At 46.3% G+C, this 71,739-nt stretch overlaps 1 protein-coding gene and 2 pseudogenes across 1 annotated transcript; all 3 read right to left on the reverse strand.

Moving 5' to 3' along the window:
• Window positions 1–17,547: 17,547 nt before the first annotated feature.
• LOC143388645 (heterogeneous nuclear ribonucleoprotein F-like) lies at window positions 17,548–18,974 on the reverse strand (annotated as a pseudogene).
• Window positions 18,975–27,124: 8,150 nt separating this feature from the next.
• Window positions 27,125–38,965, reverse strand: LOC143640310 (protein Wnt-10a-like). The gene is made up of 4 exons (XM_077108157.1): window positions 38,853–38,965; window positions 37,625–37,887; window positions 29,967–30,346; window positions 27,125–27,622 (listed from the first exon to the last, which is right to left on the reverse strand). The coding sequence occupies exons 1-4, from the start codon at window positions 38,963–38,965 to the stop codon at window positions 27,125–27,127; spliced, it is 1,254 nt and encodes a 417-aa protein (XP_076964272.1).
• A 7,242-nt stretch (window positions 38,966–46,207) lies between these two features.
• On the reverse strand, window positions 46,208–58,383 carry LOC143640311 (protein Wnt-6-like; annotated as a pseudogene).
• Between the last annotated feature and the right edge of the window lie 13,356 nt (window positions 58,384–71,739).

Genomic DNA, 71,739 nt, shown 5'->3' on the forward strand with positions numbered 1-71,739 from the left:
AGCTAAAAATTATTTCTTTCAATAAAATTGATAAACTTTCCTAGCCAAACTGGCTAGGAAAAATAAAAATAGAAAAGACATAAATTTCAAACATTAGAAATAAAAGAGATGGTATTAAAATAGATTTTAAAATATTAAAGATTAATAAAGGAATTTAATTAGCAACATTATGCTAATAAGATTGACAATTTAGACAAAATGGGCATATTCCTTGAAGCATATCATTCACCAAAGTTCTCTCAAGAAGAAATAGAAGATCAGTGCAGCCCTATTGCTGTTCAAGAAACTGAATATGTAGCTAAAAACCGTCCCACAACTCCAAGACCAGATGGCATCACTAGTGAGTTCCACCAACATTTAAAGGAAGAAATATCACCAATTCTACACAAACTCTTCTAGACAATAACTTGATAGGAGCTGGGTAACCAACTGTTTCCCTGTGGGACCAAGTTCAAGTACCTCCTTGGGATGTGATCTAAAAATCACACCCTTGCTTTATTTTATTTTATTTTTTTTAACACATTCCATGACTGGCATTCTTCACTTCCTTCCTGCTCTCTCCTGGGAGCACTCCCTTAATAAATCACTTGCATACTAATCCTTGCCTCAATTCTATTTCTTGGAAATCTGATCAAAGACAGGCAATGCCCAGATTTCAGGTTTGGGGCAACAGGTTGAGAAAGAATAAACAGGGATGGGGTTGAGAATAGAGGAAGATAAGGTCACAGCCATATTGCATGTTAGGTGTCTGTGAGTCATTCTAATATAGGCATACAGTAGGTAGTTTGATATGCAGGTATGCAGTTAAGGAGAGCTATCTAGGTAAGAAACAGACTTGAGAGTCATTAGCCTAAAACTATCAATTAATGGAAATGGAGGCAAAGAGTAAGGAGTGTGAAAGGAAACAAGGGCTGTGCCTAGAGGGACCAAGGAAAAAACAGTAGCAGAGCCAACTGAGGAACAGCTAAAGGAGGAGGAGCAGGTTGCGGGTGTTCTCAAAGCTACATGAAGAATGCTTCATGGAGGGAATGGTCCACAGGATCAGGGGAGCATTCATTCATTCAGCAAATCTGAGCATACCTGCTGCACAATGTAAACTACTCTTCAGTAATTTATAGTCTGGAGGGAAGGACTATCAGGTAAATAAAACCCAAAATTTTACAATTACAAAGTAGGATGTTGTATTTTGTTTTTGCAGTGCTGGGGGTAGACCAGGGCCTCACTCATGCCAAGCAAGCCCTCTGCAACTGAGCTATATCCACAGTCCAGTAAAGATAGTTTTGCAAAAACATGTATCATAGGAATGCAATCTCCCCTGAGGAAGAAACATTTGAACTACACCAAGATGGAAGGGGACTAGATATAAACTCAAATACAAAAGCAACAATAATTACAAAATGTGCACTTTTTCAAAATTAAAAACTTTTTGCTTCAAAAGATACCATCAAGGGATGAGGCTGAAACTCAATGGTACAGCTCTTCCCTAACATGCATGAGGGGTTCCATCCCCAGCACTGGAGGAAAACAACAACAACAAAAAAAGACCACCACCAAGAAAGTAAAAAGACTATCTAAGCAAGGAGAATAAGTCCACAAAATATATATGTCTAAGAAGGGACTTCTATCTAGAATTTGTCAAGACATCCTAAAATTCAATAATAAAAGATAAATAATACAATTTCTAAAATTAGCAAAGAATTTGAGTGTACATTTAGCCAAAGAAGATATATGGCCTTACCAGCATGTGAAAGGATGATCAACATCATTTGCATCAGGAAAATGCACATACAAATCAAATGAAATACCACTTCACATCCGGTAGGATAATTGTAGTAATTTTAAAAATGAAAAATAACAAGTATCAGAGAGTATATTAACTTGCTAAAGGAGTAATAATGCAGACATCTATTGTCTCAGTTCTAGGTGCTAAGTCAAAAATCAAAGTGTCAATAGGGAGGCTCCCCAAAGATGGCTATGGGAGGATATTTTCAGTATTCTTTCCCAGCTTCTGATATTTCCTTGGCTTGTGGCATTTGTTATACCCAGAAAATGATACCCAAAGTAAGGCACTTTGGCATACAGAGTACTTTAAATTAAAACAACCTAGAAGGCCTTAGAATTAGCCTCAGTATAGGTGTGATGGTCCACATCTATAATCCCAGCCACTTGGGAGGTGCAGGCAGGAGGTCCTCAAATTTAAGGCCATCCTCAACAAATTAGCAAGACTCTGTCTCAAAAAATAAAAAGGGCTGGGGATATAGTTCAGTGGTAAAGTGTCCATAGGTTCAATCCCCAGTATTTTAAACAAACAAACAAAAAAGCTGCAGAAAGTGAAGTGTCTCTCTGACCTTCTAGTGCCCTCTTGCTTCTTGACCTCACTTTCTCCTTGAAGGCAAGCCATAGAAACTAGAATTCCTCTTCCCCAAGCAGGTCAGAGAAACTAGAATCTTTTTCCCCAAAGCAAGCCACAAAACCTGCAAATATTACTCTAACCTCCTACTCCACCTTTATCTGTATAACATCTGGTGATAAAGAAATTAATATCATTATTCTCAGAGAGATCCTACCTCATACCAGAATGGAAGAGATGTTACACCAGAGAAGCCAAGAAGAATCTGAACAAGCTTTGCTGGATTTCTTTCCCACTTGTCCATTTCCATTAGCTCATGTCTCTAGGGACTTAACCCAGGGGCACTTTACTACTGAGCCACATCCCCAGCCTTTTTCATTTTTTATATTGAAACAGCGTCTCCCTAAACTGCTTAGAGCCTCACTAAGTTGCTGAGGATGACCTCCAACTTGCAATCTTTCTGCCTCATCCTCCTATGTTGCTGGGAGGTGCTAGTCTGCCTGGCTCATATCCTTTTTGTATAATCACATTTCGAAACAGTTGTCCCTGCTCTACCCAAAGTAAACATAAATTCAGATAATTTCTTTCCCTGTATCTTTGGTCTTAATTCTAAAGGCTCCCATATCACACAAAACTCTGATTAAGTAAATATGCTATGCTTTCCTCATGTTAGCTTTTTCATCATGGAAGAACCCTTATGAGCGGTGAGAACAGGGATCACCCTTTTCTTACCCCTACACAGCATAATTCCAGTCTTCACATGCTATTCTTGAGTGCATGTGTGTGTCCAAATTTCTCCTTTCCATAAAGGACACTAATCATGACCTCCTCTTATGTCTAAAATGCCTAAAATGATTCTATTTCTCACCCTGCATAAAAATCAATTCAAAATGGATCAAGACCTCAGAATTAGACCAAAAACTATGCAACTCCTAGAAGAAAATATAGGGTTAACACTCCAGCTTTTAAGCACAGGCAAAGACTTTCTCACTAGGACTTTTAAAACTCAGGAAATAATGCCAACAGTTAATAAATGGGATAGCATCAAATTAAAAAGCTTCTGCACAGCAAAGGATACAATTAGGAATGTGAAGAGAGAACCTACAATATGGAAGAAAATCTCCACTAGCTATTCTTCTGAAAGAGGCTTAATATCTAGAATATACAAAGAGCTCAAAATACTTTACACCAAAAAAATCAAATAACGCAATTAATAAATGGGCAAGTGAATTAAACAGATACTTCTCAAAAAGAAATACATATGGCCAACAAATACATGAAAAAATCTTCAACACCATTAGTAATTAAGGAAATGCAAATCAAAACTACACTGAGATTTCATCTCACATCAGTCAGAATGACAGTCATCAAGATACAAATAATAAATCCTGGAGAGGATGAAGGGAAAAAAAGAAACAGTTTTACTCTGTTGGTAGAACTATAAAATTAGTATAATCACTATGGAAATCAGTATAGAGGTTCCTCAAAAGACTAGGCATGAAAGTACCATATGACCCAGGTATACCACTCCTCAGCATTTATCCTGAAGAATGAAAGTCATCTTACTGTAGTGAGGAATTCGAACCCATGTTTATAGCAGCACAGTTCACAATAGCAAAACTATGGAACCAGCTTAGGGGTCCACCAACAGGTGAATAAATAAAGAAAATGTGGTATACATACACAATAGAATTTTATTCACCCACAAAGAAAAATGAAATTGTGGCATTTGCAGGAAAACTGATGGAACTAGAGACCATCATGTTAAGCAAAATAAGTCAAAATCAGAAGGTCAAGGATTGCATGTTTTCTCTCATTTGCAGAAGCTAGAGAGAAAAAGGAAAAGAAGGTTGGGGGTGGATCTCCTAAAACTCAAAGAAAGATCAGTAGAGGAAAGGGACCAAGGGGTGGGAGGCAGGAAGTGAAGAGGGAAATGCTGGGGAGTGATATTAGCCAAATTATATTGCTATATTATGTGCATTTACAAATATGTAACAACAAATCCCATCAATATGTACAACTATAATGCAGCAATTAAAAAGGTGGGAAATAACAACAGCAAAAAGATCCTATTTCCAAATAAATTCATTCTGACATACTTGGGGTTAGCACTTCGTATGAATGGATGATACAATTCAACCATAACAGCAAGGATGTGGAGAAATTGGAACTCTCATATTTTGCTGGTAGGAATGTAAAACAGTACAGCCACTTTTAAAAACAGAATGGCAGTTTCTCAGAATGTTGAATATAATTACCATATAACCCTAATTTCACTCCTAATTCTATACCCCCCAAAATTGAAACATACAGAAGCATTCATCGCAGCATCATTCATAATTATCAAAAGTGGAAATAATCCAATTGTCCTTAAACTAATAAATGGATAAAGAGAATGTTATAATATATCATACAATGGAATATTATTTAGCAATACAACAAAGCACATAAATGCATGCTAAGTGAAAGAAGCCAATTACAAAAGACCATGATTTCATTGATATGAAATATTCAGAATTGACAAATCCATGGAGTCAGAAAGTAGATTTGTTGCCTAGGGCTGAGGAACTGGGAGGAAAGGAAGAGTGCCTATTAATGGGTGGTAAAAATGTTCTAAAACTGATTGTGATGGACTAGGGATATAGTAGAGTGCTTGCATAGCACATAGGAGGCATTGGGTTCTATTCACAGCAACATACATACATACACAAACACAAACAAAGATGTAAAATTGATTGTGGTGATGGAAGCATGATGCTGAATATTCTAAAATGAATTGCACACTTTAAAAAATATTTTTAGTTGTAGATGGACACAATATTTATTTTCTTTTTTTAAATTTTTTTTATTAGTTTCTCAAAACATTGCAATGATCTTGACATATCATACATTTGATTCAAATGGGGTACGTAATCTTATTTTTTCACGTGTACAAATTGTAGGATCACATTGGTTATACAGCCATGTTTGTACATAGGGCAATACCAGTGTCTATTGTATTCTGCTACCCTTCCTATCTTCTCTCCCCTCCCCTCCCCTCCTATCACCTCTTTCTACCCAATCTACTGTGACCCATTTCTCTTTTTTTTTCCTTACCCCTCACACCATCTTATATGTAATTTTGCATAACAATGAGGGTCTCCTACCATCTTCTGTGCAATTCCCCTTCTCTTTCCCATTCCCAAGCACCATTTAATGGTAATCTTCTTCTCATGCTCTTCCACCCTGCTGTTTTGAGTCGCCCCCTGCTGAGAGCCATAGCCAAGTAGGAATGACACATGGTATTTTTGGTTGAAAGGTGACCCTGCTCAGGGATTAGGATGGTTCCAGATTTAGGGTGGATCCTGCTGGATTAGGGTGGCTCCAGGTTTAGGGTGGATCCTGCTGGGAGCAGAATGTATCCTGCTGCCTCAGGCGCCTGCTCCTTGAGTTCCCGTTGAGTTCTCCCGGGGTTCTGAGAGTATTGGTACACGGAGCCCGATGGAGGGAGTGTATTTTCCCAGAACTTGCGTGTAGAGTGTTGGTGAGAGTCGGGAATAAAGAGTTGCTATTGGAATCTACAAGTTTTTGTGGTGGCTCGGTTATTTTGTGCCCAGACAGACTGCGGCATTTGGCGGCCCGTGCAGGGAACGTCTGAAGCTTGGAGGTAAGTGAAATTGCTCGCCCCTGAAGGAGATCGAAAGAATGGGTGACCATTTCAAAAAACAACGTGTTCTTGTCTTGATTTATTTTGTTTTTATTTCAAGTCGCCTGTCTCTAGAACTTTCTCAGGCAAACTGGGGAAAATGGTTGATTCAAGGTTTGAAGTTGTTCACCTCCGAGGAAGAGAAATTGTTAGAGGAAGGAGGCACCCCAGTAAGACCAAGAACAGTCATGACATATGTTGATACAATACAAAAATGTAGCCCATGGCTTTTTAAGACGAGTTATTAAGTATATCAATGGGACCATCATGGTATCCTGTAGAAGGATTTTTCTTCAACAAGAAAGAGATGGCTAGTTCTGTTTACTACACTTGCCTAAGATCTTGGTTTTTACAGACATCTGATTAATTTACAAAGCTAAAGTGTTGAAACATTAACCACTAAATATAAAATCAAGTACTCTTATTAAGTTCCATAAGGTAATATATTTAAACATTATGTGTGTTTTCATAAATTGGTAAGTGAAAAAAAAGTTTAATATTGCTTTGTGTCTGTGTCTTTGCTGAAACAAGGTTACTAAGAGTTAAGATTCTATCAGGTGTAATTTATATACAAAGAGTATAAGAAGTTTCAGTTGGATTTCAATTACAGTATTATAGTACCATAAAAAACATGAAAGTATTTCATCTTATTAAAGTGGAGTAATTTGTCTAAATTCAAAAATTTTATAAGAGTTGTTTCAGAATGTGAATTTATAAAAAGGGTTAACGGCTACAAAAGAGATATAAAAAGATTCAAGATGTGGAAATATATTTTAATATAAATGTTAAAATAAAGGAAATGTTTCTAGATGAGATAATCTCTGTGTGGTAAAGTAAAAAGTTGTAAAATGCCATTTAAAAAGATTTTGAGGAAACTAGACTTACTTTAAAAGCTTGAAAAAGGAAGAAAGAAGAAAAAGGTATTTGTACATGGCAGATTGAGACAAAACTTCTTAATGGAGTAAAAAAAAAAAAAAGCCTTTAGTTGAAGGGCAGCCATGTAAACTAACATTAAGCGATTTAAACAGAATCTAAGCCTCGTTTAAAAGAGTGAAGCTGTAAGTGGTGAAAAAGTACATTTAAAAGTACAGTATAGATGATAATTGGAAGGCTTTAAAAGGTTAAATTGAAGGTGGTTAAGATGCCTTCATGATGGAGGAAAGATTGTGTCATTCAAAGCCTAGTTAATCTTAAAAGCATTAGTTAAAAAAACAAACAAACATGAAAATGGGAAGATAATAGGATACAAACAATTTGGAGAAAGAATATTAGAAATTTGAAGTGAAAAACTTTGAAGACAGAAGTACAAAAGGTAAAAAAAAAAGATAGAAAAGATGTAGGAAGATAGAAAAGATGTAGGAAGACAAGAATTTTAAACCCACAAAATAGGAAGAAAAAAAAACTAGGAGGAAAAAAAGCAACTAAGGGTAAATATACAAACCTTAGAAGAAAACTAGAAGATAGAAACAAGATAAAAATGGTTAAAAATGTCAAATAAAGGTATTTCAGATAAAAAATACAAAAAGTAAGACAACTATTAGATACAGACATTCAAGATAGAAAAAGGTAGAAGAGAGAAGTTTAAAGTCAAATATTGGATAAAATAGAAGAACAAGGAGATTATTAGTAATTTTTTTCAAAAAGCCCATCAACTTTAATTTCTGGTGGTGCAGAAATTAGAAGTCTCAGATGAGGGTGTTAAAATTTATAGACAAGAGCCAATTTAGAAAACATTAAACTAGAAGGAAATTGGTTTAAAACCACATCAAAAAATTAAAAGGACTAAAGTAATTCTAAAAACTAAGGCAAAATGCTTTTGGAAGACTTGAATTTAAAAGGAGCTTTAAATTTCCAAAGGATGCATATAGGATATTTTGGAACATCATCCCTAAAGAAAAATAAGTTAATGTTTTACTTAACAGGAATCCCATACAATCCACAGGGATAAGGCATAGTTAAAAGAGCTCATCAAACTATTAAAATGTACTTATTAAAGCAAAAAGAGGGGATTGGGAAGGGGTATATATCCCCCAAAGATAAACTTAAAATAACGCTTTTTATTCTAAACTTTTTAAATTTGGATTCATCAGGACTTAGTGCTGCAGAAAGGCATATGTGTCCAAAAAATGTACATAAGCCTAAGGTACTTTGGAAAGATATTCTAACAGGAAAATGGAAAGGTTCTGACCCAGTGATTGTCTGGAGTTGGGGTTCTGTTTGTATGTTTCCACAGGGAGAACAGCAGCCAATTTGGATTCCAGAGAGACTAACCAAAGCAATTTCTACAGACCAAAAAGAAGATCATTTGACTCAAATCCATAACAGCTGATATTCAGAGCTCCAGCTTGGCTATTCTTACATCTGCGACAGTGATTAACCAGGATGCTTTTTTCAACATCTATTTTATTATTGCCTTTTCCCACATCATAAAGTTCTATTTTATTTTTTGAGCTCATACAAACCTAGGTTAATGTTTTTCTGATCAGTTTTATTTTTTGATTGTAGAATTTTTAAACATTGCAATGGAGATTTCACCTGTGTAATGCTACAAGGCCTTTACTATTATCTTATGTGTTGTATGTTTGTGTGCACACTTGTGTTTTGTGTTGTATGTCTGTATGTGCGTATGTCCATATATATGAGGAGCGCTCATGAAAAAATGGATCCAAATTTTTTTTTATTTCATGTGATTTTAATGGTTTACTTTAAACTGGGTAAACAGTTGTTGAGGATTGTTTTAATATGTATACAAATAAGGAGGTTAACAGATCTGTTTATTTACTTTCACCTTTCCTTTTCATTATATTTAATAATTCTGTTCAGGATAATGTAAATTGTTCAGAAAATTGTTTTCTTAGTACCTGTTGGAATGTTACATAATTTCTTTCTAGCATCATTGCCAGAATTCCTATCTTCATCCCAGTGCTGGTGAAGACAAAGATAAAACCAAACTACAGCTTCTATGATAGCTATCACAGTAAACTGTATAAACGGATGCATTAATGAATAATAACTCAACAAGTAATGCTCAATCAAGGAGTTAATTTACTTTGGGAGGAAATGGACATATTGATAGATTCCTCCGCTTTGAACTGCTTGCAGAACTTGCCTGGACTATGTATCACTTATATGCATTGTGAACTATCTGTTGGTGCAGCGAATTGTGGTAGTGCTGGCGTATCTTTGCTGATGGTGTCACCAGTGATACAATTTTTCCCAAGGAGCCGTCAATTGGCTTGGTGTTGTGGCATTTCTGTATCCTCCTCCCTTCTGCTAGTGATGGTCTAAATTTTGGGGGCCAACAGAGGTGAGGCAAAGAACCTCACGCCCCCACTGGCACCAAGGCCAAATTTGGGGGCCAACAGAGGTGAGGCAAAGAACCTCACCCCCCCACTGGTGCATAGGCCTATCCACAAGTATGGCAGTGTGCTGGATCGGTAGTCAGTGACAGGTATGATCCAATTGAAGTGGTACCAACATAAGACAGGAGGCTGACACCTAGAGGTCAGCTCATCCGATGACAGGCAAGAACCATATGTTGAATTGGACAACCTAACAGGCACGGTCCCTAAGCCACATTGCTTGTTGTTTAATTAATCAGAAGGGGGGAGATGCTGAGAGCCATAGCCAAGTAGGAATGACGCATGGCATGCGAAAATACACTCCCTCCACCGGGCTCTGTGTACCAATACTCTCAGAACCCCGCGAGAACTCAAGGGGAACTCAAGGAGCGGGTGCCTGAGGCAGCAGGATACGCCCTATTCCCAGCAGGATCCACCCTAAACCTGGAGCCACCCTAATCCCTGAGCAGGGTCACCTTTCAACCAAAAATGCCATGTGTCATTCCTACTTGGCTATAGCTCTCAGCAGCCCCCACCCCTTATATCAAAGAAGACATTCTGCATTTGTTTTTTTAGGGATTGGCTAGCTTCACTTAGCATAATCTGCTCTAATGCCATCCATTTCCCTGCAAATGCCATGATTTTCTTATTTTTTAGTGCTGAGTAATATTCCATTGTGTATAAATGCCACATTTTTTTTATCCATTCATCTAGTGAAGGGCATCTGGGTTGGTTCCACAGTCTAGCTATTGTGAATTGCGCTGCTATGAACATTGATGTAGCTGTGTCCCTGTAGTATGCTCTTTTAAGGTCTTTTGGGTATAGTCCAAGAAGGGGAATAGCTGGGTCAAATGGTGGTTCCATTCCCAACTTTCCAAGGAATCTCCATACTGCTTTCCAAATTGGCTGAATCAATTTGCAGTCCCACCAGCAATGTACAAGTGTACCGTTTTCCCCACATCCTCACCAGCACACTTGTTATTGTTTGACTTCATAATGGCTGTCATTCTTACTGGAGTGAGATGGTATCTTAGAGTGGTTTTAATTTGCATTTCTCTGATTGCTAGAGATGGTGAGCATTTTTTTCCGTGTATTTGTTGATTGATTGTATATCCTCCTCTGAGAAGTATCTGCTCAGATCCTTGGTCCATTTGTTGATTGGGTTTTTTGTTTTCTTGTTTAATTTTTTGAGTTTTTTGTATACTCTGGAGATTAGAGCTCTATCTGAAGTGTGAGGGGTAAATATTTGTTCCCAGGATGTAGGCTCCCTATTTATCTCTCTTATTGTTTCTCTTGCTGAGAAAAAACGTTTTAGTTTGAATATGTCCCATTTGTTGATTCTTGATTTTAACTCTTGTGCTATAGGTGTCCTGTTAAGGAGTTTGGAGCCTGACCCCACAAGATGGAGATTAGAGCCAACTTTTTCTTCTATTAGACACAGAGTTTCTGGTGTTTGATTCCTAGCTCCTTAATCCATTTTGAGTTAACTTTTGTGCAAGGTGAGAGAAAGGGATTCAATTTCATTTTGTTGCATATGGATTTCCAGTTCCAGTTCTCCCAGCTGAGAATAGGACCCAGTGCCCAACATGTGCTAGACAAGTGCTCCACCAGCCCCTTGAAATTTAAATTATTGTGAATCATACCTAAATAAATTTATTTAAACATCAACAAATCTCAAACTCTCTACCATGAAAACACAAATTTAAAGGAAAGGGACATTTCAGCAAAACAACAACAACAACAAAAATCCAAAAACCATAATCAGAAGGTGAGCTCCAGAATGGCAGGAATTTTTGCCTGATTTATTCCCTATTGTATCTCCAATACTAAAACAATGACTGGCAAATAGTTGGTTTAAATAGTATCAGGACAGGGCATGGCCCATTGGAAAAATCAAAGATCAACATGTACGGACTGGAATGACATTGTAGAATAGGTCCTACTGTTCCTAAAAGCAGTGAGGAAACCACTGAAGCATTTTAAATGGAGGTGGATCAGATTACATTTGAAAATAACACTGAAAGCAGAGGAGAATCGATTAAGGATTGAAAAGTTGGATTTAGCAACAAAGAAGTTGTTAGCGACCTTGGAAAAATCAGTCCAGGTAGAGATGGGGTGACTAATTCAGAGAATTGGAAAGGAAGTAGAAATGGTAAAATTATACTACATTTGGTAAGGTCTCTCCCTATTCCCTATAAGTTTCCAGGGAAACAGACCAAAAATATACTTGGCTTAAGAAGTAACAAAAGACATGTTCCCATGCATATTCACACACAGCCGGTTCACCAGTGGATTCCAATTCTGTTCAAGGATTGCACACTTCTCACCCTAACACAGAAGGAAGACCCAAAGCTATAGTTCTTCAGCCCTATGGTAGTCTTTCTTCATGAGAAGGATGTGCAAGGGTATAGAGAAAGGTCACTATAGTTTGTGATTTGGAAGCACTTCAAAATCACACTTGTTTCCCTTTTAGCTTTATCAGGCTTCTCATCTGGACCACATACAACCCAGAACCCAAAGCAGACCAAATGAACACACTCAAGCCCTACCCACTGAAAGGCAGTGAGAAGCTTTGCAATAGAGCACTTGCCCTTGGTGTGACTAGATGTCTGAAAGGAGAACAGAAAGAGCTATGTTCTAGCTCTAATTCTGCCACTCACAGTGAGAAAGCCAGGCACAAGCAACTTAACTACTCTAGGCTTACATCTTCTCAACAATTAAGAGAAGAAACATATTCCCTGCCCTAATCAGAGTAGTTAGGAGGATGCAACAACCATGCAAGGGCAAATCTAGATATTTTGAGGCCAGAGCTTATGTAATTTCATGGGGCTCATAAAGAAAAAGAATTAAAAATTAAAAATACAAAAATAGGTACAGGGGCTGGAGATATAGCACAGTTGGTAGAGTGCTTGCCTTGCATGCACAAGGCCCTGGGTTCAATCCCCAGCAACACACACACACACACACACACACACACACACGTAGGTACAAATATGAATATTTGAGGAAAAAAATTATATCAAACTACTATGCTTGGCATGCCACTATATATTTTCCTCCCTACATTTCTGGCTGCATATTTTTGGGAGAAGTGGCAGGATAGGGTCTCATTATGTTGCCCAGATTGGTCTCAAATTCCTGGGCTCAAGTGATCCTCCCCTCTCAGCCTCCTAGGTAGCTGGAACTACAGATGTGCCCATCAGGCTGGGCTTGATTATGTATATATTTTCAATGCCTCTTTAGCAGCAACAATTTTTTATGGAGAGAATAGGAAGCTCAATTAGTCTTTCCTCTCATGGTTGGTCAAAATTTGTTCACTAAAGTAGTTTCTCCTTATTTTCAGGAGATATGTTCTAAGACCCCCAGTGGATGCCCAAAACCATAGACTGTGACAAACCCTGTTTTCCTATACATATGTACCTATGATAAAGTTATAAATCAGTCACAGTAGGAGGCTAACACTGGGGAATGGCAGCATATGCCTGTAATTCCAGCTACCTTGAAGGCTGAGGAAGGAGGATTGCAAATTCCAGGCCAGCCTGAGCAATTTATCAGATTCTTGTCTCAAAATAAAAAACAAAAGGACTGGCGATGTAGCTATAGTAGAATCCATGAGTTCAATCTCCAGTTCTGGGGTGTGGGCAGGGGAAGAAAGAGAGAGATTAACAACAATAAGTAATAACAAAATAGAACAATTATAATATACTATAATAAAAGATATTTAAAATTGAATTGTTTATTTCTGGAATTTTCCACTAATATTAAAACCACAACTGTCCACAGGCAGCTGAAACTGAGCAAATGGGATAAAGGGGGTGGGAATTAATGTATTGCTAGTTCAGAAAAAATTCTTTCAGTCCCTCAACTCCTTATTTTAGGAAGGTTGCCAAATTTGGAGTAGTAATTTCTATGAAGCTTTCCTATGAGCTATAATTTCAGGGAATTCCATATTTGTCCCATGGAGTGCAACTCTTTTACAGCTCCCAATTCTTGTGATGCTGGAAGTCCTAGGACCAAAAACCTCTTGGATGTTAGGTTACCACATTAGTAATTCAGTGCAATGTGGATTAGGGAGTACTCCCACTGGAAAAGTAAAAATAATAACTTAAGTAAACACAGGAGCCATATGAATTCATCCCACTAAACTCAAATTCAGAATATTCTCTACCCCAAAATACCTAAAAAGCATCCACAGACACATCAATGCCCCTAGATAGGAGAATTCACAATGGAAAGAGGCAGTGGTGTTAGCAGATTTGGAATAAAGTATCTTCGTTTTGCTAGTTTTCTACAAATATAACCGTGTTGAGTAAGTTGCTAAGACCCTTTTCCAAGGCCATGGAAGGGGAATGGACGAGAGGGTCAGAAGCTGTAGTTACGTTAGCGTTGGGGCAAAACATTTCTCGGGTCAGGAATACTCTTAACTAGCCGAGCCAAACGGAGGGGTGTTATAGAGTAGGAGAGAGGCTGGGCTGAGCTGGAGCGTTTCCCTGGTTCGGGACCTACGCCGGGGCAAAGTGAGGCCTCGCCAACCTGCCAACCTGCGTCCCAGAAAACGCAGGTCCAAGGGAGCTGCCCAAGGCATGATGTTGTTCTCCCAACCAAACCCCCGTGAAGGGTCCCCGCTGACCCAGCTCTGCCCACCTGCGGCTCTTTTCCCAGAGAGGACCACGACCTCCGACGTACCCGGACCCTCCGCGGGTCTCAAATTTCAGAAGGAGCGCGCTCTCTGGGGCCCGCCCCTCACTTCCGGTCTGCGCTACCTTGGATCTCGCTAGATCTCGCGATAGCGTGTCTTCTCGCCTGCGGGAGCCACCCGGAACAACGCCCACGCGGGGCTGTGGGTGCTGGCTCTCCATTGGCTTTAGGGTCGAGTCTCGTCCCCTGGCCGGTTTTGGAGCAACTCAAACATGGCTATCAAGGCCGCCGGTTCATTTTCAACTGAACCCAGCCCGAAAGGTTCGGATTGGGAGGCGAGAGGTGGGGAGCGTCCGAGTCTGACCGCTGCCCTCGTGGGTCTCTGCCTTGCAGGGGTGATCCAAGGTCTCACAGATGCCAGTGACTTCCAGTTCTAGGCGCTCACTGTGCGGCAACACCGGGCTGTACCGCGCCCCTTGCCCACAATGATCCCAAGAGAAAGGCATGATTTTTTTTTTTTTTAAACCCTTGTTATAGAACTGGGGAAGGAGTCTCAAAAGAATTAAGGAACCTGCCAAGAGGCAGAGAAAACGAGGTTGCTTAGGTTCGAACTCAGACTCGCTCCGGCTCTAAGGCCTCATTTCTGAGGTAGAGCAACTTCACTACAGGACCTTCACCCCCTAGATTCCTGGGTGACCTGAAGCTCAGTGAGAAATACCTGGGCTTTGGGTCCTCACAGACTGGGTGCATATGAAAATCCAGATAAGTCCTTTGTTCTGTGACCTTGGACAACTTTTTTTTAACCTTTCTGAGACTCATTCTTCAGCCGATAGATGGGGTAATAATAATACATCATAGAATTATTGTGAAGGTTAGATGTATATTCAGATCTCTCCATAATAAACTCCCAGTAATTGGAAACTATGGTTATTAATTATCTTTTAATTCTCTTACATGTTGTACATTGTTCAATGTGTAGGAAGTGCTTAGTAAACCATAAGTGAATGAATGGAGGAAAACGTGATTCTGGCCAGACACCAGGTGGTCCTCACCTCCAACCATTAATCTCTTCAGGGATGTAATACTATCTGAAAGGGCTTCCAGTGATAAATGTCTGTTCATCATTCTTTTCTCAAATAATGGTGTGGGTGGGGTGGAGAAAGAATATCAATCTGTTATTGAAGTAACATATTAAATAAAAGAAGTAGTAATATACTAGTAAGTGCACAAATTTTAAGGGCACTTAAGTTTTTAACCAAATGAATGCAGTGTAAGTAGGAGCCTGATGGGGAAACAAGATATTATCAGCTCCCAGAATCCCCTTTCTGGTCACTTTTTCCCCTGCATGGGTAACCACTCTCTTGCCTTCTAACAGCATACATTAGTTTTGCCAGACTTTGCTTTGGATTTAACTGGAATCCTATAGCCTGCACTCTCCCATCACATCCCAGAAATCCATCAGAGGAAGTCCAAAAAGAAACCAGTAGAGTTGCCTTTCACCAGGTCAAGTCTGCTGCCCAATGCCACCCATCTCTTCATCACCATCACCTACTGCCTCTCTGCCTGCCAGTGGCCAGCAGTCTGGCATACTTCCCTTTTAGTGTGTCTCTCTGTCTCTCTCACCACCTAAGGTGAGAAAGCACCTTAAGTTTTTTATTCTCAACTCTTTCATAAAGAGTTCCTACAACAGAGACAACTATGTCTCTCATACCCCCAATTTTTCCTTCTCCATCAAGAAAGCCCTGAGGAAGTGGAAATAGTCATGTCCAGCCTCATGTTATTCCAAAGAAGACTCTTCTGTCTGCCCCTTTCCCTTCCAGCAAAACCTCTTTTTCCCTCAGGGTAATGAGCTCTTGAGGCTTCGGTTGATCCTGTCTGCATTCTGGTGTTCACCACAGTCTCCCAGCCCACCAGACATGTCTGTTCTGGAGCCCCATGGTGGACACCTGAAGGATTCCTGGTGCCATGGCGGTTAAAGGATATGGCCTAAGGGTGTGGGTGTTCTGCCTCAAGAGGGCAGTGTTGCCTAACACCACAAGGCAGTCCTGTCCAGAAACCCCATTACACAGATATTATCATCAAATCCATGTAACAAGAGGAGAGTAAGGCTTAGAGAAGTTTAAGGGATTTGTCTAAAGCCATGTAATTCTTAGATGATGGGCGTGTACCTCAAAAGTGCCATTTGATACAGGTCTAGAAGTCTGGGTATCATCATTCAATGGTACTAACAGGGACGAAAAAAATAGACTGGTAGATAACATATATGTTATATCTCATCCTCAAAACAATTCAAGGAGAGAGGTGTTTTTATTACCACATAGCAGGTGCTGATATGGAAATCCAAGGTCATGCCCACCCTCATATTATTCTGAAGAAACTCTTCAGTCTGCCCTTTTCCCCTCCAGCAAAACTGAGATAAAACTGATTCAACCCTTCTACCCCACAGGCTGATTTCAAAACCTGGCTCGCTCAACTGCTCAGTGCCACACTAGTCAGAAGGATTTTGACAAGCAAAGATATAAGTGATCATGTGTCTGGGACAGGACAGTGGGGCAACATTCCCTAGAAAGCCAAACACTACAAAAGGGTTGTTTCAGCTCACCATTACTGAGTAACAAACCACTCCAAAATTTAGTGGCTTAAAATAATTTTTTATTATCTCTCGCAGTCATGGGTTGACTGTATTCTGCTAGGCAGATCTTACTTGGGGAGAACTCAACCAGTTACAGTTAGATGGAAGCTGGTACTGGACTATCTAGAGATCTGAAGGGTCTACCAACTTGACTCTCAAAGGTAGGGTTGGTATTTTTGTTTTGTTTTGTGTTTGTTTGTTTGTTTGTTTTTTCAATATGTGGGATTGAATCCAAGGGCACCTTGCCACTGAACTACATCCCCAGCCCTCCTTTTATTTATTTATTTTTGTGTGTGTGAAAAAGTCTTTAAGAAAAAAATTTAGTTAACAAAAAATTTAACAAGTTTCACTTAGCAAAATACACCCAAAAGGAAATCACAATACAAAGAAAGTCAAGGCCTCACCAATTCCTACAGTATTAGTATTGTATCTCAGTTCTCAAAACTAACTTTAAAAAGCTTAATCTTAACCTAAAAATTTTAAATGAAGAAGAAGAAAAAAATAGAACAAACATGAGAAATGTTTCTCTTTGAATTAGGGATCTAGCACCTTTGAGTTCTCCAAAAAAGTACATCTCCCCAATGTGTTCACTGTGGTGTTGTGTAAAAGATCCACATTTAACATACTTAAAACTACTTTAACTCAGATAACATCACTCTGAAGTATACTACCAAAATGTTAATCAAGAAAAGCAGAAGAAAATAGTTTTAGTTTACTCAGTATCACATGCTAGAAGAAAAGTTTGCATGAGAAAACACTGAAGAGGTAATTTTTTAATCCAGATTTCACAAACTCATGATGTAAAATGGGTCCCACAGCTTTCTCTAATTATAAACTGCTTTCACTGCTTGTTGGTTGCCTATGAAAATTTGATTGAAATAACTCAAATGTTACAACAAAACTAGTAATATCCACCCATGCTGTTCTGACCGCTATAGCCAGCCCCATAACAGCTACTCACTGACTGGCTCTCCAGGCCACTATAGGTGGCCTGGGCAGCTGACACCCCCATGCCCTGCATCACCTGGCTGCTATAAACCCCATTGCTGACCCCTGTTGTTGAATTCAGGATGAGTTCTATGTATCTGTGCTACATGTTGGCCCTGTCTTTTGACGTAGCTGCCACAGCTTCTTCATGGGTGGCAAACTCAACATCTGCTTCGCCCGTCACTTTACCATCAGGGCCAATCTCAATATGGACTCTCACAGGGTTGAGTGGAGAGAAGAAGTTGTAAATGTCATTCTCTGTTGCTTTGTAGGGCCGCCCCCTCATGTGGACACAGTGGCCAGTGGTGCTCTGCACTGTGAATTCACCATCTCCATATCTATGGTCATACATTCCTGAGAGACAGTAACTGAGGTCTCTCCCAAACAGGTCGGTGGTAAAGCCGTAGCCATCACTCAGGCCGCTGTACTCCTCATAGCCCCCATAGCCTGCACTGTAGGCACCAGACCTCATCCTCTCCAGGCCCGCCTGCTTCTCGATACCAATGTACCTCCCGGCTGTGCCTGGCCGGTCATAGGTCCCCGGCCGCTGCACAGACATGAACTTCAGATGCGGATCAGAATATGACCTAACTTCCTCCTGACTGCTCTTAAACTAAACACTTCGATATACCTATGCCCTATTCTCTCCTTGTGCTTCCCTAGAGCCTTTTCAGCTAATTCCTGTGAGGCAAACTGCACGAAGCCCTCCCCTGTAATCTTGCCCTCGGGGTCCACAGGCAATGTGATCCCGTTTGGCACAATTTCCAACCCTGAGAAGAACTGAACGATTTCTTCCTTTGTGCATCCAAACGGGAGTCCCCGAAGCTGCACGAAGCCGTCATTGGCAGTGTCGGCGCTGTTTGGATCACTGTGCTTCAACACCCAACCCATCTCAGTTCTGTGCGACTTGAACACCTCCATGTACCGGTGTCCCATGCTTTCCCTGTCTTTTTTCAGGGCCATTTTTACATCATCTTCTGATTCAAGTTCAACAAAAGCCTCACCACTCTGACTGCCTTCTCTAGTGTAAATGAAATGGACACCTGCAACCCCATTGTGAATTGTGCAGTTGGAGAAAAAGTTCTGCACGTCCCCAATTGAGCAGGACCAGGGCAGGCCACAGAGTTTGACCACAAAACCTTCACCTCCCTCAGGGCCCAGCATCATGGACACTTGACAAGGCAGATGTCAGACAAGCTTGGGCACAGGTTTCTGTGGCTCAAGAAAAGATGGATGCCTTCAGTGGGAGACACTTAAAGTAGGTAACAAATTGTCCACTGAGGAAGGTAGGGCTGATTTCTTTCATCAAGTAAGCGCAGCTCGCAGCCAGAGAACCTCAAATTCCACGGACACTTAGAACGCTTAGAAACGTAGAAGGCTCTGGGGAAAGTCCAGGTGCATCTTTTTTGTTCTTAACCTCTAGGAGCAGGGGACAAACGCAGAGACCGGTGCTCTGGGAACACGCGCCGCCATGTGGAGGAAGAAAAGGCCCTCCTTTTATTTTTGAAGTTGGGACAGCATCTCATTAAGTTACCCAGGCTGACCTCAAACTTTTGATCCTCCAATTTAGATAACTCTTTTTAATCGTGTGTCTCGCAACTCATCTGAATTGGCTGAAACAGATGGGGACTGTCCAGACATTATTCTCTCTCCAAACAGCCTTTCCATGTGACTTGCTTAAATTTTCTCACAGCATGATGGTCTTAGGTAGATGGAACTCAGACATAGTGACTGGCTTCCCCCAAAGGAACATTCCAAGAGACTAAAGCAGAAACTGCAAGAATTCTTAATACCTCTTCTCAGAAGTCATGCAGGACCATTTCCACAGCCTATATCAAAGAAAATGAATCACAGGACCAGCCTAGATCCAAGGGGAGGGGACAATACAGAGGTATGACACATGATTCATTGGGCTCATCTTTGAAGGCTAATTGTTACAGGGGCTAAGGCAGGAAGGGAACTGCATGCAGTCATGCTTCAGTGGAACATGGCATGCAAGGGAGAAAGACAGGGGTGATAATGGCAGATGGTGGAGGTCTCAGTGATGTTCTCAGGAACTTGTATGTGAATATGCACTGGGGTCTTTAGCTGACCAGCATCTGAGCCCCTGACCTATGTTGGTGAATCCTCCTTAGAATAAGTCTTAGTGGGAAGTCAAATATTTGCTCCCCTGATCCTGAGCAGAAAGGGCATAGCCAAATCAGTGTTCCCACTTAGAACTTTGAACCTTCAGTAAGTGAACCAGGAAGGCAGAGGACTATTTATAATTAAGGAGCTACAGCCCCTGGAGCCCATGGGTTGTAGCTCCCAAAGCAGAATGCTCCTGAGACAGGACTTGGCTGAACAGGAACTAAACTGAGAAATTTTAGCTCTAGATCCAATAATAAGGCAATGAGCAAAACACCCAAAATCTGTGATATTGTTGCCAAAGACACATGACCACATCAAATCAGGAAACAACAGATAAACCCAAAGTAAGGGACATCATCCCATATAACTGGTCTGTAATCTTCTAAACTGTCCTGGTCATGAACATAAAGGAAGGCTTAGAAAGTGTGTCAGATGGGAAGAGACAACAAAGACATAATAACCAAATGTAAAAAAATTCTGGACTAGAATTTTATTATAAAGGATATTATTGGGCTAACAGATGAACACGGAATAAGGTCTTAGAGGCATTAGATAGTACTAATGCATCAATGTTAATTTTCTGGTTTTGAGTATTGTATTAGGTTATAAAGGAGAATATCTATTTGTAGGAAACATGTATTAAAGCATTAAAGAGTAATGGGACATTGTGTAGGCAGCTCACTCTTATGTGGTTCAGGGACATGGGAAGTTCTTTGTACCACTGTAACTTTTCTGTACCTTCAAAATTATTTCAAAAGAAAAATACAAAGAATCCTCACACCTAGGCACATTGTGCTTGGTACAAATATTAAAGTCAAAGGTGAAAATATGGAAGGTAGTCAACCTAATTAAATTCATAAGAATACAAACAGTGCTCCATATCAATTATTGTCACCATCAAACTTATCTGTTTGCTTTTTATATTGTGTATTAGAGAAATGTCCATATTTTTAGATCATTGTGCAAATGTAGTTTTTATTTCTCCACATTCAGTTTAATATGTTATGTGGGTTATGAATAAAATTAAATGGAGCTAACCCACACACACAAAAAAAAAGACAAAGACAAAGAGTGAATGAAGTTTCTGAGGCAGTGGAGAATGAGGAGGACTAGGCAATACATCATTCAAGGTGGTGGATGGATTGCCTACACCCAAGGATAGAGTGGTTACAGATATGCAATGTTGCAAAGACATCGAAAAGGACTGGAACTGAGAAAAAGGTGTTAAAATTTTTATAAATTTTATGTATTATTAATCATGACAACATCTTCGTACATAAGCAGCACAATACAAAATAAATCAGTTATTATAACTACCCACAGTACTGGATGTGCATATGGGTTTGAGGATGCTTCTTGGCTTTCCTGGTGCAGGAATTCAGGACTTCTCACTATAAATCATTGTTATTTTTAAAAGAAAATTCCAATAGCATAATCATAGCTCTTATCAACCAGATCTTCCAAAACCTAGTTTTAAAAATATTCTAATAATTTGATTTTCCATTTTGGGTCAAAATGTTCTGCACATGGAATCATTGCTGTGCCCAAGTAATATGGGTTCGTTATAGACAAAGGAAAATGCAAATAGAGAACACATTTTAAATCACCTACAATCTCTCATCCAAAATAATTTATTAGCATTTGATGCCTATTTTAGACTTCTAAAATGGAAATCGCATCTATACATTTTTGTTGCAGTAAAAGAGGGATCCTGCCCCGTGCTATGTTATGTGCCTAGCATCCTCCTCCCCAATGTAGAGCAAACACTGTCTCAGTCACTAAATATACTTCAACCACCTTTTTTTTTTTTTTTTTTTTTTAAGAACGCGGCGAGGAATTCCATTGAGCAAACGGGCGGTGTCTTATGTAATCATGTTCCTATTTTAGGACTTTTACGTTGGGCGCGGAGCGAAGGTTCGCAGGATGTGCGGTCCGCGCTCCGACGTCTAGGGAAAGAAGCTGGGAGGTCTGGGAACTGTTAGGTCGCTGAACAGGGTTCAGTATGCAGGGACAAAGGAAAGAGGGTCAACAAAGCTGTGACGGGCGGAGAGCACAGGGCCTGGGATTTGGAAGCGAGGCAGAGAGCAGGTAGTTCCCAAGAGCAAAGACACTGAATGGTGGAATCCGAGACCCACCTGACTGGAGCTAGACCTCCAGCCCCCCCGCAGCTGGAGGGTGGTCCAGGCCCTGAAGTTGGTGCGCTGCAGCTCTGCACCAACAGAGGGCGCCGTGTCCTCATCCGTTTGTGGTGGGCGGCTCCCAGCTGTCGGCCAGATGTGGACAGCTGGACTGTGGTAGGCGCGAAGCTCTACCCGAGTCCCTGCAGAATAGCCGGCGGGGGCAGAACGAAGAAGGGACAGCAGTGGGCAAGGATGGTGGTAGAAAAATCCACTGTCGCTGCTCTGTAGACTCCCGGATTGTCTTCTGTAGAAATAGGAAGCTTCTTTCCCAAAGAGGGCGCCGTTTTTTTGATTCCCACAAAAGGCGCTGGCAGCAGCCCTGGGGCTGGCTCAGCAAGACCTAATTGGGTCCAATGGGCGGGGTGCGGGACCAGGAGAGACCCACGCGGCAGTCGGCGGCGGGAAAGAAAGCTGGTCTTGAGGGCCTTGAACTTTTTTGAGTATGCAACCTGAGATTCCAGACGCTCCAACATACATGCACGCAGGCGTGAGCGCGCGCACCAGATCTTCCCAGAGCTCTGTCTGCCCTCGGTGCCGTGTGCATTCACGGAGTGAAAAATTGAGGCTCTGCAGGACCGAGCACTGAGAGACCCTTCCTCCCTATCCTCTAGAGTTGAGAAGTGGGGCTAGAGGGCCACAGCTAACAACCCTAGGACCAGTGATAACCCCAGGATCCCCACCCCTTAACTTGCCTGTTGTCCCCACTCCCAGGCACTCCTCAGGCTCCAGGGTAATCAGCTGCTGCGCTCTGCTGTAATTGCTGGTGCAGACCCGGCCTGGCGGAGGACAGGCGGGCGGGCGGTGCAGGGGCGGGCGAGGGGCTTAATTGCAGGGCTTCTGCAAGCAGTCTGGGCCGCAGCCCCACCTGGGGGGAGGGGACAGGCCCAGAAGCTCAGCAGGCCCGGCCTTGGAAGAAACCTTTTGGGTTGGTAGTTGGGGATCCCTTCTCTGAAACGGTGAATTGGGGCGTTGAACCCCAGCAAGGGTGTGGGGTGGGGGGCGGTGAGGGAGGGAGAATGCCTGGCAAGAGCTGCAGGACGGGGACCGATTGCAGACTTCCCACCCCAACCTCAGAAGCCCCATTCGTCTTGTCCGAGACTCCTCCCTTGTTCTGACCACCGCTGCTCCCCTTTCTGCCGCCCCCGTCACCCCCCTTCTCATATCCCCAGGGCGCTCCCACCCTAGGGAAGAATGTGCCCTTCTAGCGCACCCTTGCCATGGTAATGGCACACCCCCACCCCCGCGTACCACAGCGGCGGGGCCTGGCCCAGCGGGCTGCAAAGTGTACGTGTGGTGGGGCGGGGGCGCCTCCCAGAGCGGTGGACACACCTCGGCTGTCCTCGTTGCCACAGCAACCAGTGGCGTTTGGAAGTATGCAGCCGCAAAATGGACAGGGGCTCTCTTCACTACCCCTTACCCTTCTACCACACCAGCAGGGGACCCCAGCTCCAGGGAAAGACACCCCCTCCCCAATTTCAAGGAAAAGGTCCAGAGAGGGATAGTGGAGTGTCCAGGCCTCTAGGACTCCAGAGGCGAATCCAGGAGAAACAGGCAGCCTGAGGGTCCCAGAGAACCTGGAAAGAGAGCCCCTGTCACCAGCTCTGTCCCCCTCCCGCAGCAGAACCCAAGGGGGGCGCTGGCAGCAGGAAGCCAGGGAAGAGCCCGGAGGCACGCTGGCCCCACAGCAGAGCGGTGATTACAGGGACCTGTCCCTCCCGCCCCCGGCTCCCACTCTCATTAAGTCATTTTTTCCCCTGTTGGAAAGTCCCCGTGCAGGAGCTGGGGCGACCGCAGGCAGCTGCCGGCAACCACATGAGAAGGGGGGGTGAGAGGGGATGACTTGGGCCACGAGACTAGGGCCTAGGCACTCTCCAACGTGGAAGGCCCCCTGCGGGGGTGGCTAGTTGGGTATGCATTAATTCGGGGGAAGGAGGGAAGCCTGGATGACCCTGACCTTGCTTCTCATGGGGTATTCCCATGGCCCCCAAGTCTACCTTTGAATGCCTCTTCCCTCTACCCCCAGGTTCCTTGGGTGCCTGAAAAGCCAGAAGCCTAGGTTCTGATCCTACTCAGCCTGACTATCTCCACCTGACCCTTAACCTGGGCACTGCCTGCTGATCTGTCCAGCACACTCATTCCCTATTTGCTCCCTCACTCCTTTGGGGACAATCTAGATCCAGTAGGATCTACTACTACTTCTGCCCACAAGAGCGTGACCTAGTGTCCACCAGGTGAAATGTATTGGGGGTAAAAGAGGTTCTTTTCTCCTCTGAATGATCTCTGCTCACATTCTGTTCCTATTTCTAAGGCTCACCCTGATGTTCCCCAAGCTGTTGGTAAGTTCTCCTCATCTCAACTCTACCTTCCCACTTAATTTCAGCCTATTTCCCCTATTTCCAATATGTACATCAATACCCTTCAGCCAGTATGCATAAGCCCAGTGCCTCTCAGACCCCATTTCCCCATCCCCCATCACTTTCATGTCTCCCTTTAGGACCCTTGCAAAGTCCTACACACCCCTTTTCATTGTGACTCTAGCCTTGGTCCCAGGACTCAACTTCTGGCCCAGGGAGAGGATGGGAGGATGACCAACACCCTATACTGTCCCTTTCCAAACTTTTCCTCCCCTTCTTTATGGCTCAGGCTGACATAGATCACCATGACCTCACCCCTAGAACAGGTCCCCTCCCCTACAGCTCAGTATCCAGCCCCCGTCCCCCTTGCCACCCACCCTTGCCTCCAAGGCAGCATGTTCTACAGTGTTGGGGCTCCTACCTTATTCCCCCAACTTGATCCTAGAGTTCTCACTTCCAGTCCGTCCCCCCCATGCCCCACACCCAGGTCTGTCCTGCATAAGGCTGGGAGGCAGCAGAGGGTGAGGTCAAGGCCAATGCCCTACTGGACACTACTAGGGGTGGGGGTAAAACCCCCAGCCGGGCCCTAGGGACTCCAGTTCCCCCAGCCTGCTTCTCCTTCCTGGGATGGGAGGGAGGAAGGGGGCAGGGAACCCAGCCCCCACAGCCCTCTCCTGAATGAACAAGAGGAAAGGAATGAGGCAGGTGTGTCTGGCTGCTCCTGCCTACCCCTCCTCCCTGGGGACTCTCACAAGCCTGCCTGTCTTTGGGGGGATGGGGAGAGAAACCCTGTTCTCCACCGAGGCAATGGAATTGAGCCCTTGGAAGGGTCTCCTGCCTTGGGCATGCCTGGGAGCTGCTGGGGTGCCAGCAGAGGAAGCACAGGGAGCTGCGGCCAGCTAGGGAAGGCAAATCTCCCAGTTGGAGGGCCCACAATGGGCATCACCCTGAAAACCTCCTTTTCTTTTTTACTCCACCCATGGGTAAGGAGACATGGAGCAGAGGTAGGGAAATGTGGGGGATTTTTGCAGGCTAACAATTGGGGAACAAGATTTTGTCCTTGTCTTATTTTATCAAGAGGGATGCCATTTGCGAAAAACAGGCAGCCAGCAGGGTCCTTAACTGTGAGCATAAGGAAGCCTGGCTGAAATAGTTAAATTGTTCTTTCCCTGACATCCTGAGGGTCTGTTCCAGAAAATCATCAGATCTACAACAAGGAGAATACAACCCTGTACCAAACTGCCAGATCAGCAGGTCCTGATGGGGGCATGACCTACTAAGAGGGATTATTGACCTGCCAAGGGGCACCCTGAGCTGGGGCTCTGAGGGCACCAAGGCCCAGGAAAGATGGTCCCCCAGATCCTTATTGACATACCCTGCCTCTCCTCCTGCGCACTCAGGAGCCCAGAGATCCAGACAATGAGTCTGCAGCCCTCCCCCACCACCCTCTTCCCAGCCGCACCTCCTGGCCCCACCTGCTCCCCCGGGCGCTGGGCTGGGTTGAGCTGGGTCTTGCCCAGGATTATTCCTCTCAGAGTGCCTCCTGTCTCTGCCGACGGTTGCTGCTGGGCACAGCCACTCGCCCTGGCTTGTGGCAGAGGGCTCAGGCACAAAGTGGGCGGTTAGAACTCTGGCACAAAAGACCCTGCCTGGATCCAGTCCCTTTCCTACATATACACTGCCTCCATCCCGTCCAGGTCTCATCTCTGGTTTGGAAATGGCCTTCTAGCTGTCAGCTTGTCCCCCAGTTCTGCATAGAACAATCCATGTAGGAACCAGACCATGACACCCCCTGCTTAAGACTCTCTGCAGGTTCCCATTCCTCATAAATAAAATTCCAACTCCTTAACTAGGCCTAGAAAGACACATGATGTGACCTTTGCCCACCCTCTGAGCGCCTCTCTTGCCCATCAGTCCCTTGATTTCTTCACTCTAATTGCAGTGGACTCTTTGCTATTCCTCCAATAAGCAGAGGTCTTTTCCTCTTGGAACTTTTTCATTCCCCAGGCCTCTGCCTGGAAAGCCTTTCCCCTCAACCTCCATGAGGCCCTCTTTTCTACCTCACAGATCTCAGCATGAGTACCATGACTTCTGAGGCCTTCCCTGACCCCTGGTTTTATCAGAAGGGGTCCCCCTCTCCACATCCCTGTACACCCAGCACATGGCATTGTCTGAAATGACCTTGTTTGTGTGTTTCCTGGTTTATTGCGCATCTCCCTCAAGAAGAATGTAAACTCCTTTAGGGCAGGTGCTGTGTCTCTCTCTTATGCACACCTGTATCCCGGAACTCCCTCCCCATAGAGAGTGCCACAAAGAGAGTGCAAAATAAATATCTGTTAAATGAATGATGAGGGAAATGGTAAGGGGCAGAGACCAGTGGGTGAGGATGACTGGGGCCTTTATATAGAATTACTTCAGCTCAGTCATGTCCAGTTCTTCTTTTTAATCTTCCTCCCCCTGCCCATCAGCTTTTATCCATTCCCTCCCACTCCAGGGGAAGGGGAGAAAGGATGGGCACAGACAGGCCTGAGGGGCTGGGCTGCCTGCTTGTGTGTCCTAAGGTATGGGGCAGTCTCCAGCCCAACTGAGCTGTGTGAGCTTAGGACAGGAAGGAGGGAGGCAAATCAATCCTAAAGCCCACAGAATTGAGCAGAGGGGTTGATTTGGAAGCCCTGGACTGTCCCTTGATTGCAGAACTGGGAGTCCGTCTGAGATCCTGTGGTCCAGTCTCTCCCAGGAAGCCAAGGTGCTCTGGGCCAAATCGCAAGCGCAGAGGCCAGGCTCCAGGAGGGGAGCCTTTCTTGGAGCCCAGGGAAACCTGTGCCGCTCACTTGCAAATGCTATCCCACTCGATGATGCGGCACTCTTCGCACACCACGAAACAGCACCAGTGGAACCGGCAGTGGCAGCGCTCACTGCGAGTCTGGCGCAGGATGTTGTGGCCGCGGCCGCAGCACATGCTGCCGCAGCCATCCGGGCCCGCGCTGCTCTTGTTGCACAGGCGGCCCACGGTGCCTGCCGAGTCCAGGCGCGGCTCGCGCTCGCAGAAGTCGGGCGATTTCTCGAAGTAGACCAGGTCGGCGGGGCTGGCTCGCCGGCGCGGCACAGGAGTGCCCGGGGCGGGCGAGGGTGCTCCCGCGGGGCCTGGCTCCAGCTGGCCGCCGTTGCGGTTGTGCGGCCGGATGAGCGTGGCGCGGTGGAAGCGGTTGAGCAGCAGCGCCCCCACTGCTCTGAACTCGGGCGTCACCTGCCAGCAGGTCTTGAGTTGGCAGCTGCCTGACGTGCCGTGGCACTTGCACTTTCGCCGCATGTTCTCCATCACCGCCTGCGGAAGAAGGCACGGTGAGGAGTGACGCTGGCGGCCGGACCCCTGCCCTCCTCCCACTGCTGAGACTGGCCTTGGAAATCTCAGAGGCTTTTGAAACCAGCTCCCATTGTACAGAAGCAAAGACTGAGGCCCAAAGTAGGGGACCTACAACTCCCGAGTTAAGCAATCAGAATTCCTCTGCCGGCTTCTCTGCTCTGCTCCCATCCACCTCCAACAGGCTAGGCCATGGGGAAATTTTGTCCTTCCTGCTCCCCACTGTTCCCCTCCTCTCCTGCCAGCCTTTCCTGCAGCTGCAGGGAGCCCTTGGGGGCAGGAGGCTTTTGCTTCCTGAGGAAGGGGATCCCAGATCTTCAGGGAAATTCCCTCTTCTTCCATTCCTGGGGTAGGGGCCAGGAGAAGGGGGGTGCCAGTCCCACTAAATGCCAGCCCCAAAGCCTCTGGCCTCACTCCAGACTGTGAGCTGGGCTGGCAGTGAGTTTGAGAAAGCCCCATTCCACTGCCACCATCCCCAGGTCTTTGGAGGATCCAAAGCAAGGGGACAGGAACCTGGGAGACCACCCCTCCCATTATGCTGACTGGGACTAATTCAGTCTTGTGCTGAGTGCCACTAGGGGTCAAAGTTCTATCTGAATACAGAAGGAACCCCAGAGAGGGCCAGGCTCTCAGTCCTGTGAAAGTGGAGAGAGGTTGCCAGGCCTCCAGGGGAGGTACTTAGAGGAACATACCTGCCCCCTGACTAACTCTTAACCAGTCTAGGATCCCCTCCCAAAGAACTCCTTGGCATTGTCCCCACAGGAAGGTGGCCCCCACTTCATCCCAAGACATATTCTCAGGCAGGGACAGCAAGGATCTGGGGTCCTATGGCTGGGCAGGAGGGCCAAAAGTGAGGGACCCTGCCCCTGGGGCCTTATAGGGCTGTGCAGCTTGCATATGGTGTCAGCACCACATGATAACCAGCCCCATGCCTCCCCTCCCCAGGCCAACAACTCCAGAACATCTGCTTCCCACAGGCAGCAGCCATTAATTAAATAGTTTAACAAGGACGAGGAGGAGGCACTGTTGGTACAGGCTGGGATGGTATGGAAGCTTGGGGAAAGAGCCTCATGCACAGGGCAGGGTTGGGTGGGAGCTGGACAGGATCTGAGGGTGGGCGTGCCTCAGTTTACCCCACCTCTAAGTGAAGATGGGAACTGCTGGATCAGCTGGGAGTCTTTGTGGAGGAAGAAGATGAACTGGAGCAGGCTAAAAGTTAAAGGGAAAGGGAAGTGAAGTAGAGAATGCTCCCCAACAGAGTTAAGAAGAGGGCAGGAACAAGGATGGAGCAAACTGAGCAGAGTCCAGAGATGGAGTGGGGATAGAATGGCCAGGAGAGGAGTGTGCTGGGTCACCATGAGGGCCAAGGAGGCATCAGAGTGTAGACTTCACACTGAGTGTACAACATGTGCAGAATATAGAGTCCACACTGAGTGTACCATGTGTCCAGAGAGTAGACTCCACTCCACAGAACAAGCAAGCACAGGTTCAGAGCTCAACTGCCTGGGCATGGATCCTGCCTCTACCACTTTCTCACTAGTTACATCAGCTCTAGCAAAGCTTCTTTGTTCATCTGTGCCTCAGTTCCCATATCTGAACATGAGGTTCATAATAGTGTTCACATCATAGGTGGTTGTAAAGATTAAATGGGCTAATATGTAATAAGATGCTCAGGACAGGGCCTAACACACAGTAACCACTCAATAAATGTAGGCTCCTATTCCTTTTTTTCCTTCCTTCTCCTTTTTATTTTTTCATGTATTTCTTTAATTTATTTTCAATGAATATTGGAGGGGAGAAAGGATGAAGGCAATCATAATACAGGTCCAAGGGGGCCCCTAGAAACCTCTTATCCCCTTCACTTTCCAGGAATCCCCCATTATGGACTGGGAGAGGAGGTCGGAGTCACATGGAACCATGAAACATTAGAGCTGGGGGACCTGACAATGATCTAGTCCAACCTTCTGACTCTACAGGGGAGTAGAAAGGGTGACAACCCAGGCCTAGATCCCTGAGGCCCTGACTGCCAGCTCAGTCCTGTCAGGTGATACTGGAGAAAATGGAGGAACAGACTGCTCAGCAGGGTGTGCTGATCCCAGGTAGGGGGCAGGGTCATTTCATCCCTGTATTTCCCAGGTCAAGTCCAGTGCCCGGCATAAAGTAGATCCTCAAGTCATGCTTGCTGACTGAATTAGGAGGGGGCAAAGAAAAGGTCGCTGAGCTGGTCCCAGGGAAGAAAGTTGGCCTGGGGGAGAGGTGGGATATAGGTAGAGGGATTTGGAGCAGGTCTAGGGGTCAGAGCTCTCACCTGCCTCCCAACTCGGTTGTTGTGGAGCCTCATGCGCGCGTGGATGTCTCTGTGAGGTTCCCGGGAGTCCAGAAAGTCCTTAGAGAAGCGCTCCCCGAAGCCCACGTCAGGGCTGCAGCCGCCCCACTCCCAGGAGTCCTGCAGGCCAGGGATGGCAGGGGGCAGGGCGGGGTGTTCCGGGACCCCGTGGCTCAGCCCCTTACCCCTCTGCAGCGCGTCCAGCTGCAGACGATGCAGCTTGCGACGGAAGGCCTCCTCGTCTCCGCGCCGGGATGCGTCGCAGCCGCATGCCCGCAGTTTGCCCAGGGCGCACGCATTGGACACAGCGTGCACCACCCCAGCTGCTGCGATTGCGTAGACAAAAGCGCTCTCTCTGAAACCTGCGAGAAAACAGATTCTGATGCGGCCTCGACATCCGATCCCCCTGCCCAGCCTGCCCAGCCTTAGCATCAAACAGAGAAACTGAGTCCCAGTTTGGAGGGTCTGATATAAAGACACAGAGGAAGGGAGGGAGGGAGGGAGGGCAAGCAGAAATTATAGCAGAAGCCAGGCCTTCTCCACACAGGATTCAAGGTGAAAGGGATAGTTCTCCTTGATAACACACTTGTTACACTGCCTTTCCCTTTTCATTAACATCACCCAAGCAAGTTCAGAATTCTTGTGCTTAAATCTCTCCTGTAGGGCAGAAAATACCTGGTAAACACATTCTTTTTAAGATCAGGGATTTCATCTATTACCTTTCATGGTGATATCTGCCTAAACTACCCTGCAGTTTAACCTAAAGAATACATAACCAGTGATGGAATTCCAGTCCCCAGGGATGCCAGTGGGCAGGAGGATAAGTAAGAGAAGATGGTCTCCTCCTAAAGTGACCTCCCCCAGATTGCCTGCCAGTGTGCACCCCTGGTAGACCCAGCCCAGAATCCTCCCTGATAGTCCCCATCCTTGTCCACAGGACACACAGTCACTCAAGAATGGGTACCTCCCAGCTGCTCTGCCTATGGTACAGCACTTGCCTAGGGTACATGAAGCCCTTGGGTTCTGCCCCCACTATCAACATAAAAAAACAAAATCCTTTAGATCAGTTAAAGATGTTTGACGGATGATAGAGGCAAGTCCAGCGTCTTAACTGGCGCCTGGCATATGGTACAGGGGAAGACACCTTCTGCTAGGTGCTCGGGAGATATCAAGGCCCTTCCTGACCCATGTATTCTCAGTGGCTCAGATCCAGACCATTTACTTGTCTGCACTGCTTTCCCTCTCAGTGTTCCAGCCTGAGCCTTCCTCTTGGAGTGCCCGTGGCAGAGGGAGACCTACTAGATCTCCTATCTGCAGGCTACTTCTTGCTTATTCTGCATCTGAGAAAGGAGAAGATGGACCAGTCTCTGGACTTCAGAGAGAGGTTAGGAGTGAGAGAAGCCAAGAACAAGAATAGCCCCGAACCAGGGAGGAAAATGCACCAGTGCTACTATGATCCCCTAAGAACCCCCAACCTGGCAGGAGGCTGATGACCTCAGCAGAGGCCAGAGATTCAAAGGAAACAAAGACCCCGTCTGGGTTCTTCTACTCTGTGCAGCCTCACAGATACTGGAGAACCAATCAGGATGGACCACTCCTCTAACTCTTACCCCCGTATCACAGAGCACTTTCCTCCTCTTTCTACCTAGACAAATGATGATGATAAGATAAGATGGTTAGTAGTTAAGAACTGATTTCTGGAGTCAGATTGCCTGGGTTCAAGCTATGTGACCTTGACCAAGTGATTTAACCTCTTCAGTTTCCTCACTTGTAAAATAGAGTTGCCTCATCCAAGAATTAAGGGAGTTATTAAATTTAAAGGCTTAAAATAGTGCCTTATTCATATTAGGTACTACATAAACATTAGCTATTATTGAGAAGGTCTTCCTACAGTCTGACTTCACTCACTTCTGCATTTTAAGGTCTTTTTTTTTTTTTTTGGTACCAGGGATTGAAACCAGAGGTGTTTAACCACTGAATCACATCCCCAGTTCTTTTTGTAAATGTAATGCTTTGAGACAGAGCCTTACTAAGTTGCTGAGGCTGCCTTAAGCTTGCAATCCTCTTGTCTCGGCTTCCTGAGCCACTGGGATTTTAGGCATGTGCCACCCTACCCAGCAGGTAACTATTCTTTGTTTCCCCCTGTTCAAGGACAGAGCCCAGCAGTTCATAACCCATTCTAAAATAAATCATTTGGGCTACTAGCAGCTCATGAAGCTCCCTCTCTATAATCTATTTCCAGCTCATGGCATCTCAGTATGTTTTTTCATAAGGAGACTAGCTATGATCAGACAGAAAGGGATGGGGACTGGGTTGGAGACTTCAAAGGGGATGCTGGGAATTGGCAGGGGAGCAGAAACTGCTTTGGGTTGGAGGGACCTGGGGAAGAAGGATGGACCAAAGTCCCTGGGAAGCACACCCTGCATTTATCCCTTGCCTTTTATCTTTGGAACTTTGAGCACTTCTCTTATTACGGAGGAGTCATTGGCCCAGTCTAGGACACATGGCAATATTCAGGCCTCCAGAGCAACTTAGAAATCACCCTCCACACACCACAGCCACCACCAAATGCACATGCACTATGCAAAATGAAAAAGCCCAAGGTCACAGGGGTTATGAAGCTGGATCCAGTTCCAGTAGTGACAACTTTCTGCTGAAGGACACTAGCTCCAAGGAAGTTTTGACGCTTAGAAAGAAACCCAGGTAACCCAGTTTCCAGTTCCTAAGACCCTGTGCACATTTGGCACTAGGAAAGAGCACAAGGCTGATTTGGGATCATGTGCAGGGTCAACCACCATCCCCCAGGCTCTGCCACATTCAAGAGCAGACCCATAGGAATCTGGAGAACTGTAACCCATAGCCCTAAAAGAACATCCCTGTCCCATGCAGTTCAAGATGCCTTCCCCCACATGGCCTCTGACAGCTGTCACAGCCACGTGTAGAAGTGACCAAGCAGGGCCTGTATGGCCACCCTCTGCTGCAGGCATCCAAGCCTCATAGAAATCCATCCTACTTGAGTCTGCCCCCAGCTCCTGTTTAGGGCCCCAGTTTTGGTCCTGGCCCCGACTGTCTGGGGCAGACGCAGGCACTGTGCCATCTGGCCAGCTGAAGGGGGAAAGGGGTGGGGCCATGGCCAGCTGGGCTGCCCGAAGCAGAAGGGGGGGACTTGTTAAGATGCATAATTAGCCGCCCTGCCTTTGATCTGGGACAGGGACTGCCAGCATGTAAGTAGAGTCAGCTGCTGCTACAGGCTGCAGCCAAGGCCTGGGAAGGGGCTGGATGCAGGGAGTCTTAGAGGGCAAGGGGCAGTGAGAACTAGGAGGGGTTAGAGAAGCCCGAGCCCTGAACATCCAAGTCAAAAAAGGAGGAGAGGGGAAAGGTCTGGTTTGCATCACCTCCATGCAAATAATCTGCGCTTGCTCTTGTGCCTGGGCAGAGTGAGACAGCGATAGAGCAAGAATGAATTGAGTGCATGTGGCAACACTTAGGCATGACACTCAATGGGGCTACACATTTGCACAAACATGGGTAGGTGTGTATGTGTGTGTATGTGCGTGCACATGACATTTTAATTTCTTAGAATACACTCTCATTGGGGTTGGGATTGTGGCTCAGTGGTAAAGTACTTGCCCAGCATGTGTGAGGCACTGGGTTTGATTCTCAGCACCACACATAAATAATAAATAAAGATCCATTGACAATAAAAAACTATTTAAAAATATTTTTTTTAAAAAAGAATATACTCTCTTTGCACCAACTCATCTTTGGCCACAAGTGGGAATTCACATTGGCCTTGGAGCTTGGAAGACAGTATGGTAGGAGGCTGGGTGCACACTCTAAAGTCAGCTGGCTACATGGAGTCCTGGCTGTACTGCTTGCTTATAAGCTGTGTGACTAATGACAAGTTATCCAACTTCTCTTAGTTACATTTGTAAAATAAGGCTAATAGGATTTACCTCCTGGGGACTATTTGAGGACTCTTCAGCATGGATAAAGTGCTTTGAACAATGCCCATCACATGGCAAATACTTAGTACATGCTGGCTAATTTACTGGGTGTCATTAGAATAAAAGAATAATAATAGAATTAGAATAATAGTTAATCCTGTTGTGCCTCAGTTTCCCCCATCTGAGTGCCACTGCACACATGCTCCAAGCCCTGGAGGCCTGGATGTAAAACCATGATTCCCTGAGAGGATGAATATTAAAGGTAGGTGGGAAAAGAAAGTCAGACCTTGGAGATGAAAGGTTGGACACTTACATTTCTGGTTTCCCTGGGGCTGGAGCCTGGCTAGCTGCAGGGCCTCATGCCCCCTCTATGCATCCATTCCAAATGGGTATGGGCCTTAGGGAGGGCAGTGCCCAAACTGTGTGGGAGCTCCCAGGATCTTCTCTGTGAATCTACTACATTCTCTTCCATCTAGCCTCTCCCTGACCTCCCATCCTTGCCCATCCCTGTGCCTGAGCTCAGGAGCTCCCACCTCACATTTCCTTCCTCTCCCCATCTCCTGAGTGAGGAATGCCTCATGTAACAGGTATTATACTGGGGCTGGGGATGTGGCTCAAGTGGTAGCGCGCTCGCCTGGCATGTGTGCGGCCAGGGTTTGATCCTCAGCACCACATACAGACAAAGATGTTGTGTCCGCCAAAAACTAAAAAATATTAAAAAAAAATCTCTCTGTCTCTCTCTCTCTCATCTCTCTCTTTAAAAACAAACAAACAAACAAAAAAACAACAACAATAACAAAAAACAGGTATTATACTCAGCACCCCATCCAGGCACCAGCCTGTCTGGGTCCTCAGTACAAAAAGCTGGGGGTACCAGTGCCCTCATTACTTAGATCATTGGTGCCCTTGGGTTGGGCAAAGCTGCCAACATGGGCTTGCATCCTCCATACGTGCAGCTTTTTTCTGACCCTCTCTAGCCCCCTGGAGGCCTCTATTCCTGTCCCATCTTCCCACCAGGCTGCAGCACCTCTCTTTGGCTAGGTAAAGCCTGGGTATGTTCCCAGGCTTGTTGAACCCAGATGTATCTTTTCCCCTCCCTCCTTCATCAGTCCCATCCCACCAGCACAACCCATCTCAGGGAAGATGACAGAACCACAGGACAGTAGCAGCAGTAAAGAAGACCCAAGGAACCACCTACCCCAAGCAGTCTCTGAAACTGAAACTTGTCAAAATTTAAAAAAAAAAATCCACTTTAAAAGAAATCCTTTGGCAGCTTGGGTCAGAAAAGGGGTCAGCTCCCTTATATTCCACCTGGGGGAAACCGAAGTCACCTGACTCTCAATGGACCCTGAAAAGGAGACTCAGATAAGACCACCAGGGGCTGGTTGCCACCACAAGCGGCCTCCTAGGGTTCGAATTTAGCTAGTTCTGGAGGCGACAGATCAAGATGGACCAGGAAATAACCCTAGAGGAGGGTGGATCCAGATGTGAAGTGGAACAGGGGCTAGTGGAGGCCAAATGGAGGTGAGGTGGGGGAGTGGCAGTTTTCTTTCCGGAAGCTCAGATTCATTTCCTCCGGAGAGGGAGAGATAGAAATGAGCAACGACTGAGGGAGAGATAGAAATGAGCAACGACTGTGTGCGGGGCTGGGGGGGGGACAGGGAGGGGGGACAGTGAGGGGTCGGGGGCGGGGGTGTTGCAGAAGCGACGAAGGTAGGTCTGCACAGGCAAGAAGCCCAGCCCCTCTGGCGGGGCCCAGAAGCCACCGTCCCGCCCCCTCCCCGCGCTGGGCGCCGCCCCGCCCGGCTAGCCCCGGCAAGTCTCCCCCCTCCACTCCTAACCTCTCCCCTCACCCGTCCCCCCAGCTCACCTCCTGCTTATTAAACTGTGGGTGAACCCAGGAGCGCCTGGCCCCGCGCCAACTCAGCACGGTTCCACCACTCCCAACTCGCCCCCAGTTTCAGAGACCCCCAGTTTCTTCATCAGGCCTCACAGGCCTGATCGGAAAGCAACCAGGACGCCTGGGTTCACTCAGTCTAGAGGGCACGGGAGGACCAGAGGGGACCCGAGGCCGGGGAGAGGGCTGAAGAGCTTGCCCTGCCTCGCCTCGCCCAAAGCGTCAGGGTGAGAACCTCAGCGCCTGGCCAAGCCCCCAGTGAGCGGAAACCCAAGCATGGGATGCGGACCCTCTCCTCCAGGGCCGAGGGTTGGGGAGTACGCGGCTGCGGGAGCGCGGGGGACCTAGCAACCGGACTGCGGGAGCGGGCATGCCGGGCGGTGAGCGCCGGCCGGGCCTGGACTGGGCCGGGAAGACACTGAGGCCCGCCACTCGGGGTCAGCGGCAGGGCCGGGCGGGGCGCGTGGTGGGAGCTGGGCCAGCTGTGGGCTGGGGGTCCCCAGCAGCCGCCCCTGGACGGTGGGAAAGGATCGGGCGCGGGACAGGAGGGAGGGCTTGCGGGGCAGGGGGGCGCCCTCTTGGAGAGCGGCGCGGCTGGGGCCGGGAGCCGTCTGCCGCGGCCCGCGGGGATTAGTTCGCGGCTGCATGCCGCCACACGTGCCGGGCTGGGCTCCGCCGGGGAGAAACAGCGCCCCGGGCGCGCGGGGGAGGGAAGAGGGAGCGCGCGGAGGGGGGCGGGCAGCCGGGGTTGGGCTGGGGGAGGTTGGGGTGGCCCCTGACTTGGAGGCCCAGGGGACACATGCAGGAGTCCTGGTAAAAACCAAAGGTCCTAAGTTGGAGTACCTAGGGGCCTGACTCCTCCAGAAGCCCCAGGCTCCAGGTATAAGGGTACCCCTTCTCATCCACCATCAGCTAGAATTGGACAAGGCCCAAGGAACTAGGGTCACAGAGACCCCACACTGTCCTATGCAGGCTGCCGAGAGAAGAGACACATACCCAGCTAGGCAAATCCAGGAACCAGGGCCCCCATCTTGCCCCAACGACCTGATTCTGGCTCCAGATGCCAGGCCAGAGGTGAGAGGAATCAGAAATGAGTAATAAAACCACCTGCTGTCTTCAACCCAAGCTGAAGTGGTCTCTGAGCCACTCAGAAGTCAGGAGAGGACAGGGAATGGGCTGCCACTCGCCTGGGCTGTGAGGGGAACAGGGGTTGGCAGAGCTGTCAGGCTTGCTGGTCTGGAGCCACCGCGCGCACAAGTAAGCACACACCCAGAGCTCTGATTCAGAGAGGGTTTTTGGGGGTGGTGAGGATGACACAGAGGCTGGTGGTGTATCCGGCCAGCAGAGCTTCTGCATAAGTACAGACCATTGATTTACCTGCCCAGGCTCCCCGACTTGCACTATTTGGCAGAATGTCATCCTTCTTCATGCCACCGCTGAGAACCTTCTCACAGGCTCTCCATTCTAAGTGTAGTTTACTAAAGTAGAGGGTAAATTGAGGCAGGTGACAGTGCAATTTCCCAGACTTGAGGGATTTTGGTGTTAGTGACAAGGCCAGATAACCCAGGAGTCTAGTTCCCTATTATGAATGAAACCTGTCACCATTGGCCAGAGACAAATCTGTCCCATTTGTCCACCCCGTGACTTTTCTGAGGCTAGAAAGAGGCAGAAAAGTAGCATGGCTGGCAGATGTGAGGGGTCAGGGACTACCAGCTTGAGAGTGTAGATTTTGGATAGATTCTGGGATGGAGGTGCTGGATGGGACGGGAAGGGGAGCAGGGGTGAGTGGCAGCTACCTCTGCTGAAGATGGGACTCTCATAAGGGATCTTGTTTCGAGTCTCCAAGCTAGAGCAGTTCCAGCGCTGGTCCCAGAACTGGTGTTGGCACTCGTGGATGGCGATTTGGATGCCCTGGATGGCTGAGGCGGCCACGTCAGGGTGACGCACACACACCTCCATCTGCCGCCGGCTCAGGCCAGGCAATGTCAGGCAAACTGTGTTGGCGTTGAGCACAGGCTCCGGGGGAAGGTGGAGGCCCAGGATGTCGTTGGGTGCTGATCTGCAGGCATGTGGGGTGGGGTGGGTAAGCGTTTTGGGGAGACCTTAAGGACCCTATTTAATAATACACACTCTCTCCCAAAGGTCATAATCACTCTGTGCTCCAACTCCCACTTCTAAAGGCTGGGCCCCTCAGTACACTCCTAAACATTTTCCTTTCCTTGACCTCCTCACCATCATCCCTTCCAATGCAGCCCACCCAGCTGCACACCCACACAGGCAAACATGTGTAAATGCACACACATCCCCTATGCCTGGCTACGCCTGTGCACACAGTATTTTATGAGTACATCCTTAGGCACAGATGCCTGCATACACAGGGCACCCCAGAAGCCCGCTCTTAGAGCATGTTCCAGATGGTCACAATTACACAGACACACTTTCTGCACACACTGTGGTGAACATACAGACCCAAGAACTCTTACACACATGCACACTTCATCAGACATAATTACATACACACATTCACACACGTTTGTCTTAACATACCCGTGAACTCACACTCACACACACATACACTACTGCTATTTACCAGCCCAGCTTGCTAGGATCACTCTTTGACACAGTCTTTTCAGCTGTAGTCACTCACTGACCCCATCTGGGATACCTCCTCCCAGCCCCCCAACTCCTACGTGGAGGGAGGAAGTTTGAATTTTCTGCTGGGGTAGGGGTGGGGGTGAGCTCCCCCAGAGTGACGCTCCAGGCTGGCACTGCTCCCCTCACATAAACCTCTCCCAGCTGCCATCACTCTCTGAGTACTGCCCTGTCTCCCTGCACTGCCCATATTCTATCACCAGTCCAATCCCTTCCTAGGAGAGAGCTCACTGTCTTCACTGGGGCACCCGCACTTTCCAGTGGCCTTGTCCCTCCCTCATTCCAGGGTCCCTGCCCCAGCAAGAGCACCAGAGGCCCCTGCCCCGGGGGTCCCAGCTCTCCAGGAGGGCGGAGCGTGAGGTGAGGGCTCACCTGGGCACAGCAGCAGCCAGCAGCAGTAGGAAGAACAGGAGCGCGCAGAGCGCGGGCCGCGGCTGGGGCCAGGGTCGGAGCCGCAGCCAGGGGCGAGGGTGGGCGCTGTCCATGGCGCGCGGGCCGGGCCGTGAAGGGCCGGGAGTGGGGGGCTCACAGCCCGGTGGGCCTGGAGAGCCAGGGGCGGCGGCGCATGATCAGCTGGGGTCGGGGCGTCTGCGACACGCGACACACAGCTCCGACAAGACTCGGGTCACGGCTCCGAGAGCAGACGGCGCCCGCCTCCCTGCTCCATGGGGCAGCACCCCCGGGCACCGCCCTCGGGGGTGGGTGGGGGAGCGGGCGAACCGGGCACCTCCTGGCACAGGGGTCCGGGGAATTTCCCAAGGCCCCCTTGCGACAACTCCTGGTGCCTGTCGAGAGTAAGGGGGGTCCCGGAGGTACAGCAGGTGGGGACTCGAGGCCGGGGTGCCTGGGAGCACCCCAGCGCAGCGCCGCGAGCCTGTGCTTCCGAGGTGAGCGAGGCAGGTGGCGGGGGCGGGGGGCGGCGCTGTGCCTGGCCCCACAGCCTGGAGAGTAAGTGACTGTCCCGGCTCAGGGAGCGCTGCCGCCTCCCTTTCTGCGCCCCCCCCCCCCCGCCCCGTGTAGTGTCTAAGGGCTCTACCCCACGTGACGTCACGACAGGGGTGGTGTGGAGGCGTGGACGAGTCCCGAGGCCACGGCGTCGGTTCAAGACTGGGCGGTGGGAGAGGGCGTGCTGAGGGCGGAGGAAGGAGAGGCGTCGGGTCTGTGCGCCCTGCGCAGGGAGTTGCCTGTGCGCAGAGAGCGCTGGTTTGTGCGGGGTAGGTGTGTTGCCGCGAGGTGTGTGTGCCCGCAGAGACGCAGCTGCCGGGAGCGCCCCACCCCACCCCAGCACACACCTGCTGGGACGAGATGGGAGGGGCTGTCCTCTCCCGGGTTCACCCTCCCCTACTTCTGGAGGGACTTCCCGGAGCCTGCCCTGCGAGGCAGGCTGGGGTCCTGCGGAGGGGTTTGGCAGCCTTTGGCTCTTTCTCTCCTTTGCTGCCTGGCTTAAACAGGTGCCTCCGGCTCCTGGAGACACCCTTTGCCCCTTTACCAACTGAGGGTAAGCCAAGGAAAGGAGAAAATGCTTGTTTGGAAGCCTAGCACCTTGGGGGTGGCACTTGCTGGGAAAGGGGATTTTCTAAAATCTCTTAATCCAAGAAGTGGGTTTTGAGGTCCCCTTATTGTGTCATAAAAAAATGTTGAGGCTCAGAGAGGGTCATGACTTCCTTAAGGTAACACAGCATATTAGTGGAACAAGGAGAACTGAATTCAGTTCTCCTGACTCCCAGCACAGCAGCTGTGGCCCTTACACTGAGTGTTGCTTGCCTGTGCCTACTGATGCTCTGAGTGTGCCCTGGCCCTGTCCACACATGGTCCTCTGGGACCACTTTTTTTCCTCAGGGCTCTGGCTGAACACCAGGCCCCTCCTCATATGGGGCAAGTGTGTTTGGCCCAGGCAAGGGCCTGAAAACCAGAGAGCTCGGGGAAGAGGCTGTGGTTTCTGTTTCTGGTTCTCATCTGGGCCCTGATACTTCCTACTCCTGCTGTGGCCTCCACATCTTCCTCTGTAAAGTGGGCACAAGCTTCCCACTCTACACATACACACCCCTTCCACCCAGTGCCCCCTCTTTCTGGAGAGAGCCCCTCCTGGCTTAGGAACAGAACCGCTGGAGCCTCTGGGCTCAGAGACAAAAGGGGCCCATTCCTGGAATTGCCCATCCTTGGGGAATTGGAAGAGAGAGGAGGGGTGTTCCTGTCCCCACACTGTCAGGTGGTGGGGGTGGCTGAAGGCACACACTCCCTCCCCGCCCCCCAATCTCTGCCGGCAGCCACTGCAGCTGTCAGGAATTAAGGGCTTGAGGCTGCTGGGGGTGGGGGTGGGGCAATGGGGGAGCAGTCTGGCTGGACAGCAGGAAAACAGCCGGGGGCAGGAAGCAGACTGCGTCAGCCAGAGCCTGGTTTGACCCTAGCCACCCCCTGTCCTCCCCACTCTCTCCCACCATGCTGCTGGGGACAGGGACCGGACAGCTTGGGACTACAGTTTGGAAAGGAGTTAGGGGCTGGGTAAGACTACTCTCAACACAGGAAGGAACAGGAGCCCAGGGTGGGAGAGGGCATTTGCAGGTGGCAGGGGGTCAAGCTCCCATTAACTGTTGGGAAAACTGAGGCCCAGAAAGGTTTCAGAACAGGCCCAACACAATGCAGGTGACAAGACCACCCTTAGGCTACAGACCTCCTTGTTCCCTGACCAGTGCTCACACTAGTGTTTCTCATGCTTGATGCATCCTGTCTCCTCTGAGGGGGGCCGCTGGGGCCAGTGAAGCACACCTGTAATCCCAGCAACTCAGGAGGCTGAGACAGGAAGATCTGGATCTCAAGTAAAGTCAATCCCACCAATTTAGTGAGGCAACTTAGTGAGGAGACCCTGTCTCTAAATAAAATATAAAAAAGGCTGGAGATGTGGCTCAGTGGAAAAGTGCCCCTGAGTTCATCCCTGGTACCAAAAAAAAGTACAGACTCCAGACCCCATGTGACGGAACCAGCCTTTCCAGGCCCAAGGGCTCTGGGTCTGCATGTCTAACCCTAACCCAAGTGTTTTGGTGGGGCACCTTTGGGGAATGCTGCTGACCTAGTTGAGCAGCTGATTTTTCCCCCTTTGGCCTGCCTCTGATGAGGGAGGGTCTCTTTGTGCCCTGCCACCTCCACTATCCATGAAATATGGAGGTACAAAGGAGAAAGACCTTTTATTTGAAAACCCCAGGAGGCAAATACTGATTCTCAAGATTTGTGCTCCTGGCATAGCTCAGGCCTGATGTCTAGGAGTGCCCAAATCTAGGGCACCCCTCCTCAGTCCAAGGATGTATGTGAGCACAAGGCCTTGACATGTATGTAGATGAGGCCCAGAGAGAGTGTGTAACTGAGGCCCAGCCCTGTATGATCCACGCCATGGCCAAGCCCCTATCAGCAGCCCCCAGTCCCCACCCTCGCCCTACCCTGAGCCCTGGCCCTCAGCCCAGCCCCAGCCCCCGCAGCCCGCTGCCTGAGACCACAATTACAGGGCCACTGGGGGTGGGGGGGCACGGAGGATCAAAGGCAGCTTGGAGAATGGTTCCAGCTGTGGCTGCTCTGGAGGAGGTTGAGGAAAGGAGGGCTGGGGGAGGCAGGAGGGTGAGAACAGGTGGGACCCTCACAGCCCCAGCCTGACCCAATCCAGTCCCCTTGATCAGTTGTAAAAGTTTGTCTTGGTGAAGAGAGGGAAGGAGCCCCAGATCGATAAGGGGGCTCTTTGTCCTGTTGCCCAGAACTCAGCTAGGCCAGGGGGAGTTTGCTGCTCCCATCTTCCCAAGCTCCTAATTTTGGCCATTGAAGGGAAAGGGAGATGTTTTCAGAGTCCTTGGCCTCAGGCTGATCCTGGGCCTTCTACCAGGCTTCTTTACTCATATGCCTGCATTCTGCCTTTTCCTGGTGTGGTCATGCAAACATCTGGGGTGCCTCTCTGATCTTCCCCCATCTCCCCAGTACCACATGTCCCCTGCCACTCAGCCAGCAAGGGACCTTGACTGTGCCTGGGGCTGAGCAGCTGGGTGAGCAAATGTGGTGTCGGGGGCACTTCCAAGTTCTGCTTCTGACCCCTTCCCAGGCAACAGTGCAGAACACAGAGCCATCTCTGGGCTTGAAGAGAACTAGACTAATTGTCCCAATGGTGCTTCCTGAGTCTTCACTGTCACCAGTCACAGAAAACAGCTTCCAGACCCCTGCTAGCTTGGTTGCAGAAAATGGGCCACTGACAGTTGACTAGCAGCTTACAGACTGCAGTGAACTCTCACAATGTGCTAGGAAGCCCTATTTTGTGATGGAAAGACTGAGGCTCAGATAGGTTAACTGACCAACCAAAGTTAAGCTTGTAAACTAGGCTTTTTTCACTATGTTGTACGAGTTCCTTGGAATTAGTTTCAACCTGCTTGTGATAGTATTGGTTCATGCCACTGTCCCCAATTGCCTTCTGTGGCATCATGGAGAAAGATACCCAGCATCACCCCATCCCATTTCACCACCAGGTCCAGGCAGCAGTAGAGACTGGGAGACTGGCATCCCAGCCCTAGGTCTGGCGAGCCCATAGGTCCCAGACAGTCTGGAACACTGGCAGCTTGACCTAAGCTGTCCATAGGTCTCCTACTTCCTTCCAGTTCTGCCAAGGGCTTTCAGTTCCTGCTCCTTGGGTCGGTCCTTGTTAATAGGGAAGCTGGGCTCTGCCTGCCCCCTGGTGGTCTCTGAGAGAAGTGCAGGAGATTAAAAAGTGCGGTGCAGAGCTCTGGAGAAGGCAGAGCTGTGAATTATAATCACTGCCACTCAGGAAGCCTCATTTCTCTTTGGTGTGGCCCGAATGCCAGTTCCACTCTTCCCCTGGGAAAGTTGACTGAGCCTAGTTTGGTTGAGAGGTTATGAGTCTAAATTCTCCATGACCTTTTCCCAAATCCCAGGCATTTGATCTGAGGAAGCTGGCAGGAAAGAATACCAGATGCCCCTTCCTTCCCACCACAGCCTGCTGCACACCCTCCTTCAACACCCTGTCACTGTAAAACTGGAAGCCTGAGCCTGGCTAGATCACAGAGTGGACGCAGAGGCACTTTGGGGGAATGGTGGATGTACTGGAAGCCATGGCTAGGGTTCTTCACATCCAGGATGAGGACCCCTTCCTTCTGTACCACTTGAAGAACTCTGCTGTCCTCTCAGTGGTCATAGGGGGCTGTCAACCCCAGTCATGGTACTACATCTCCATGGACACTGTTATTGGTTCAGAGACAGGCAAATGACCAGGCTCAACTAGTCAGGGTCTTCCTTGGGATTTCTCCTGGGGATAACCTGGAAGGCCATTCTTTTTTGGACCCCCAGCTTTAGGAGAGCTATGGTATTAGAGAAAGGGTGCAGGGGAGTATGAGGGCAGTAAGAAAAGAGAAGCAGAGATACACAGAAACAGCAGATGCTGGAGGAAGGGGACTGATGAGATGAGAGACCTATGACACCATTTGAGCCCCTGGCCTCAGCTGTGCTTAAATTCAGACTTGATGGATTTTCCATTCTTTAACTCCCTTTAGCCTAATCTAAAAGTTAGTTTACTCACTTGCAATCAGGGCCTGTACTTGATAGACTTTTCTTCCTCCCTTTTTCTCCTCCTCCTCCTCCTCTTCCTCCTCCTCCTCCATTGGACGCAGGGTCTCTTGCATGATAGGCTAGGCAAGGGCTCAGCCACATCCCCAGCTCCAGGACCTGGCTAATATTTGCAAAGCATAAATTCTCTATCCCCATTTTCACAGTAGCTACCATTTCTTAAATGTAAGTTTCAAGGAAATTATTATGCATCAAATGCTGTATTAAGCTGGGTGCAGTGGAGCATGCCTGTAATCCCAGCAGCTTGGAAGGCTGAGACAGGAGGATTGCAAGTTCAAAGCCAGCCTCAGCAAAAAGCAAGACGCTAAGCAACTCAGTGAGACCCTGTTTCTAAATAAAATACAAAACAGGGCTGGGGATGTGGCTCAGTGGTCAAGTGCCCCTGAGTTCAATTCCTGGTACTACCCCCGCCCCACAAAAAAAGAAAAAGGAAAAAAGCTGCACTAAGTGTTTTTTTCTATCTAAAGAAAATAAATAAAAGCCTTCCAGGCAACAGTTTTGGATGTATTGTGATGGCTGCAAATTCTTTGCCTATTAAAAGGTGGAGTCTGTTTGCCCCCCCCCCACACACCGCCTTCAATTTTGGCTGGTTCTATGACTTACTGTGACCAATACAGAGTGCCAGTGATTCTGGACTTTAAGAAGACACAATTTCTGCTGCTAGTTTGACACCCTCTCTTAGAAAGCAAGCCTTATGTAAGAAATCTGAGTAACCCTAAGGCCACCATGCTGGGAGGAAGCCCAAGACAGTCACATCAAAAGAACACTAAAAGAAGCTCTGATGCCCTAGATATGGGAGGGAAGCCTCTTAGGCAGTCCAGCCCAGCTCACCCCCTCAACCTGAGGGCCTGCCATATGGAGCAGAACCACCCACCTGAGTTCCAGTGAATGTCTGACCTGAAGAATCCTGAGAAGTAATTTCTTTGGAATTGTTCACTATGCAGCAAGGGATAATTGAAATGGGGTGATATTCCCATTGTTTATAGGCACATAAACTGAGGCCAGGTTAGCCTATGTTATAAACTAAGCAGTAGCAGCTTCAAACTCAGAGCTCTTGAATGCAAAGCTCATCCTTTGTCCTACATTGCATTATTTGGACTGGGGAAAGTGAGGACGTCAAATACCCACAATTCCCTCAGGTTTCTCCAGAACTGCTCACATCCCTTTACCCTCAACTTTCAAAGGAGCCAGAAGAAAGGTGGTGTGGTTGGGTGCCAAGAAAAAACTCTTTTCCCCTCCAAGCGGGACTAGAGATGTGTGGGCAGTCTTTTCAGTGCTAATAGAGGTGAGGTTACTTTTGACCTTAGAAGAAGCTGGTGTTGCTAATCACCTAGTTTCATCATATTCTACAGTTGATAAACTGTTTTAATCTCATGGATTTGGCTGGCCCCAAAAGCCTACCCTTGAATTCCCTAGGGGCCACAGAAATAGACACAATGCCCTAAATATGATGGGCAGGGCTGGCCCCAGAGCAGAGCACACCAGAGGCTTTTTGTCTCCCTTTCCTGGACCTTCTCACCGTCCCTTTAAAGAGGAATCACTAGTTCTTCCTCACGTGCAGGCCCCCATTGTGAGACAAAAAGGGTAAAAGTGTGAAGGTACAGGATTTCCAGGAGAGTCCAATACGGTGGCAGAGGAGACAGGTACCCAGGTGACAACCTTTAAGATGCTAGTTCCATCAAACCATCTCCCTTTACACACTCCTTCTCCAGCCTTCTGGCAGCCCGAGGGAGACCAGTTCTCCTCCCAAACCATGCATCTAGTCCTATTGGTTTAAATATCTTTATTGATGCTAAATTCACCCATCCATCCCATGGCCAGTGGTTCTGAGGAGCCCCTCTCCAGAGGCCTAGAGACCACCTTTTTGGTTTCCACCTAGAGGGTTTGTATAGTCTCCCCCAGAAACTCCCAGAGCGCCTCTCCAGAATCGGTCCCGCGCACTTGGCCTTCGTGGGCGGATGCATACCCCAGGCCACTGTCTCCAATTTCCCCAAGCCTGGGAGGTGGAATTTCCCAAGGAAAGGCTGGGCTCAGGCAGTGCTCCCTACTGGAGCCCAGAGGTCCTGCTGGTGCCGAAAGGCGAAAGGCGGCTCTGTGTAAATGGTGAGCTGGTCAGTGGATCAGAGGCAGAGGCTGAGCTCCTTGCGCACGCGGCAGCGGTGGCACTGCACCACGCAGCACCAGTGGAAGCGGCACAGGCAGTTCTCCTCGAGCTGTACGCTCTCTTGGCGGTGCCCACGGCCGCAGCACAATAGATCGCAGTCACTGAGGTCCGGGGCACTGCTGTTGCAGGCACAGCCGCGAGTGCCTGGCGAGCCGGTGCGCCGGTTGGGGGCACAGAAGTCTGGCGAATCCGCTGCGTATAGGAGGTCGGCGCGGCCTGGCGGCTTGAGCGTGCGAACGGCGGGCAGTAGGGCCTTGCCGTCGTTGGTGCCCATGACTCGTGAGGCGCCGTGGAAGCGCTCCAGCAGCCGCGCTCCCACCTCGCGGAACGGGGGCAGCTTCTGCCAGCAGGTGCACAGTGCGCACGAGCCCGACAGCCCATGGCACTTGCATTCAGTGCGCGTGTGGCTCCGCACGGCCTGAGGGGAGCAGGGGAGGGATGGGGACAAATGAGGGGCACGGGGTGGGGAAAGGCCCATAGGAAAGACAGAAAAAAGATTGGGGGCAGGAGGTGTGAACCGAATGGAGGATAAAAAACAATTTAAAAAGGGAGAATGCCAAGCGTGGAGGAAAAAATTAAGGAAGCGACAGTTCAGAGAGAAGCGAGAGGAAGAATGACAGGACGGAGAAGTAAGAGAAATGGAAATTGGGGGGACAGTAAGTTTCATAGAGATTCCAGCGTCCAAAGCCAGGGAGAAAGCAGAATGGATGGACGCCAAGGGTGAAATTGTCACTGGAAACGGGGAGAGGCGGGGAGAGGGGGCAGCTGTGGAAGCTTAGCCTTCCTGCCAACCTGGCCTTCTCATTCCATCCTCTCAGGGCCCCAGGCTGGGCTGAGCAGACACAGAGCCCGTCCCCACCACCCCTCCCAACCCTCCCGACAGGTATGCGGGCCTGTCCGGACATTCCTCTCCTGGCCCCCTCCTCCTTCCCTGCCCAATGCCTCAGGCTGGAACCCTAAGGGACTGCACAATGTGTGTGTGTGTGTGTGTGTTTGTTTCCCTAGAGCACTCTAGGATTGGGGCACAGGGCGCAGGAGGGCCCCAGTGAATGCACTACTGAGAACAGAACCAAGGAGGCTTCCCTCTTCTTTGTTGTTTGGTCTGAGGCTGGGGTCTAAGAGCCATAATCCCACATGTATCAGTCAGATGGCCCATGAAAATCAACTGTAAAGCTCAGAGGTCAGGGACTAACTTGACCTACAGATTGGTGTGACCTCTCTCTCCCTGACCCTCACCTGCCCTACTTCTAGAACCATCTGGCCTAGGTAGGTTTCTTATCCCTCTACAATAGTCCTGGGACCCTCTTCACAGCAGAGGGGTAATAGTAGGGTAGGGCTGCCATGGCTCTGAGCATGTGAGACCTGATCTGGGGTTACTGGGCAACCTGTTGGAATGCCCGGAAACAGAGCTTTCCAGGCCTCCACCTGACCCCTTCCTCCCTCCGCCAGGTTGGGCCTCTGGCCCTTCACTCCTTTTCAAACCTATCATCCCTTCCAGCCTGCTCTGGGCCCTTTCTAGGCCTCCCTCACTTCCCTGTCTCCAGACCCCATACCTTTGTCCCTGCTTCGATTCTTGCTTCCATCCTCCGTCTTTGTCTCCTTCTCTTGCTCCTGACCTGGCATCCAGATCTCTACCCACCCCAGCTTTGCCTCACCTGTCTTGTGTCAGAGGTCCTCTCCCACCTTGGGTTCCTAAAGACCCTGACTGCTGTTCTCTGAGTTATCAGCCAGCATCATGCCCTCCGAAGTCTGTCCACTTATGGATTGGACACCTCTCCTCTCACCTTCCACAGGCATCCATGTCCCTCCCAACCTTCCCAAGTGCCTCCTCTGTCCCATTCACTCTCACCAACATACTCCTCACTCACGCCCACGCCCACACTTCCGTAAACATGCTGCCACCCACACTGTACTCGCCAGCACACCATTTCCACACTGACCCCGTGCACACCCCCGCCCATATGCACCAGCCGGCCTGCCTCATTGTTGTGTAGTTGCACCAACGCTCGGATGTCTCCTCGTCCCCGCTTGTGTTGGGCATCCATAAAGAGCCTGGACTTCTCATCCCCAAAGTCCACGTCGTCACCGCAGCCTCCCCACTCCCAGGCAGCGCTGGCGTCTGGGGAGCCTGTGGGTGCAGGGGGCCCTGGGGTGCCAGGCAGGCTGGAGGGCCGAGGCGGGGCCCGGCCCCGGGGGGCCTGGCAGCCACACTGCAGCAGCTCGCCCATCGAACAGGCCTGTGTGACCGCGTGGCTGGCGCCGGCAGCCGTAATTGCAAAAACAAAGGCGGTCTCCCTGATGTCTGTGGATGAAGGAGGGTCAGTCAAGTGGCAGGGAGAGGCCTGGGAGACAGGGTCTATGCAGGGTGTGGAGGGGCAAGGTGGGCCAGGGAGCCCAAGATCAGCGGGGAGGTTGGACTCAGGCATCCTCCCCCAAACTTCTCCCCTCTCCTCCAGCTTTCCAGCAGGGTGGAAGCAGCCCCCCTCCCACCAGGCCATCTCCCCACACTGACCCTGCTGCAGGATGCGCCCAAAGGCTTTGCTGTGACTGGAGCAGTTCCAGCGTCGGAAGCGGAACTGGAACTGGCACTCTCGCACCCCAAGCCGGGCGCCCCGGGCTAACTCTGCTACCACTTCTGGCTCAGCCTGGCACAACTCAGCCTGCTGCCCTGCCAGTCGCCGAGCCTTCCTGCAGATGCTGGTGGGGTCCATGACCAAGGGGCTGCCCACGGCCCTGGGGATCATAGAACAACAGGTCAGGGGTGTAACTCAGAAAAGAGCAGGCCTGGAAGAGAGTGAGACCCACCCCACTCAGCCTATAGCCAGGAGCTATGGTGTGCCTCCCTGTCAGCTGAGATGAAGGTTGTCCTAGCTGGTTCCCTTACCATGCCATGTCTGTGTCCCCTCTTGACTACATTCTAGACTGAAAATTGCTAAAGAGCAAGATGCAGTCTCACTTATCCTTCTGTGTACATCTTAATTAATAAATTCTTATGGGAATGTGACTCAAGATGAAGGCAGTTGGCACAAGGTAGGCCAAGGCTAAAATTCAACAGGCCTAGCCCAAAAGGGAGACAAGGAAGAAATTAGCAAAAGAAAGATCAAGAAGGCTGTCAAAGAAAGCATACATCAGAAAGAGACACCAAAGAGCCAGTATGGTGATACACACCTATAATCCCAGCTTCTTGGGAGGCTAAGGCAAGAGAATCACAAGTTCAAGCCCAGCCTGGGCAACTTAGCAAGACTCTTGTTTCAAAATAAACAATTTTAAAAAGGGCTGGGTATGTAGTTCAGAGGTAGAGCACACCTGGGTTCATCTCTAGCACAGAGAGGGAGAGGGGAAGAGAGAGGAGAGGAGGGGGAGAGACAGCACACAAAGAAAAGTAAACAGCATCAAGGAAGGATCTGGTCTGAGTGGACCACAAGATGGATATGTTGGACAGACCAAATGAAAGGGAGGCACCATCCCAGGGCCATAGAGGGTCATGAGATGTTAGAATGGCTAGGGAAGGAACCTCTGGGGAAGGTCATATCCCCCTCTTTAATCCAGGCATCTCCTTTGTAGAACGGGAGAGGTATGCTTAGATCTCTAAGGTGGGAGCCTAGAACTACCCCCATATCCTCCATTTCCCTGAATTGAAGAGCAGAAGGAAAGAACTAGGGACCGAGTCTCTGCAGCATTTCTGCAGAGTAGGTAACACTGACTCTTCTTCAGCTCCAAGGTCTGTGGCTTTCCCAGAGCAGGATGGCAGCAAGCCAAGGCCTATGCCTGGGGTGACATATCCAATTGGGCAATGGGGGTGTGTTTGGCTTGGTGGGTAAAGACCTCATGGGAAGTTCCACACACTTTCAGAAATCCCTCCGCCCTTGCCTTCATTCCATCTGAGGAGAGAGCTGACATTTAGTTTCCATGGGTTGTCAGCCAAGAATTCACACCTGGGGGGAACCCGTTTAATCAAATGGCTCCTATTTGAACACTTAACTGGGATCCTTGTCTTAAAGAAATATGTGGACACAGCACTTGAAAGGGTAATCTGAGACCATCCCAAAACCCTCTGCAAAGGGCAGAAATAGACTGGTTGGGAAGAAGGGTCTCCAGAGAAAATGTAGAGGAGAATCATGGCAGATGGGTGAAAGGTCAAGGTGACCTACTTTTCAGCTTTGCTTGAGTACATATCTGCCCCACTGTCCCCATTTGCTCCACAAGTACAGGCTGCCCAGGCATGTTCTGAGATGTAATGATCTTAAATAGCAGCAAGAGGAATTTAGGTCTTAAGGTAGAACTCAGCACTAAGGATGAGGTGTTTGTAGGAAGATATGTAAGCTCAGTATTTTAAGGTTTCCTAATACTCTATCTATGATTTCTTGATCTATCTATCTATCCATCTATCTATCATCTATCTATCTATCATCTATCTCTGTCTCTCAGGTAGGATTAGGTTGCTGGCATCATCCCTACTCACATAGGGATAGTTCAGGAACTATCTTTTCAGTGGAAAGGTTTATACTCCAGACAACTCTTCCATTGGGCTTAGGACCGGCCCAACACCAGCCCCTCTCTTTCCCCAATCCCAGAGAAGGGACAGATGGAGCAGAAGGGAGTAGACAAAAGCTGGAGATCCCAAGCTGGTTCTTAATGCCAGTGACCCTGGAGATTTGATCAGTCTCTATGTATCTACCCATCTATCTATCCTCTCTCCATTCACCTATCTCACCTCGTTATAAAAAGAATCTGAGCAGCCTCCAGCATAGCTAATACAAGGTCAGCAGCTAAGACTATGAAAATTATGACAGTCTCATTTTCCTTTCTCTAGCAGATTTTCAGATGCCTAATTTCTATTTACCCCCCAATGTTAACTATGGAAATTTGCATATTATGAATCATGTTACATATGAATAACATATGTAGTATATAATACAATAATGAATACCATTTGATACATGTTTCTGAATACATGAATGACCATCTTCCCAAGGAGGAAATCCTCCCCTGAGCCCAGGCCACTGTCCATGTGTTATTTCATGGCTCCTGATTCACTTCCTGACATATTTTTTTTTCCCCTACTGGCTGGGTGAGGCTCTGTGAACTCTCCACAGCCCCTGCTGCTAAGTTTCCCAGCCCCCACCCCACCCCACTCTTGCCCTTTGCTGACTCCCATTCCCAAGGTTGACTGGACTTATCTTCCAAGGTCACTCTGCCCCATCCCTCTCCTCTCCCTCCTCCTCCTCCTAGGAAGGCAGGAAGGAGTGGGAACAAGCAAGGGAGAAAGGCAGAAACCTCTTGACCTTGTCTGCTTCCCAGGGGCTAGAGATAGGAGAGGAATCGTGGGGAGTCTTCAGGGCAGGGCCCTCCAGGAGATGGGGCTGGCCCTTAACAAGGTCCAGGGGCCGCCTCAGAGCCATTCCTGGCCTGGGTCTGGCTCCCGGGTTGGCTGGCTTCCTGGGAACTAGACTTGTTTACGAGCTGGTCAGGAGGCGGGATGGGCAGTGATAGCAGCTAGAATCCCAAGGGACCAACTTATTCCCTGCCTTCCCATCCTTGCTTCCATCCCAAAGACATAGGAAATGAAACAGAAGAGGCATGGCAGGGGCACTCTGGGCAAAACACTGTACAGAGCTTCTGAACCCTGGATTCTGCCAGCTCTGTGTGAGCTGAGCCACTCTGAACAGATCAGTTCCCACTTGGGGCTTTAGAAAAATGAATTAGAAGGAAAGCCTCATCCTCCCACCCCTAAATTTAACATTTGATTCCACATCCAGGACTAACTGCCTCTCTCCCCAGTGTCCCTTCTTCCTTCCTTCCTTCCTTCCCTTCTGCTTCCTCAATGATCCCATCAGGAGATTTGGATTAAACTCTGTTTTTTGGGCTTCTGGATCAGCCCAGAAAATATATGATTCTTTGGGGAATTTGCATATCTTAGAGTCTGGAGGGCAGTGGTGGTAGGAATATTCAATATATAGAATCTGCAGTTCTAATCAAACTACCATTACTAGGCATAGAAAAGAGCTTGTCCCTAAAATAATTCAGTATTCAGACAAGAAGGATCAAGGCCTAAGAGCTTGGCCACTTGGATCACACTAAGGTCTCTCTCCCATGGACCATGGTTGGTAGGATCAATGCCCAGGAAGATGCTATCAGAGGTCAGTCAGTTTCTACTGGTAGCCTCTGTAGACCTAAGCTCCAGAAGCCCCAGGGTTCTAGATCCCAACCTATCTTTTCACCTTTATTCAAAGGGTCAAAGAAACTAGTCCACCCCTAGCCACGTCACCCCTGTTACACAGATAAGTGTCAGGCCCTGGCCACTCATTGGAGGTTTCCCCACTGCAAGAAAAGTTAGATGACATAAAAATCTAAACAAGGTTGGAGGAAATGACTTTTGTCATTTTCCAGAAGTGAGGTGGCCTCTCACATCTTCCTCCCCATGCCTCTTCCTCCTAGCAGGGTTCTGAATCCATCCAGACCATACCACTTAATTTCTAGACTCAGAGCCAATATCTGTGTACCCCTAAGTCATCAAAATCCTTGCCAGCATCTCTCCAAACTCAACTCAGAACCCACTGGGCCCTGAGGAGCCTCCCTTGAGTCCCTGCCCCCTCCTCATCACCCCAGGTGTCCTAGTGGTCACTTACCTGGGGGTGTTAACTGGTTTGCAAGCAAATTTGCTTGTTTTATCTCTCAATTAGATAGAAAACTCATAAAAGACAAAAATCTCACAAAGGGCATGGCGTCATCAGCAGGGCCCATCAGGGCTTTGGGGATTGATCAGATTTGGGGTTGGTTCTGGGCTCTGCCATTTGCTTGTTCTATGAGGTTGAGTGAGTCCCCAACATGTGATGCTGGTACATAGTATTTGTTGAGTGGATGATAAAACTTACCCTTCTGCTCCTGTTTCCTCAATTGGAAAACACAAATAATAATGCCTACCTCCTTGCCTGGTTCCCTGTGCCAAAGATCTGTCCAGAGGATGGCTTGAGACAAGGACTTCTGGTCATCCATTCACTTCATCTAACTCTTGGGTCTGCATAGCGCAGGTGGTCTGTTTGGATTCCTGAGAACACCCTTTTCTCCAACTCCCTGCCTCACTTCTCAGCCTGGATCTGTATCACCTCCTCCTTCATCCAGTCCTGCCCAGGTATATGAAGTACCCTCTAGGGCCCCTCTTCTTCCTCAGCAAGCACTCCTGATGGGATCATTGAGGCCAAAAGGCCCACAGTCCATGTGGGTGCACAGCTTCCTCTGGAGTGTCTTACAGCAGGCCTTCCTGTATTTCCCTGTACCCCCCCCCCCCCGCCAGGTCCCTAGACTGACCCCACCTCCCAGGAGCCAGCAGAGGGAGCCCTGAGCCCTGGGGCTGTGGGTGGGGGCTGTATGGAGGTGGAGGAGGTGGGTGGTGGAGAAGGGGCAGAAAAATGTTGCCTGACAGCTACTGAGGCTGCCGGGCCTGTGCCCGCCCGCCTGTCCCGTCCTGCTCTGTCTAACTCAGTAATTACTGTTCCCCCTCCCCCAGTCCCTACCCCCACCCCAACTACCACATCAAAGCCAATGATGATTAACCCCTGCCTCCCCACTGTCCACCAGTGACCCCCATTCCTTCCCTCCTCCACTCTGACCCAATTTGGTTCCCTCTGTCTGTCCTCAACGCCTCTCTCTTCACAGCTCCTGGAGAGGCCGGGGCTTTGCCTTCCCTGACAGACCTCACCATATAAAAGGGTTTCCTACTGGTCATGGCTCTGGGAGGCAAAGCAATGGACAGACTGGCTCTTCAGTAGATGCACGAGGAGTCTGTTGCACACCTGCTCTCCCCAGTAGGGTGGGGAGCACCTATCTGGGGGTGGATAGGGGAGCAAAGGGGCCTGTGAAAGGCCTTGTAGCCCTTTCCTGATGCCCACTTGCCACTGCACGCAAGGACGGAGCTGAGCAGAAGGCAAACTCTCAGCCCCAGCTCTCAGCTACCAGTATTCTGGGGCACTGGGCAAGTCACCTCCTGTCCCTGGGTGTCCTGCTCCCACCATGAATATTGGACCAGATGATCTCCGAGTTCCTTTTAGATCTACTTCTAGTTTAAACAGAGGAATCAGAGCTGATGGAACCAGGCAGAAAACCTCGTGGCAAAATTTTCTCCCTCAACTCTTCAGGTGGTTTCAGCTGGGGCATGGAGGTCCGGGGCCACTCTCACCAGTTGCAGAAGATAGGTCTTTTCCTAGTGTTCTGGCTCTACTGGCCCCCAGCCTGGCTGCCAGCCCTGCCCAGCTCTGCCTCATCCCTTCCACAGCTGCACTTCCCCATCAAAGTGTTCATTCTGGAATCCCCCTTGCTGGGCCCTGGTGAGCAGGCCTCCCACTGACCTCCCCCCACCAACTCCTCTCTTCTGATGAGAACAGAAGGGGCAGGAGGGCCGCACCCCCCAGGAAATGTCACAGTGCCAGGACTCTGGTGGGCCCAGGGCATGCTCTGGCCTGGATCAAGCCAGCCTCCTTCTGCCCCTGCCCTTTTCTGCTCACAGCCTCATTGTCTCCCTTGGGGAAGCTGCCAAGGCGGGAGGCCTGGAGTAGGGAATGGATAGCCACCCTACCCCCATCCCACCCGACCCTGGAGCTTGGCAGGGGCCAGCAACAGGACTGACCATGAAGGGTCAGGGGTCCCAGATTAAGACAGAATTGGAAAGGGTAGCCAGGTCCAGCCTGGGGTGGAGGTGACAGCTGGAAAACTTGGGTGTTAGGAAGAGGTCAAGGTCTTTCCCTGCTTCCCTGTGGAGCCAGAGATGAGGCTATACTAGGCCTCTGGTGCCTGTTTCCTTTCCATATGTGAAGTGGGGGTGGTGAAGGCAAGATGGGATGTGGGAAGGGACTGGGTGGTGTTTTTCCTAGAGTTAGAGTTAGTTTTCTCTTTCAGATAACAAATAAAACAGAAAAAAGAAAGGAAAAGAGAAGGGAGATTGATTTAGCACTTCCATAAGAGTGAGCTCTTTTCTACATTCACTGATTGAAGGTATAAATAAAGATGGGTCAGACATTGTGAAGAACTTCCTGGGGGAGAGCAAGAGAGGAGCAGGGTGAGAGGGGGGAGCTGGTGAGCCCGGATGCCAGAGCCTCTCCTTCTCTATCCCACTCTGGGGACTACTGGTACTAGAGCATAGGGTGGATGGCCTGGAGGCAGTGAGCTGGACAAGATGACCTCAAGAAAGCCTGGCCAATGTCCTGGAATCTGGGATTCTGAGATTCACAAAGATAATGGCTACAAGATGGATAGAGAGACACAGAGAAAGAAGCTGGCAGCAGAGTCCAGAATACATGCATTGAGATGGGGGGAGGCAGAAAGGAAAGGAGAGCAGAAGGGAAACTTCTTTGGAACCTGAAGCCAGGACCCTGAGCCAATTTCAGAGCCTGAGTCACCCTCCGCCTAGACCCTCCTTTCTACTCAGAGGTCCTCAAGGCCCCTTTGATCCCAGCCTGGCCACTGCTGGTATGTCAGAGTGGCTGCTGTAGGTTCTGCTGCTTTCCTGGCTACCATTTGGAGCTCTGACCAGCATCCTGAGAAGTAAGGAGAAGAAGGCCAGCAGAGCGCGTCCTGGACACCGGAGAACAACCTGAAAGCTCCCAGCTAAAGTGAGATGGGAGGGACAGGAAGAGCCTCAGTCCAACTACTGAGCCAGATCCCACCCACCAGCCTAACCACCCACCAAACCTGACCTTGGAGGGCAGTGGTGAGGTGGGGTGGGGACTGGAGTAGGCAGAGTGAAAGATCATGTGAATGGGAGTCAGGGCTTAGACCAAAGGAATGAATCTTCAGAAATCCAGGAGAGGGAGTGGGCTGAGGCAGGTGGGAGGGTCAGGCTCTCTCTGAGGCACCTCTGAGTGAGGCATTCTCAGCCACCTTATCACCCAGGCCCCTCACTCTTCACCCGGCTCACCCTGCAGCTGTGCCATGAAGGCCTCTGTGTTCTCCCACACCTGCCCTCCTCAGCTCCTCCCCCACTCCCTGCATCCCAGCTTCAGGGTCAGTCTCTGAGGGACCAGGCTCCTCTTGGCTTCCACCCAGCAGTCCCTCTTGAACAAAGAAACCCCCACAGATACAAACCCCTGGAAAGACTAATCAACCAGTTTGACAATATTCCACAAACCTATCTTCAGCACCTACATTGTCTTGGGCCTGGGGGACCCTAAAGATATAAAGACTCTGACTTCCAGGAGCAGGATAAAGAGACCCCACAGCAGATGGTTGTCAGTAAAATGCAGTAATTGCCCAATGCTTGGAGCTCAGAGAAGGCAACTGAAGGAGGACAGAGGGACAGTTTCATGGAGGAAAGTGGAATTTTAACTGTAAGGATTAGAACGATTTGACAGATGAGAAGGGAGGAGAGGGAAGGCAACTGCCACCAGAGAACAACCCTGACCCCAGACCTCGAGAAAGGGCAGAGTTAGGATAGGTGTGTTTGAGAAAGGAGAGATCCCTTTACTAAGTTTTAATTGGGAGTCTAGATTTTGAATTTAAATTAATCACATTTTTTGCCCCCTGGGGACCTTGGCCTGGAGAAGCTGGGCTGTGAAGAGTATTTCTGAATGTCAGATCATTTCCCCAACTAAACCTCCCAGCAAGCCTTCCAGGTAGTAAGATCGTTATCCCTACTTCATAATTAAGACCTTGCCGGGGCTGGGAGGGAAAGTGACTTGCCCAAGATCACTGATTTAATGGCTGAGATTAGATCTCAGGTCTGTCTGTGCTACTGCATTGTGCTAAACCAGGATCAAAGAGCACATGTTCCCAATTGAGACCATGATCATCCTCAGTTTGCCCCCTTATTGACACCCAGGAGGGATGTCTTTCCCGCATCACGGAAGAGATAACCGCTGGCAACTCGCTGTGTGGGCATCCTACTTTATCTCGCCAGAAGAGAGGATTTGCCTGCCTAACCCCTCCTTCCAAACCAGCGAGGTGGGCGAGGACTGGAGTGTGGGAATTCAACCAATGAATTGGTAATATGCAAATAGAGAACCTTCTGCTTTCTTAGGATTGGATGAGGCATTAGCACTATTGTCCAAATCCCTCCCCTCTAAACGCTGAGCTATTCCCGGCGGGTTTGAGGCTCCGTAGACTTAAGAAAAGGGGTAGTGGGGCGGGGAGGGGGGGAGAGACTTCAGGATTTCGATCTCTGAGCAGACCAGGCGGGCACCCACCTTCTTCGCCCTGCCCATCCCTCAAGGCTCAAAACTCCCGCAACCTTCGCTGGCTAGTGTCTGCTCTACCTAGGCCAAGGCTAGATGCCGAGACTTTGAAGATGTCCCCTGTCCCTTGGCAAACCAGGTCCCTCTCCCTTCCACCAGGATACTCCCTGTTCCCGCATCTCCTGGGCTGGCACTTTCATTATTTTTTTAATCAATGACCTTCATATCTGGAAGGGCCAGGGGCCTGGATCCCTTTCTTGCTTTTCTTTCTCTTCCTTGTTAGGGGGAGAAAGTAGAGAAAGTCAGGGTCCTGACTCAGTTTCCCCCTTTACATTCGTTTCCTCTATACTACTGCCCACGCTGAAGGAGGCACAGAGAGAAGCTGGTGGGCTGGTAGGCAAACAGGGGAGAGGGGCAGCTGTTTGACTCTCTGCCTTCCCACCTTTTTCCTCTGCCTGAGGAGGGAGCGCCCAATATCCAGCCCCCCTCCCCTAGTTCTGGGACCCTCCTCACTCATTCTTTTCTTCAAATCTCTGATTACAGATCTCGGTCTCAGAAGCTCTTTCCTACCTACCCGCCAATTCTTAGTGATCTGAACTGAGCTCAGTACTTGGGGGGAGGGGAGGACCGGGGAGGAGGAAACACAATAGAATGTGTCCAGGGGTTGGGAACCTCAAAGTGGTACTTAAAAAGCGCCCCCGGCGGAGACCGTGAGGAGAACTCCAGGCACCTTTGCCCAGGGTCCCCAGGCCACTGCCCTGCAGCAGGGTTCCGCGAGCAGATAAAGTCCATAAAGTCAGGAGTACAGTGCGGAGCCCTTCGACTGGTCCACGGATCCCCACCCTCCTGAGTTCGGAGCCTCACTGGGACAGCCCCAATGAAGCACTCACCACCACAGTCAGCCGACGTGCGCTGGACACAGAAGTAACAGCAACAGCAGCCCGAGGAGGGAGGACACGGACGGCAGCATCGTGACTTGTCTACCGCCTGCAGGCGCGGGCAGCAGGCGAGGCTGCAGAACCAGTAGGTGCGCTGGGCCGCCAGGGCTTCAGGACGAGCTCAGCGACTAAGGCGGCGGTCTGGAGGCGATGGCTCCGCCGGCGGAGGCGGCGGCGGCGGCGGCGGCGGCGGGGGGGCCCATCCCGGGCGAGGAGGGCGCGGCGGAGGCGGAGAGCGGACTGGGCAGCCAGTGCCTGAGTCTCCTGCCGAGCTCGCTCGGGAGAAGAAATCAGAGCCGGGGGCGGGGGTAGGAGGGGAACGGGGCCCGGGCGTGGGCGGGGGCGGGGGGCAGGGGGGCCGTGGGGGTGGCAGTTGCGACAGTCAGGCGGCGGGACTCTCGGGAGGGAGCGTGAGCCCCGGGGCGGCGAGCGCAGAGCGCAGCAGAGGGCGGGAGCCGGGTGCCGGGGCGGGGCCGCAGCGCACTCCTAGCTGCTGGACCCGCCCGCCTCACCCCCTCATCCCGCCTCACCCCCTCATCCCGCCTCTCGGGGCTGCCCCCCGCCGCCCAGGGCCGTTAGGAGTCGGGGGCAAGGAGGGGCGGGGAAGAAGAGTAGAGAGGGGTAAGAGGGGGAGGAAAGAAGAAGAGCTGAGGAAGGGGTGGGGGCTGGTTTGAAGGGAGACGTTTGACAGGTTTGTTGACTGTAAAGAGAGAAAACTTCCCAGGAATGAGGGAGTTTGGGGGGGGGGAGAGCTGTGCAGAGGGAGATGCTGTGCTGGCGGGGACCAGGAGAGGAAGTCGGCCTGGGGCGCGGGATGCTCCGGGAGGGGTGTCAACTCCACTGGCAGACCAGCGGACCTTGGCCTGAAACAAAATGAGGATAAAAGATGCAGAGAGAAGAACAACAGAAAAAGAAAAGACTTGTTCTTTTTCAAATTTCACCATGGATGTGAGTCTCCTTTTCAGTAGACTCGAAAGGTTGGTTTATTAATTTATCTTCTTTTTAAAATAGGTAGATGCATTTTAGTCAATATAACTCTCAGTCCAGTTAGTTGAAATTTTCATGTAAATCCTAGAATTAGGTAGACTATTTGCAGATTCATTCGTATTCCTTTGGCAAGTAATTTGTATAAATTAGGCAAGGAATGCCTGCCTGGCAAGCTTCCATTTCATCTTCTTTTCAAAGCAGACACTGATAAAAGATCATGGTGTCTAACTATGTGCTCACATTATTTCTCACTATCCTGCTTTGGAAAGTCTTAGTTGGAACATGGGATGACATATGATTGCTAGGTATAGAAACATTTTAAAAAAAACTCCCATCTTCCCTTTTCAATGATTTCTAAGTCTATATCCTACATTTTATTAGCCAAAATTTATGTACTACATACCTCCCATTTCTAAAATATAGAATGATTAAGTCATTCATCAATTGAATAAGTAATGACTATTCAGAAAAATATTGTTTGTGAAGTATTACAAAAGCATGGACTAAAGGAAAATAAACAGTTATTCATGTTTGGTTACAATTTCAATAAATTATGAGAATACTTTTGACAAATCTCACTGAAGCACTAAATGACATTTCAGTTATTATTTAAGAGGAAATAAATGTTTTCAGGAGTTGAGTTTTGTTTAAGTTGGAACAAGTTTTGATGTAAGTCCTATATTAGTTTTACAGCAGAGGTTATGAGAGATTTTTGAAGACTATAATGTATTCAGCAAACTTTTCAATATAGATAGACATACCGGTTTGTTAAGTAGGAGGTTGTATTAGAAGAAATTGTGGAACCCTATGGAATCTAGACCAGCAATGATGGGGCCATACAAGTCCCAAATTCAAAATTCATAAATCATTGTATTGAAGTATGAACCCTCTCGTGAACTTTGGCACATCTTCTTAAAAAAAAATTCTGGAAACTAATATGTAATAAATGACATCAGTAAGATGGGATCATAAGAGATCCAAGGTTTCAATATCTTTATTTGCATTAAAGGTTTATTTCATAAAAATGTTTTAAGGAAACACATACATATATAAGACCATATGGTATTATATAATGCATTTGTCATAAGTATAGATATATATGTAAGTGTGTGTATTACATATACACATAGTATTTAATTATACAAATAACTTCAACTTCAGAACAACCTAGAAGCAGATATTATTATATCATGTTACAGAAGCATAACTAATGTGGAAAGAAAGTGACATGAATGAGCACATGTTGTACACAATGGAGTTTTACTGAGTTGAAAAAAAATGAAATTATAGCATTTGTTGGCCAATGAATGGAACTGTAGAACAGCCAGACTCCGAAAATCAAAGGTTGAGTGTTTTATCTCATATACTGAAGCTAGAGGAAGTGGTGGAATCTCATGGAAAAGAAAGGGAGATCAGTAGAGGACAGGAAGGGGACGGAGGGGGAAGGAGAAAGATAGAAAAAGGGAGGAACTTCAGATTGAAATGCTACATGCAATATGAGTATATCACAGTGAATTCACTTTAATGTATATCTTTAATTTAAACCACCAATTTAAAACAGACAATGAATAAATAGAATAAGAGAGTGGAGCAGAGAAAGAACAGGAGGATGTCCTGGGCACTGAAATGAAGCGAATTACATTCCATGTACATGATTATGACAAAATGTACCCCACTCTTATATATGACCATAATGCACTGATAAAAACATTTTTTTAAAAAATGCATGTTAGTGAGCAGTCATTAACACAGCTAGTAGGTTGAACCCAGAATTCAAACCTTGGCTTTCTGGCTCCAGAATTTACAAGCTTTACCACTATGTGTGTTTCTTTGCATATATCAAATATGTTAGTGTGCCTCAGAGAGCTTGAAAATAGACATGAGGATGGACAATATTATAAAACCAATTAGTACCTTGAATGAACTGATGAGAATCCTATGATGCAATTAACTGAACTCTTCAAGCATAAAGAAGAAAGAGAGGAGGAAGAGGAGTAGAAGTGATGGGAGAAAGAATAAAAACATAAAATATCCTAATGAAAAGAATTCTGGCATGAATTCTGCTGGTAAAAAGAACAAAATCTATTTGTGTGTGTGTGTGTTTGTATGTGTGTGCATATCCTTATTACCCGCAAGAAAAGAGCTCCCAATGAGAAAATGAATAAATGTTTGCCATTTCTTAAAAAAAATGAAAAATAAAAAACAAAGACCAGACCCGAATCTAAGTTATCTGCCTTTTATTCATGTCATCAACACTTGAAATAAATAAAAAATATTAAAACATTCAAATGTTTTTAACTTCAAGTTGTAGTTAAATTGCTGAGAACTTACTGCACACCCATTAAGCAATGCTAAGAGATTAAGCAAATGCTTTCTTATTTGTATGTGCTTTTGAACAAAATATTTAGCATACCTTCTAAATTTTTAAGACTAAAATGTACCAAGGTACCTTAATAGTTACTGTATTTGAAATAAAATGCCATATTTTAATTTGTAAATAGTGACTACATTTTTCCATTTACTAATTAGTGGGTATTGAATGCTTAATTTAATGTTTTGTTTTTTCACTCTCAGGTTGAGGAGTGAAGTACTCAGAATTGCCAAGAAGAGAGGAAGAACTCATATAAACAAATAAATAAGCCAATGAAAACTGGAGATCAAAGACAGGACAGATTTCCTCATCAAGTTTAATTTGTGTGGTTAAAGGATTATTATTTTGCTTTTTAATAGCATGGACCCGCTTAGTTAACTCTAAGAACAATCAACTAGTCCAATATCTATTTAATGACACAAAATCATGGACTTTGTGGTTACAAATTTTGTTTTATGAATAGAGAACAGAAACTAAATAATGACAATAAATCAAGAGTGAGTCCTACTTCTGAGAAAAGAATTTTAAACAATGCATTAAAAAAATGAACAGAAATATATAAGAACAAAAGCTTAATTAAACTATGTTAGCCTTGTGGGATCATTTAATAATAGAGAGCTTGCAATAATGATGTCAATTTTGTTATTGCTTTACTGATTCTGTGTACTTCTGTGAGCTTAAAATGCAAATGTAAAAATTATGCACTTTAAACAGCTTGATCTATCCTGTCTTGTGGCTCTATGCCATATTTTTATATTGAAATCACTGAGTTATGAGATTTTTTTAAAAAAATAGTAAATCTAGAATATTACCTCCTCTAGGACTAGTCAGTAGCTCTTTGGCAGTATCAAATGCCTAAGGGAAATAATTTTCTATCTGAAAGACTAGGTGGGGATTAATGTTTTCCATTTCATAGCTCATTATCTTGAAATGGTTCCCTCCAAAGTCATGAAATATCCAGAGATTCATATGAATACTTTTCAAATAAGGTGCTTTCCCCAGAAAACATTAGTTATGCTGTGCTGTTTTACTTTGGAAGACTCCTTGATTTCCGAATAATATTTTTTGTCTTATGAAAATATAATCTAGTTTATGTTGCTGGGAATAATTATCTTCCTATAATATTTTAACCAAAGTATCACTTTTTTTAAGGATGATAGACCCTATTATTATAATAGTAGCAACTAAAAAGACATATGTAGTGGCTAAACTGCTTTCCAGGGGTTAAATTTTTCATAAATAGAATTTTGTATTCCCACTTGCGGGCATGCACACACAGTTGAATTTCCCAATTCTGTTGAAATACTTTCAAAATATATTTTACACGGTATTCTTTAATACTTAAGTTGATACTTCAGGGAATAATCAAGTATTTTTGTCTGCCAGCTTTTAGAGTAAATGATCACATTATGCTTTATGCATTCTTGAGGATTATTTCCATGATTTTCCTTACTTTCCTCTGTCTGGATGCAGGCTATCAGAACTAGAACTAGTTAGTACATCTAGTTATATGAGCTACTGCACATTTTCTAAATATTTTTCTATTCTTGAATTCTAAAACAAATATGATACAATTTTATCCAAGATACTAGAGGCTATTAGAGAGTATGTTGTTAGTAAATTGCATGTTGATTGATGAATAAAGCTGGTTAACTTTCCAGAGAGCTCAGAAGTCTTTTTCACTCTTATCTCATTGACTATGGATGTTTGACAGTTTCACATAAGTGGATTCTGATTATTATTTGTCTGACTTTTATATTGAGAATGTTTTTTTTCCCTTAATGTGAGAGCAATAGTGAACGTGTTGAATATCTGAAGAAAAGCAATATATAACAAGTCACTCTATTGATGTGTTTATTCACTATTCTCCCTGAGGGAAACCAGCAACAATGATGTCAGCATGTGTGTAAGACGTGAAGGTCAATGGGATGAAATTGACATTTCGGAAGCCAAATCAGACATGTTCCCCACCCTTGAGGATATTGCACCAATTGGAGATGTCAGTGCAAACTTATTCACACTACAAAATGCTAAGAACTATAAGACCTTATATGTATGGCTCAGCATGAAACCACTGAAGAGAGATACTCAAACTGCCCGAGAAAGAAACCCTTCAAAGAGAAAATGACATTTGACTTTGGTGTCTCTGCACCACAGAAAGGAAAGCATGCAAGGCCAAACCAGAGTGGAGCAGGACCAGAGTGAAGAGTGAGGCTGCAGAGCACGTTGGAAGTAAACTTCAAAGGGCACTAACGTCTTTCTTTCTTTCTTTTAAATAATTCTGAGTTGTTTGATTGAAATATGGCACATATGATGTGTTGTCCTCAGTGTATTACATCTAAACACAACATTTTGCAATATTTGTCTATTTGTTTTGGTACCAAGTTTATCAAACAGTAAACAAAATTAAGCTTTTTATGTCACATTTTCAAAGTTTTTTTTCCGTGCAAATCTACTTTGTGTTCATTAGAATTACATTTAAAAGCGTAATTGATTTCATTTACAAATATTTCACTTAGAAGCTATTTATTTACAAACATTTTATTGACAAATATATATTTTTTAGTTATAGTTGGACACAATACCTTTATTGTATTTATTGATTTTTATGTGGTGCTGAGGATTGGACCCAGCGCCTGGCACATGCTAGGCGAGAGCCATAACCCCATCCCCTATTCACAAATATTCATAGTCCACTTATAAGCCAGTCATTGTTAGGGGCTGGAGATGGAGTACCCAAAAAACAACAACAACAACAACAACAACAAATAAATAAATAAATAAATAAATAAATAAATAAATAAATCTCTGTGCCCTGGAGTTTATATTTTATCTAGAAGAAGAGACAAATAAGTAAATAAGCAAATTAAAAATGAGCATGTATGATGATGTTGATAGGTAATAAGTGCTGTAAAGAAAAAGGAGGTTAAGAAATGGAAAACTAACCATGAAGCTAGAAAGAGTAGAAAATTCAGAAAAACCCTATAGGAGGAGATAAGATTCGAGCAGAAAGTTGAATACGTAGAACAAAAGCATTTTAGAATAAAGGGACAAATACAAAAATTCAGTAGAAAGTACATGCTTAATATCATGAATAACATGATCAGGGTAACAGTAAAGAAATGAGTAGGGAGAGAAGTGAAAGAAATGAAAAGGAGGAGGCACCTAGGGGCCATGTTGTGTAGGGACTTTATAGCCTATGGTGTGTTCTGGAAAGACATGGGAAGAATGTTTTTCTTGGTAAAATTCACTTTGAAATAAATTTAAACCTAAAAAGATAGAAGAGTATTATGGGAAATTCACATGCATCCTCTATATCAGAATTCATCAAATGTGTACAATTGGTCTCATTTGCTTTTTCTCTCTCTCTCCCTGTCTCTCAGGCTTTCATTCTCCTTCCTTACATCTGTTCTATCTACATATCTAGCTATATACATGTGATTGTATTTTCTTATAAAATTGAGAGTAGGTCAAAGATGTTCATCCAATTTAGTTCTCTCTCTTTTTTTCATGCAGTTTACGTCTAAATATTTCAGTGTGCTTTCCTAACAAATGAGAGAATTCGTTGACCTAATCAAATTTATCATCATGAGGAAACTTAGTTATAGATGCAATGTGATTATCTAATCCGTGGTTTATATTCAAATTTGGTCAGTTGTCATATAATGACCTTTAGAACGATTTTTTCCAGTGTAGGATCTAATCCACGATCATGTGTGGCACTTAGTTGTCCTGACTTTTTATTGTCCTTTCACTTAGAGAAGTTCTAAAGCTTTCTATCATCATTCTCACTCAGTTTTTAAAAACTGTAGGTCAGTCATTTAATAGAACATCCCCAATTTATTCTTACCTAATGTTTCCTCATGATCAGGTTCAAACTGCACATATTCTTGGCAAAAATACACGGCACATATGATGTGTTGTCCTCAGTGTATTACATCAAAACACATCCTTTTGCAATATTTGCCTATTTGTTTTGGTACCGAGGATTGAATCCAGGGGTCCTTAACCACTAGGTCACATCCCAAACCCTGTTTATTTATTTTGAGACAGGGTCCTGATAAGTTGTTTAGGGACTAGCTAAGGTTCTGAGGATGGCCTCAAACTTACAATCCTCTCGTCTCAGCCTCCAGACTCACTGGAATTACAGGTGTGTGCCACCACATGTAGCTATTTCAGTATTTCTTATATGAGCTTTTGTCAATTTGTTAGATGGTACTCACCTCTTTTGATGATTGCAGAAAATGTTTTCCCCATGAAGATTAGTCATTTATTAAAGATTCTTTGAGACCATATAAATATCTCATTTCCTGTCAAAATTTTACCACCAAGGTCAGGAATAAATGAATTTCTAACTTCATTATCCCTTCTATATTTATTGAGTCATAGTTTCCTGTGATATGGAAGATATTTTGCTTCTTCATTCATTAATTTGCATTAGTACTGAGTTGGGAATTCCTATTTTATTCAACAAGTTCTAACATTTGACTATCACTATTTAATTTGATGTTCAAAATATCTCACCCTTGGGCCAATGGGAACCACTTCAAGCTGGGTCAGTATCATTTATTCTTTATGCATTTCCTTTCTTTTCTTTTCACAATCTTTCTTTCTTTTGTTGTTTCTTTCCTTTCTTTTGTTGTTTCTATTTTATTAATAGACTGTATTTTTACAGTAATTTAAATTTTAGAGAAAAATTAACCAGAAAATATAGACAGTCCCCACATGTTCTCTAACTCCAGCTTCTCCTATTATTACCACCTCCCCACTGTGGAAGAATATATGTTGGTTTTTATTATTCACAATCTTCAAAAGCTCCTTCTATTTTATTTGTTCGAATTAGTTATACATGACAATAGAATGTATTTTGACACATCATAAGTAAATGAAGTATAACTTCTTATTTGATTGTATGTGATATAGAGTCACACGGTTCATGTAATTATATATGTACATAGTGTAATAAGGTCTGATGCATTCTTCTAACTTTCCTATCCCTATGTCCCCTCCCCTCCATTCACTCCTCTCTGTCTACTCCTAAGTATTGCTATTCTTCCCTAGCACCCTCCTTATTGTGAATTAGCATCCACATACCAGAGAAAACATTTGGTCTTTGTTTTTTTGTGTGTAATTAGCTTATTTCACTTAGGATGATATTCTCCAGTTCCATCCATTTACCTGAATATAATTTCTTTCTTCTTTAAGGCTGAGTATAATATTCTATTGTGTATATATTCCACAATTACTTCATCCATTCATCTGCTCAAGGGCATCTACGTTGGTTCCATGGTTTGGCTACTGTGAATTGAGCTGCCATAAACATTAATGTGGCTACATCACTGTAGTATGCTGATTTTAAGTCCTTTGGATATAACCCAAGGAATGGGATAGCTGGGTCAGATGATGATTCCATTTCAAGTTTTCTGAGGATTCTCTATACTGCTTTCCATAATGGTTGCACCAATTTGCAGTCATACCAGCAATGTGTAAGTGTATATTTTTCCCATATCCACGTTGTTGCTCATATTCTTGATAATTACCATTCTTACTAGAGTGAGATGAAATCTTAGAGTGGTTTTAATTTGCGTTTCTCTAATTGATAGAGATGTTGAACATTTTATCATATATTTGTTGATTGATTGTGTATCATCTTCTGTGAAATGTCTGTTCAGTTCCTTAGCCCATTCATTGATTGGGTTATTTGGTTTTTGGTGTTTAGTTTTTGTTACATTTCCAGTTTTCCCAGTACCATTTGTTGAATAGGCTATCTTTTTTCCAATGTATATTTTCAATGCCTTTGTCTAGTATGAAATAACTGTATTTATGTGGGTTTGCCTCTGCCTTCTATTTTGTACAATTGGTCTACATTTCTATTTTTGTACCCATATTGTTCTGTAGTATAGTTTAAGGTTGGTATTGTGATGCCTCCTGCTTCATTTTTCTTGCTAGGAATTGCTTTGGCTATTCTATGTTTCTTATTTTTTCAAACACATTTTGTGATTGCTTTTTCTAGTTCTGTGAAGAATGCCATTGGGATTTCAACAGAAATTACATTAAATCTATATAACACTTTTGGAAGTATGACCATTTTGACTATTAATTTTGCCTATCCAAGAACATGGGAGATCTTTCCATATTCTAAGGCCTACTTCAATTTCTTTCTTTAGTGTTCTGTAGTTTTCATTGTAGAGGGCTTTCACTTCTTGTTAGATTGATTCCCATGTGTTTTATTTTTTTTAAAATATATTGTTAATGGGGTAGTTTTCCTGATTTCTTTTTCAGTGGATTCATCACTGATGTATAGGAACATGTTTGATTTATGGGTGTTGATTTTATATCTGGCTACTTTCCTGAATTCATTTATTAACTCTAGAAGTTTTTTGGTGAAATTTTTTGATCTTCTAAATATAGAATCATGTCACTGGCAAATAGTGATACTTTGAGTTATTCTTTTCTATTTATATTCCTTTAATTTCTTTCATCTGTCTAATTGCTCTGGCTAGAGTTTCCAGGACTATATTGAATAGCAGTAGTGATAGAGGGTGTCTTTGTGTTTTTCCAGTTTACAGAGGGAATGCTTTCAACTTTTGTCCATTTGGAATGAGATTGGTCTTGGGTTTAGCATATATAGCTTTTATGATGTTGAGGTATGTTCCTACTATCCATAGTTTTCTAGTACTTTGAACATGAAGGGGTGCTGTATTTTGTCAAATGATTTTTCTACATCTATTGGGATTATCATGATTCTTATCTTAAAGTCTATTGACATGATGAATTACGTTTATTGATTTCCATATGTTGAACCACCCTTGCATCCCTGAGATGAACCCCACTTGATTGTGGTGCACTTTTTAATATGTTTTTGTATGTGATTTGCCAGAATTTTATTGAGAATTTATACATCTGAATTCATCAGGGATATTGGTATAAAGTTTTCTTTCCTTGATTTTTCTTTGGTGTTGGAATTAGGGTGATACTAGCCTCATAGAATGAATTTGGAAGGCTTCTCTTCTTTTCTATTTTATGGAATAATTTGAGAAATATTAGTGTTAATTCTTCCTTGAATGTCTTGTAGAACATGACTGAGAATCTGTGTGGTCCTGGGCTTTTCTGGGTTGGTAGACTTTTGATGGCACTTTCTATTTTGTTACTTGATAATGATCTGTTTAAATCATGTATGACCTCTTCATTAAATTTGTGTAGGTTATATGTCTCTAGAAATTCGTTAATGTCTTCGAGATTTTCTATTTCATTGAAGTATAAATTTTCAAACTAGTTTCTAATTATCTTCTATATTTCAATAGTGTCCATTGAGATATTTCCGTTTACATCATAAATTTTAGTAATTTGAATTTTCTCTTTCTCTTCATTAGCATGGCTAAAAGTTTATCAATTTTATTTGTTTTTTCAAAGAATGAATTATTTCATTAAAAAGTTGTGTACATTTATGGTGTACAATATAATGTTTTCAAATATGTGTACATTGTGGAATAGCTAAATCAAGCTAATTAATAGGCATTATCTCACATGCTTATAATTTTTTTGTTTGAATGTTTAAAACTTACTCTTAGCAATTGTCAAGTATGTAGTACATCTTTATTAACTATGGTCACCATATGACATATATTTTTTGAATTTTTTCTCCTGTTTAGTTGAAATTTTGAAGCCCTTGACTAACATCTCTTCAACTTCTTCCCACCTATCAGCCCCCAGTTACTACCATTCTGTTCTCTCTCCTTCTGTAAATCCAGCACTTTAGATTGCTTATGTAAGTGTGATCATATGACATTTGTCTTCCAATATCTAGTTTATGCAGTTAACATAAAGCCTTCCAGCCTTATCTGTGTTATTTCAAATGACATGATTTCAGTTTTTTTTTAAAGATTAAGTAGCACAGGCAGTCCTTGATTTACATGCTTTTACTTAGCAAATGTCAAACTTGATGGTGTGAAATCAATATGAATTCAGATACACTTCATCTATGTCAAGACATATCTATATTCCAATGCACTACACATTTTGTCTATTCATCTGTTAATGGACATTTAATTTGATTCTGTATTGTGGCTATTGTGTAGTAAAGCAGTAAACACAAGTTTACTTCCTTCCTTTCTAATGCAAGTCCCAGACTTATCTCGAATTTTTCTAGTCTCAGCTCTAGAATAAGTCTCTTATCCAAGATTTCCTGGTTACACTTAGTGATGAACACTATTACAAATACAGACTGGCTTCTTGGTCAAGTGTCAACTAACTTTTTCTATGGAAGGCCAGGTATTTAGTGCCTTCAAATTGTTGAGTTAGAACAGTGACTATCTTAGCCCATTCAGGTTGGAATTTACAAAAACCATAACTGGAATGGTGAAGGCGTTCCTGCACCTGCTGTCTGACAGAGTCACAGCATGGGGGACACTGCGGCATGGCCGCACCATCTGAAAACCAGAACCATGGGGAATGTTAATGTTTTGTTTATGATATATGTCAATCAATAATAAAAGTACATATTGCCTGAGATTGCAGGAAAATTCCCAGAATGAGACTAAGTATACAATTAGACATGCCACAAGGTGTGTTTCAATATCTCTCAGGATACAAACAATTGTATTATTCCTCAAGAAATTCACGGGGAAAAGATTGTAAATCGAGGTTCCGGAGAAAGCTTAACAATTTCCACTAAGTACCCCCACCCCATTCTAAAGCCACAACCTGTACAACAGCCTAGCTACAGGAAAACAATTGCTGTGCCAACAGTACAAGGACCACCATATGTAACTTACTTAATTAAAGGAAGATTATGGTACCCCCCTTGAGGACAAGAGGCTAAGAAAAATACATTCTCCCCACTAACAGATCCTTCTTTGCCTTACACAGGAATTCATGATGATAATGGGAAAAACATAGTTAATATAAATGAAAAATGGGTTAAGGTGCAATGCCTGCCCTTTAGTTTAAGATTACAAAGATATAAGAATTGGTGTGCTTTGACCAAGGATCAAGGAAACGCTTTAAGAAAGCTGTTAAATAGGTCATATGAAAAAAGGAATTTACCTTGGAAATTAAAAACAAAATAATGTAAAATTAATATAGATATATTTTAGAGACACTTCAGAGTAGTAGGCTTTTAAGTAATAGACTTTCACTATTTTAAGTGTGTTTTCCTGGGCTCTTAGTTTAGAAGTAAGAAAGCTTACCAGCAATCATAGGTATGCTCTAAAGTTAAAGGTTAATGAAACAAGTAGAGATTTTCTTTAAAGTTAAAAATGAATAACAGGTCTGGGGACACATAGTCTAGTTGTGTTGCCTAGGACTTAGTGCTTGAGGTGAAAATGTAAAAGCTTAATCACGATAGACTAAGGTTGTAGAAAAATATTTTGAACAATGTACTCAATATCTTAGGTAATCAACATATGTCAGAAAAGATTGTAACTCTTGAAAATCATATAAATTAAAGAAGTTTTGGGCTTTGAGTATATTCATTAACTACCTAAAAAAAAACCTGTAAAAAAGGTATAAAAATAAAGGCCTCTCGAGGGGCAGCAGATTTTTTCTGGAGGCTGCTCATAACTTGCAACCTGTCATCCCATCTCTTCTTCTTTCGCCAACACCACTTTTTCTTCAGGACACCTGGATCCCCGCAGGGGCTGGACCCCAGTGCTGGCTAGCATATAAACAATAGAAATTCATTTATCTCAGTTCTAGTGGTAGGCACAATCAAGGCACTAGCATATTTAGGATCTGGGAGGGTTTACTTTCTTAATAGATAAAACTCTTCCCACTTTTTCCTCACATGGCAAGAAGAGCTAAATTCCCCCTACATTCTATTTTATATACGTATTAACCCAATCAGGAAGGCTGCATCCTTTCTCCTAAAACCATCACTTGTGAATTTGGAGAGGATATAAGCATTCAGTTAATGGCAGAGATATTATGTCATTAATAATTTTAAAGATCTACACTATCTTTCCTCTAGAGTATAGATTACAGTAGGCATCAATATGAAAATATAAAGATTAGTTAGGAGATGATAGCAAAA

Source organism: Callospermophilus lateralis, unplaced genomic scaffold, assembly GCF_048772815.1.
Source record: "Callospermophilus lateralis isolate mCalLat2 unplaced genomic scaffold, mCalLat2.hap1 Scaffold_177, whole genome shotgun sequence".
Taxonomy (NCBI): Eukaryota; Metazoa; Chordata; class Mammalia; order Rodentia; family Sciuridae; genus Callospermophilus; species Callospermophilus lateralis.

What these genes read in the sequence shown, in the direction of transcription:
- LOC143640310 (XM_077108157.1), bottom strand. Translation starts at nt 38,965, where the DNA reads ATGGACAGCGCCCACCCTCGCCCCTGGCTGCGGCTCCGACCCTGGCCC. An exon ending in CTGGCTGCTGCTGTGCCCAG is followed by an intron (nt 37,888 to 38,852) that starts GTGAGCCCTCAC and finishes ACATGCCTGCAG; the next exon opens with ATCAGCACCCAACGACATCC. An exon ending in GAGTCCCATCTTCAGCAGAG is followed by an intron (nt 30,347 to 37,624) that starts GTAGCTGCCACT and finishes GTTTTCTCGCAG; the next exon opens with GTTTCAGAGAGAGCGCTTTT.